The sequence below is a fragment of the Micrasema longulum genome, unplaced genomic scaffold, assembly GCF_059751315.1.
Source record: "Micrasema longulum isolate JH-2025_06_02 unplaced genomic scaffold, ASM5975131v1 h1tg003306l, whole genome shotgun sequence".
NCBI lineage: Eukaryota > Metazoa > Arthropoda > Insecta > Trichoptera > Brachycentridae > Micrasema > Micrasema longulum.
In genome coordinates, this window is record NW_028280383.1 from 8,935 (window position 1) to 81,023 (window position 72,089).

Below are 72,089 nucleotides of genomic sequence, written 5' to 3' on the forward strand. Positions count from 1 at the left end.
AAAAAAAAATATATATATATTTTTAAATTACTTAACTAATTTCTTCTTAATAGCATGTGAGTGGAGCCAGGGGAAAAGGCTAGTAAATCCATACATATTTTTTCAGTTTTTCCATCCAAATCATTTACACAATCACTCTGAAATATGAGCTCAGTTGATAGCACAAACTACAATAATAATATTCTCATTCCTATCTTTTTTTAAATTTTTATTTCCAATATACGTAGGTCAATTTGTCTCCAATTTTTTTTTTAAATGTGTTAAAAATGCTTAAAATTCAAATACTCTGTCTGCACTAACCCCCCTTGTACTTCCGTTACTAAAATGTCCATATCTGAATTCGGAAAAGAACATTAGATAAACGCTTTATTTGGGCATACATTTAAAGCCGCGTAGTTGTGAACATTTTTTTTCATTTTAAAAATGAAATGGTTGCAGTGCCATTAACGTCTGCATGTTCTCCGAAGAGTGTAATACACAAATAAAAATAATTATTTACCCTGCTGTACCAACACCAACATCCGTTCTGTTTGAAGAGACGTCTTAGCATTAGGTGATTTGATTATTTTAATTATACACAAAGTACCACGCCGTTGACCTAAATTAATATAAAATACAGTTAACAATAACGTATTCTAATTTATTCACCCAGTAAGTGGTGTAGAAGTTAGAGAAGTTGACTGCCGTCATGAGTGAGGTTATGATTGTCGCCAAGAAATATTCTTTACAAATTTCGTAAAAATCGATCGATGTACGCTACAATTACGTATTATACTTTTTTTTAAAGTTTTCATGAAAACGATGGGCATTTTAGTCGCATTAAACAAACCATTGATTTTCCTGGCTTTAAAACTTAAGAGAGTGGTTCTGCTGTTGCTCCAGATTCTTATTCAGAGCGATTGCAAAAATAAAAATTGCCGTGATGATAGCCAACCTCCAGGGTGGAGTTAGACCATAATAAGGACCTTTTCATTTCAATGTTCTAAAAAAAATTGGGCTCTACACTTTACACGAAGTAAGATTTTTAAAAAAGCAAAAAAGTCAAATTTTGATTTCTGACCCTTTCTAATTTAAGCAGCAATATTATCTAATCACGGCATTGAATCAAAAAACTTTGTATAAAAATGGGAAATTAAAGTGTTGTTGCGAACGGCCAACTGCTTCAGTATTTTAATTTAGAGCAAGCGCACGTGACGCATCTTGCCTTATTAAGAATAAGTCAACTCCGCTGAATGCGTGTTACCACGTTACCAGTAAAGTTACCACATAGCAAAACATGGTTTGATACTAATATGCTACCTTTATAGGATCGCTCTCATTACTTTGTTGAAACATCAGTAATTACTTTCAACTTTTTATAACTGTTCTGGGTCCAAAGAGCCTACGGCAAATTGCTATTAGTAACGACTTGTATGCTACTTCACTCTAAAATCCAGTATTTAACTATGCGTGTTTATCTATCTAACGAATCGATATTAACATTCATAATTTCAATAGTTAACAGGGTGTTTTATACTATCTCGATTCGTTTTAGCGTTTACATCTATCATCAATTAAAAAAAACCGACACTTATTGAATTGAAAACTTTATATCAAATTTAGATGCAGCTAAACAAGTATTCATAGTCATTGTTATTTCGTGTATTGAATCAGTACTTTTTCATTTCTGTATAAAATGAGGAGTATTCTCTTAAGGTACAATTTGCCCAGAGAAGTATAGATAGTAGAAGTTGTTTTATTTATTTTATTTATAATTAGATTAGCGTTTGATCTAAATTTGATAATATCTGTAGCTCAATCATAAATAACTATCGACCTGCGGATGAATATCACCCATAAAAGGTTTCAGCTCTTTTACTTCACAAAAGTGGAAAGGATTGCTAATTGCTTAGTTGAAAAAGAAATGGCAGTTTAGATTGCTCCATCGTCTGAAGATAATTGATAAAAGCGTGCTCTGGAGTGGAGAACGGGGAATAACAGACCTTAAGAATGTTAACCAATAAGATAGTCGGATGGTATTAGGATGTTTGCAAAAAGATAAATAAGAGTAAGGGAGATTTGGAGGGTTGTGTGTCAAGGAATGGTCAAATATAGGCTGATATGTTGATGACTTGTGAGAATTCTTAAATTATTATATTATTATTTTTTTTTTTTGTATATTTTTTTTGTTTTTTTACAATAAACGTAATAATAAAACAGAGTATTAAAAAAATAAAGCATAATTACATATCAATGAAATACATATTAATAGAAAAATAGTAAACAAAAATCCCACAAAGGCATGGCCTGTTCGTGGGTATACAAAAAAATGTTAATGAATTTTTGCTCCTATAGTAAATAATGGACAGTTATAATATTTTTGTATAACATAAGAAAGAAAAAATAAAATATTCTGTACAAGATAATATTTTTTTTTTTATATATAGTAATTAAAAACGGAAATAATTTTTAAAAAAAAACACGAAAATATTTATTTATATTATTATTTTTTAATACTGTCAGTGAATTGTGGATATTGTGATCTATTGGTTTCTTAAATTATTCGCGATGCACTGGGTTTCACTAGGATTCAAGTCAATTACAGTATCATTTTCTCCATTGGGGTTATATAAGAAATATCATTCCTGCGAATTGGTCTGACTCGGTGTATTTTTCTCAGAGTAGAGTAAAGCGGCGTGATTATTTCATTACGTCTAGTTTAACTCCGATCTAGTCTTATTGTGTTCATTATATGGTAGATGCCTAGTTAGACGGTCTCTACAAGGAGAACATAATAGCAGAGATATTCAAACGAACAAAAATGCTTCTCTCGTAAAGTAAATTTAATATTTTATATTGTTGGGATAATAAACCTACAATATCGCAATTTTTTTTAAGGTATTTACGTACACATTATTATACTATTTTATAAATTGTTTCTCAGTTTGATTTGGCCAAAGCGAGCATTCGTTTCAAAGGTTATTTTTATTGACATATTTGAAGATGGTCATGATGGACAAGCTTATAAATAGTATCATTTAGTCGAGGAAAATATCACATACTACGAATACTGATAAAAATATGTGAAAATGATTTAGAAACATTAAATGTATTTTCAAAATCAATAAAGATATTGTGTAGATGTGTTTTTTTGCGTGATTTTCAAAATAATAATGTAAAAAGTAAAAAAATATGTCTTTACAAAAACGCGACATGTTTGACCTTGGCAAATGCGACGTCAAGATTTGTGACGCTGTTCTATTTAAATTTAAACGGTCTCAAACAAAGTTCAAAATTTAATCGAATCGTGACTGGCCGCTATCAATGGTTTTCGCGGGAATTTAAAATTAAATTAAAAAATATTTTTAATACTAATAATAGCTACATTTTTTTTTCTCCTTAGTATTTTAAAGACCCTCATTAATTTAAAATTGTTAAAAAAACGTGATATTTTCCTACCATCGAAAAGTAACACTCCTGTAAAGTTTTGAAACCTACCTCAAAAACTTAACTTATTATTAATATATGACATTTGAAAATACATGTATTTTTATTTAACTAGCATTATCATACATTAAGCTGGGACAGATAATATGGTTGAGATTTAAAAAGAAAAGGATAGAAAAAAATCTCTTCCAAAACTTTTAAGACAAATTTCCTTATATTTTTAAGTATTGGCGATTGTTGTTTCCTTTACAAAATAATGAATTTACATTTTCAAGCCCCTTATTTCATGTACCGACCTTACTGGAGGCTATGCCCGAAATTCTCCCCTTATCAGCCGATTTCACAAAGTCGTAAAATTATCACGCTAAAATCAGGGTGAATCGATTTTTATCGAACTCTTTCTTAATATTTTTGTTTATTTAAGGCTACTCTCCGGTAAACATCCTGCAAAAGAAAATCGAGTAGATTTATTAGTCAGCGTCATAGTGTACTGGTTAGTTCATTTGCCTGCCATTCAATAAATTATCAATTGATTAAAATTTATTTTATTTTTTGAATTTTTCGTTTTATCAACATAAACATTCAAAATAAAAACAAATTATCACGACAAAAAAAATTCGTTGACAAATTATTTAACACGTCATTCCCTCTCTAAGTGAGCAGACTGCTCGTGTTTAGAGAGGAAGTGATTTAACTTATTAAACTTATTTTTTTAAATTAATTTTGTTTTTTACAATTTATTTTCATTTTCACACATAAGTAGACGTAGTAAAAATATTCATAAATATCAGTTTCGTTTTATATTGTCTAAAAAAATATTTATTGAAATTCGAATTAATATGCTAAAATTAATTTGTTTTTTTTTGTTGCGTAACTTTGTTTTGAATTATTTTTATCCAACCTGTTTCGAGTCACCATTGCGTTGTTTAAAGTTACTTATAAACCAATATTTTTTTTATTTTTTTCATTTTTTTTTATTTATTTTTCTTTCTGTTGACGCCCATGGGGCTTTTACATTATACATACTATATAATAAGAAAAAGTTACACACTAAACATAATTAACATTTTTTCAAATATAAAAATTAAAAAAAAAATATTATTAAAATTTAAAAATAAAGTTACGTAGTTAACATAATACACTATTAAGACATAATACATACATTATATTATGTTTATAATATAAGGCATAACAGGATTCAAATAAAACATAATTATATTTTTTTTACATTTTTTTTTTACACCGGTAAACTAAACTTTAAAGTGAAGTTATTTAAAATGTTGAACACTGAAAAGGGTTTTACAAACTAAAAATATAAAACATAAGACGGGCTAACTTTTAAGCATACATAAATACGATCGAAGATTTATTGACTAGACTCACACCGATATACAATACTAGACTCATACCGATATATTAGACAAATACTAGACTCATACCGATATACAAATTATTGCACACAGTGATGATCTTGTTTCATATTTAATTTGTTTATGTGTCTTGTATACTCGTAAATATTTGTTATTGGGTTCATTATATTTATGTTATTCTTATTTGGTATTACCGTATATATCCTAAATAAATCAAATAAACTAATGTTTTTGGAGATATCTAAGTAGATTTTTCTCTTTTTCTTCAGGGGTTGGAGACGATTTCTGGTCCTGGGGACAGTCACTCGCAGCTTCTGAGGCCGCTGTCGCATGAAATAGCCGCTCCCAGGATAGACTCGTATCGCTTCTCCATGGCCAACCTGGAGGACACGCAGGACGTGGATCTTGATGCCATCCTGGGTGAGCTGTGTGCCTTGGAGACCAGGTGTGATGAGGACACGAACAGAATCATCTCCACAAACACCGGCCAGAAACGAGCGTCTCAAGCAGGTAGGAATTATTACTGTCCGGGTGGAAAAAAATGCCCAAAGACGTCAAGGCTATCAGATTATAGAGAGCTTCTTTGGGCAGCTTTTCTCGATTGGCAATGAGCAATTTTTTTCTTGTATGTGTGCACCGCTAAGGAGACTAAAGTCTTCAGATATGGTAGGCAAGCTATACGGCTGGTTATTTTTTTACACAGCATAATATGTGCTTTTTAATTATTTAAAAAAATCATTTGTAATTTTTTATTTAATAACTTTTAATTTTCTCTCTTATGACCAGTCTGTTTTTATGGCTAGCTGGAAGATATTGCTTTCAGCAATAAATCCACCGAAATAAATAAATAAAAAGGAAAAAATGACAAAACGTCTATTTTCTGTTGTTATGAATGTATGTTTAAAGTCCTACTTGTTTTTAAAAGTCCTGCTGATTTGCTAGACGAATGCGTTTGCAGGTTCTCATAAATAATATATTGAAAAAAAGATTAAACTCCATATTTTATAAAGTGTTAACATAAGTTTTGTCCGTTTTATTCTAAATTTCAAAATGAACACCGGAAGTAATAAAGTGGTAAAAGTTATTCGTCATTCGAAAGAGAACCTTCTGCTCTACAAGATATTGTGTTTGCTTTTATGTTGCGTATATTCATTATTATTATTATTATCATATTATTATTTTTTTTACAATAAACATAAGAGGTAAAAGAGAGTATTAAAAAAATAAAGGATAATTACATACCAATGAAATACATATTAACAGTAAAAATAATAAACAAAATGATCTCACAAAAGCATGGCCTGTTCGTGGGTACACAAGAAATGTTTATAAATTACAAATCTTCAAAATGGAATGTCAATTAGACGAATGTGGGCATTTTCGATACCTCCTTCTGTTCTAGCATTTGCGCAGTGTACGTTGAAGATTACATGAATGATTGAATTACTCGTTGTAAAATAATGAAGGGGAATATATTTTTAACTAATCTGTTTGTATGTGTAAATATTTTTTAAGTATTGGTTGTGGACATGTGTGTATATGTGTGCACAAGCGTCAAAAAGATATAAAATATGTAATAACAATGATATTTAAAAAATCACTAGCACACAACATTTTTTTGCTATGTACAATATACTATTACTATGTAGGTTTAACCAGTGTTAAGGTAACATGACTTCTTTTAATTTTTAATTCTGTACCGCGGGAGTCAAATTGAACGAAATGTTCTGGAAACAAGATTTTGTGGTAGTGCGATTTCCAAAACATGATAAATTTTGAACCAAATAAGATCATTTCTAAATATAAAGAACTTTCTATGTTAAATAATTATTATTTTGATAGCGAAAGTACGTATTAAAATAGCCTAAAGCTAGGGTTTCCTAGGAGAGCGGCGCCCGTATCTTAACGGCCGTAGTGAAAGAAGATGAGGTGGACAGCCGTCGTAACGGTGACTAGAGAGTGGTTTCCTAGGAAAACGATTTTGATAACACCGTTAAAAAATAAAACCACTCTCTAGTCACCACTACGACGGCTGTCCACCGCATCACCGTTCACTACGGCCGTTAAGATACGGGCACCGCTGTCCTAGGAAACCCTAGCTTAACTGAAATTACTGATGTTTTTTGCAGTAAGATAAAGTGTACTTCAAATATTCATTTGAAATTTAAAAATGCATTTTTATGACGAAATGGACTTCGGTGTTTTTTTACGTATAAAATATCTAATTGCAGTAATGTCTGAATTTTTAACTTCAAAACGGCAAAAGTGGATTCCCGTGTTTTATCCTCCAAGGTACAGCATTTAATTGAGAAAAAACATTTTTTTTTTTAGTATCCGTGGAGAACCGATCCGTGTCGAGTGGTGGCTTCGGGCGCATGCACTCCAGGAATTGCAGTGACGTCACATCAGTTCCGTCCATACACCCTAGCAGGACTGACTCCCCAGACAATGACTCAGCCTTCAGTGACACTGTAAGAACTTAGATTATTTATAACCTCTTCCCTCTGAACCCACAAAAACCTCCAAATTATGAAATGACAACTGCATAAACAAACAGCCGTTAGCCAAAATATGAAAAGCAGCGAGAGATAACAAACATAATACCTGAAAACGAGATTTGAATGGCATCTTTCGATATATGCTGTCAAGAGCAAATAATCAACGATCTGCCCTTTAATAGCCCAAAAACATAATCAGTCTTATAAAATTTATTTTTGAATCATTAACTTTGTGGTCATTTACAATTAAAATAATTTGTTTTTTGTGCACTTATTTTCATAGTTTATTTAATTATCTTTATTTAACAAATTCAAGAGCAAACAAACAATAAATAATCCAATTGACGATATGTATTTCCTATAACCACTGTCTAACTTGCCGAAAACAAGTGCAAATGATCGAATTTCAACTAGAGGTGTTTAGTTCGCGAACGGAAACATTGAACTAGAGATATTAAACACATGTTTCTTTCATCTCGGTCAGTTAGTTCGCGAACGAAAAGAGCGCCAAACTAAATGTGTCATTCGGATCATTAATATCTTCGTGTCTTTTGGATCTCTATCTCATTTCGTTCATTCATTGAACGAGATTGTGTCTTATCTCTGTGGTTAGTAGGTAGATTAGGTACCTACTGTAACTGTTCGCGCTCAGCCACCGTACGGGCTGGGCGTGAAATATAGTTCTTACAAAAAATACAAAACTTACAAAAAATAGTGCGTAATAATAAACCTTAAAATCATAAAATTTTATATGAATCCTTTAAAACCGTTTAAGAATGCATAAGTTTTTGACGCGAAAGTACCTAAATTTTGCTATTTAGAACACTACACCCATAATTAATAAATAACAACAGTGCTACTAAAAGTGAACTGACATTTATTGATAAATACATAATATTTCTAATATCTGCCTCCTAATAATATACAAAATGATAAATCAAACCGCTCATACACACGATTGTGTAATATTCATGTAAAAAAGTTAATTTGAACAGGAATGTTGCGTCTCATAAAACGAAATAATACGGACCAAAATGGACACCAAGTCACTGGAACAAAAGGCATAATAATACTACACACGTGCGTTTCCAGAAACTATTTACCAGCCAGTGGGCCACATGGCGACGGTATCTACCTACTGTCTACAAACGCTTCTCTTCGGACATCTATCTCCCTTTGTTAACCATGGAGTTGAAACAGTGTTTGATTTATTTAGTTTTTTATTGCTTACTTCTTGGTATGAACACTTGATCAATTTACTACTATACTCTATTTTTTATAAATTTATTGATATTGTTTTAACTTTGCTGGAATTCTTCTCATCCATGCGCTTTGTAGCTGCACGATGATTGGTTATCTAGCTTTCATATATCAACTTTAAAATATCTAAATTTTGTAAATGGGGTCTAGAATTCCAATCGTCTACGCGCTTAGTAGCTGCAAGACGTGTTGTTACCTTACTCCTTTTTACTATTCGTATTTTATTATTTTTTAATACACTAAATTTATTTGTCAATTTTTAAAATGTGTAAATGGGGGCTAAATTTCTAACTGTCTATGCGCTCTGTAGCTGCAAGACGTCCTGTTATCTAGCTCTTATCTGTTATATTTTTTTATTGCTCTTAATTGAAAACGAGGAACTAGAATCCCAATCGTCTATGCGCTCTGTAGCTGCAAGACGTACTGGGATATTTATTAATTGTACAGCGCCCTTAAGGTGATTTTCACAAAAATGGCGCTATATAAATTATCCAACTATATATATATATATATATATTTATAGTAAGTACCTAAATGCCTATACTGGCTGCTTTGTTCTTTGTTCTCCTTCATCTCCCGCGCGCCGTGTCGGTAATGGTATCGGTGCCAGTCGGTAAAGGGATGGCACTTGAAATTCAATCGACACTTATTACGAAATGTCGCCATAAAAATGCTTTTTTATTAATTATTATTTACGTTAAGATGTAAACATTAGGTATCCATATTTCATTATGCCTTCAAATGTGAACAAGAGATTAGTTTGTTCGCTCGAGTTTATTAGATATTATATATTTTTCTGTTCAATATCAATATTTAAAGAAACACTTTTATTAATTAATTCGTTTGTTTATTTATTAATTCATCATAAAAACATTCATATTCACCAACCTATAATGGCTTTTTAGACTGTGCCCGTGTAAAGCCATAATAATAAACATAAAAAATATTAAGTAACTTAAAATAAATAAAGATTAAAATATAAAAATTAAAGAATAACAATCCAATTGGAAAACATAACATCTAAAAATAATTACAAATGGAACAATGTAAAAAAAACAACCTCATTCTTGAAAAACTTATTGAGTCAGTTATCTATTTTGTGCTAGAGGCCTATTATTATTTTTTTTAAATTTTATTTACGTTTTTTCTTCATTTGCATTTGTTTATTTTAAAATATATTGTATAACTGCACACATTTTAAACATAAAAATCTTCTTTGAAAAAAAGCTTACCCGGTAAGGGGGTTTAAAATATTTATTATTTAAAAAAAATAACAAAAAATTAATAGTAAAAGTAAATAACAAAATCAATGCACCTAGCATGAAATATAACTTTCTATAATATATAATATAACGTTTTTTTGTAAATAAAATAATTTATCTGTTTTCTACAGGTTTATGATATAATAATATCTAAAGAACAATAGTATCAAATCTATAAAGAAAATCATGCTGACAAACCAGCCAAAGGTTAAGAATATTTTTTTTATTTACCGCTCGTACGCATTTGGTTCAAGCGAACGAAAGAACGAAAGAACGAAACGAACTAGAGACATGAAAGACACGAAAGATATGAAGATACAAATGATACGAACATGCGAAAGATGCGGCGAATGAGCAACAGATACATTCATTCAATTGAACTACTTAAAAGATACGGTCCCTTTGGTGATGCAGATTAAGAGATACGTATCTTTTCGGTGACAGGGTCTTACCCACGTCTAATTTCAACCCCTCACTCCATGATCCTCCCACAAACACAAAATTAATACTTATACTAATACTTGACATAAGACTTGATTTATTACTTTCATTTGTATTAGATTTATGTAGACACTGTTGAAATTGTAAAATAGGGTTATTTTTTTTTTTGTAAAAACCTTTATTAACATAATAAAAATGGAACACCTCAGGTTGAACTTGCCAAAAAAGAGTCTGGCTCTTGTGTTTGGCAAGTTTACAAAATATTTTAAATAAGAAACAAAAATGCTAAACAAAATAATACAATAAATAAAATATTAAACAATTGTAAAAATTGAGAAAACTTAAAACTAGTAACAAATTGATATACACAGGCACGTATTATACATACATCTTTATTTTCAAAATACGGTTAATGATAATTATGTCAGGAAGCTTTTCTTAAATTTATCCTTAAATTTTCCGTAATTTATTTCTTGGCGTAGATTTTGTGGTAAATTATTGAAAAGCTTCCGTCCTATATATTCATTTTTAAATTATATTTTGACAAGGGAGTACGTAATAATAGCTCCGAAACCGGTCGGTAATTGAATAAATAATAACTGTTTTCCAGACGCGCTAGATATTTAATTCTAAACAAAAATTATTAATTGCATTAGCATATAATGGTCCCCGTACATGTAAGCAAAGTGCTGAATCCTAATAAATAAAATTGTTATTAATTTTACAGTTTAGCGATATCAGGGAAATTTTTCTTTTCCCCACTTTCGGGCGTTAGTTCAGATTTAGTACATGACGCTTTATAATTCGAAATTTGTAAAAGGATGATCAGTTCACTCTTGGCTCTCGGCTTGTGTGCTACCCTGGCTCCGTTCTGCACCCCGCTCCCGCTTCGCCTGACTGCTGGTCGACCCGTGGACTGTCCTGACTGCAGTCACCTCATTGTGCCAATACGCCCCGCAGGAAAGTGAAGGACCCCTTTGAGGACTAGTGAAGTCGACTTAGCGGACAGTGCTTTCGCCAGAACGACCAACCGAGATAGGACAAAGAAGCCGCCAACCCCAGCGTGACCGGTCAGTTTCAACTCGGTCCTAGGACAGTCTCCTACCGCCTTTGATTTCAAGCCCGTCGACAGATCATCAGATTCAGTATGGCACCTGAAGATCAGCAGCGTAATTTGGATGAGAAACGTAACGCCTCGGCGTGTATCTCGATCGTCTCAGCAGGAGGGAAGGCCTCGAACAGCCCGTCCACCAGCGAGCCGCGGGCGGTGGTCTCCGCTGCAGCGCACCTGACAGAGGACGACGCGGATCATTACCTGGTGTCGGGAAGGCGCGTCCGCGGGCATGACTTCGAGGGCGCCAACTCGTCAGCCATGGTGGCTGCTTTCCCGCGCCGGGGCGCTGCGATGAGAGACGACATCGTAGCCAGGGCTGGTGAACTCACCGCATCCGACGAGGTGGTGTATGACTACGCCGAACGTGAGCCGCCAGCGTGGAAATGGTGGGGCATTTTTTGTAGCTGTATGTTGTTGGCAAGGCGCTCTCCGGCCGAGTGAGCCCCCGCGCGAGCGAGGCGCCCCATTTTATTTTGAATAATAAAAAAAAAAAAAAAATGTATAGAATAAGAGCGCGCACCACGTCACTTGCACTTTCCCGCCTCCTCCGGCGTTTAAATTCAATAACTAGTTTTTATGTGTATTCAATTTGTCAGACCACTGTATTTGCGTGTTAATAAAGTCAAAAAATGAAAATAACTCAAAGTCTTTTATTACTTTATTTCATCATCATCATTATTCCCTATCCGCACCTAATGTTGCATAGGGCACTGCAATGTTACACCGATCGCAGTGTATATCATTTTTTGTTACATGAAGGTAAGGTGATCAGTCTCACGTTTCAGGTACCAGTCCAGGGACTATGAAATATTTTAGTGTGTAAACACCTTATTAAATAAATATTTCATATTGACCCGGATGATACCGTGCTTCTTGCTAGCAGCAAAGAAGACCTTCAATTCTTAGTAACAAAAGTCTACGAGGTATGCAAGAAAAGCGATTTGCTCATGAATGTTGATAAATCGAAAGTGATGGTCTTTGAAAGGGATGAAAATATAACTAAATGTGAGATCAGCGTGAACGGAGATATTCTGAATCAGGTAGAAGAATTTGTGTACCTGGGAAGTATGTTTACTAGGGACGGAAAGGCCGATTAAGATATTGAAAGGAGGGTGAGTGCCGGGAACAGGGTGAACGGTGCACTAAAATCTACTTTGGCAAACAAATGTTTATCGCAGGAGGCTAAACTAGCAGTTCACAACGGAGTTCTAGTTCCAACTCTAATGTATGGGAGCGAAGTATGGAATTGGAAAAACAATGATGAAAGTAGGTTGAATGCTGTCGAAATGCGATCCCTCAGATGAATGTGTGGTAAAACGATGTATGATGGGTGCACAAATGTCGAGATCCGTGAAGTGTGTAAGGCTGAGACATGCATTATTGACAGAATTAAGAAAGGGGTGCTGCGTTGGTTTGGACATGTAGAGCGAATGGACAGCGAAAGAACGGCTAAAAGGATCTACGATGCAAATGTTGATGGATGCAAAAAATGAGGAAGACATCTAGTAAAAATTGGTTCACATGTTGCCAGGTATCAGTATCAGTAAAATCAATATTTTCCAGTGTCTTTTAATGATTAAATCTAAACATATGAAAATAATAAGTCGTCCTGTCATTTTTGTTTTTGTGAAGGTGGGAGATGAGACGATTTTGACCATTATTTCAAAAACTAGACAGGAATGGACTATAAGAAATACTGTTAATATTTATTTTTTTGTTATTATTTATCTTTTTTTTTATTTCTAATTATCTTTATTACAATTATGAGTATTTTCTATCAAATGATTTCACAATTCAGAAAAAATATTATTTAAGCACCGTTAGCGTTCTTTAAATCTAATACTAAGGTTTCTTTTATTTTTTCATTGATCACAATTTTTAATTCGTTGAATCGCAATCATTACAATTTAATTGGTATATGCCAGATTTATTATATTTAGGGACTTTGTCTTTATGATTATTTTAAATAATGTACTCAAATAGGTATTATTTGTTTGACTGGTAAATATACAGATCAACTTAAATTTACTTACTATTATACCAGTATTATGGCGGCCTTCGTGAAGTAGTGGTCAAGACGCTTGACTCACAGACGGAAGGTTCCGCGTTCCGGGTTCGATTCCCGGTGAGAACACAAAAATTAAATGTGATTTTTCTCAAGCCTGGGTGTTCTGTGATGTAATTCACAACTGTAATTGGGCCTCCTGGCCTGTTGTCGTGCAAAAAAATGCAATTTAATTTAATTTTTCATGGTAGGTTATTATACAGGTGGCCGGAGAAGTGACGTCCAAAGGTGAAATGTAGGTGCCTCATATTGAGGGGTATCCTTATCACCCCCTGTATGTTCCGCGATTTAGCATACTTTTCGAGTAATGAGTTTTTTGAAAATTTTCGACCGGATCGGTTTTTAATTATTTGTGTTTAATTTCTGGAAGGTTTTTTTTAGATTTTTTTATTATTGTACTTTCACGCATAAAATAGTCAGCTTCGTAACATTAATGAAAGCTACAAAAGTTTTGACTTAAAATATAAAATTTAAGTTTGAGCTAGTCAGACTTGAACTTTCAACTTAAAATTAAAATTAAAAATGTAAAATAGCATTTCCTTAGTTTTTGAGTAACTTTAAAAACGAGCCTCCATCGAGTTGATTTACAACATGATGGAAAGTGGAAGCATATACAGTATTAAATAATTGCAAAAATAAAAATTCAAAACGATTACATAAACATTTGTTTCAATAAACACCTGGGCAACACGCTTAATAGTATATAAATCTATGCAATATCTCGTAGTAGTCCCCTTCAATGGTCTCTTCCCTTAAGCTAGGGTTTCCTAGGACAGCGGTGCCCGTATTTTAACGGCCGTAGTGAACGGTGATGCAGTGGACAGCCGTCGTAAAGGTGACTAGAGTGTGGTTTTCTAGGAAAACGGTGTTATCAACACCATTTAACACCGTTTTCCTAGGAAACCACTCTCTAATCACCTTTACGATGGCTTTCCACTGCATCACCGTTCACTACGGCCGTTAAAATACGGGCACCACTGTCCTAGGAAACCCTAGCTTTAGACAAAATCCAAACTCGTGTACCTCTCCTGATTATGGCTTTCGTTTTGGAGAACTTAATTTTTTTCATCCAGGACATTGAGCACTCTTGGGGCCACAAAAAAGAAATATCTCGGAGCAAAAGTCGTACGTGTTTTGGTATTAAATAATTTAAATTACAGAAAAACCTCGTACGAGCATTCTGCTGGTTGGTAACCGCATGACCAGAAATGTGTCAATGACCCTTTTTTTAAATGTCTAATGTCCAGCACCTTCATGAATTGAAACAATGTCTCAGGTGGTAAAGTGGGAGAACATCGAATCATCATTCTTAGTATTAATTTGTGTAAATTTATTTGGGGGTTCATGAAAGACGCCGTGCAACCTCCCCAGCCCACTATACCACAGCTTGCCACTGACTGGAAAATAGCAAAATACGCAGTTCTGAGAGTGCCAATGCCCAAGATGTTTCTAAGTGAGCAGAATACATGACACAGCTTTCTTAATCTGGAAACCAGCGGCTGGACCTGAACCTCCCATCGTCGATTTCTGTCAATAATTATTCTCAGATATTTATTGTAATCAACAATCAGATCTTATTTCCAGATTAAGGTAGGATTCAGGTGATGATCAGTTACCTATTCCAAACGTGATATATTTGGTTTTATCCACATTCGGGGCAAGCAAATTATTGTCTTGCCATATTTAAACGTATCTTATACCGCAATTTTCTTTTTTAAATACAGAGTTCCAATCCCTAGCTTTAAACAACAAAACCATGTCATCGGCAAATGATATAGTTTTACCGCCGTTACTCAGATCACACAACGAGTTGATATATATAAGGAAAAGAACTGGTCTTTACGCAACAAGTTAAGGAAATTAAGGAATGTCCTTAATTTTCGGCCCGTACCAGAAACAGACAAAAATGTCATCTACGAACCTTCTCCAGACTGTGATACGTTTCTGAAGTGGTGAATTACTTGAAAATATTTGGTTCTCTAAATCGTTCATAAATATGTCGGCAAACAATGGGCTACAAGGATAACCTCTGTGTATTAATTATATTATCATATTGAAAAAAAAACAAATATCGAAAAAGAACTAAAATATGTGGTTCAAGTTGTATTCAATTTGCTACCAAACAATCTTAGAAATGGCACTACCAAAAGTGACAAGTGCAAAATAATAGACTGGTTATTCGATCAAGAGTTTATATATTAATAAAATTTAATATTTGTAAATATAGATATATATATAAAATAGAATTTATAACTTTGTAATATTCTCATGGATGTATATGTATGTTCATATGTATGTATGTGTATATATGTATATATATGTATGTATGGATATGTATGTGTGCATGTACGGGTATATATATATATAGATATGGATAAGGATATGATAAAGATATAGATATAGACTTAGATATAGCTATAGACATGTTAAGAAATAATGTTTTTAATAAGATGCTTTGTGCCTTTTAAATATGTACACACTTCTGTTTTAAATTTTGGTACTCCGGTTTTGTATTTTTTTTAAATCTTATTATTGCGATATCATTTACTTATTTTTTGTTTTTTTTTAATACATTTTTCTAAATATTTTTTGAAAACACAAATTAAATGTTCTTTTTCTATTTAAGAATGTTATTTTTATTTATATTTAAGTTAGTAGTAATTATTATTATACAACTATGTTGTGTTATCATATGATTTAATGTAAAGGATCTTTACCGACAAGCCATATTAATTGAATTGGTGAGTCCTGTAAAAATAATCTAACGTTTTAAAAAATAATACAAATGTAATATTGTACGTAAATAATAAATAAAAAAAATAAAAAAAATTTGATCTAAACAAATATTACAAAATCTGCATAAATCGGAAATCAGTTAATTTCTACTAATCCAATGTCTCCTAAATTATATAGCTTATTATGAATTCGAAATGAAAATAATCTAATAATAGTCCTACAAATAAAATAAGTGGTTAAAAACAAAATTGTTTTATTTCAGTGTTTTTATTAATTTTATGTAATCGATCTAAATTAAACTTTTTAGATTTGACTGAGTAATTTTGTTGTTCTAATTTAAATCTTAAAATCAAACTCTGATTTGAGTCTATTAATTCTGGACGATTGTTTTGCCTTGTTAGGGCATTTTCACAGTAATTTTGTGCTACTTCGCGTAATATATTATTTTATCACTCCTTGCTGACGTTTCGGTCAACTTGCCCATTATCTTGGCGTTACGTAATAAATAACCAACCGGAATGAGCACAAATGCGAAGTACATCATGTGATGGTGTACGCTGAAATTATTAGGGTTGCCAGTTGTCCTGTTTTTTTAGCCATCAATTTGAACACGCCTGCATAGTAAGAATAAGCTAGGTACATGGAATTATAAACGAGGTGTCCGGTATTTTTATCTTCAATCATGTAATTTTAGATCGGTCGGCCTCGTGGTGTAGTGGTCACCGCGTTTGTCTACCATGCAAGAGGTCTCGGGTTCGATTCCCGACATGGTTGATATGAAATATTTATTCAAAAACTTGTTTTCACACTAGAATATTTCATAGTCCCTGGACTGGTAGCTGAAGCCTAAGTCTGGTTATTTTACCTTCATGTGACCAAAATGATGAAGATACACTTCGATTGGTCTACCATGCAGTGCCCTGTGCACCATTAGGGCGGAAAGGAATGATGACATGGTATTACAAACGAGGGGTCCTGTGTTTTTGGGTGGGGCGGAGCTGAAATTTTTGAGAAGGAAATATGAAAGCCTATCGCTTTCTGTTTTGTTTTAATATTACTTGAAACTTTTTGGATATGCGTATTTGGCTCAAAACAGAGAATTTTGTAACTTTTCGAGAACTCAATGTTTTGTTTTCACGGAAAAATTGCACTGTAATTAATTCAGTTATCGCACAATTTTTTGGTCAGCATCAGCAGTTTATGTACGAATGTGGAGTATTGCTCTTACATTATACACGTGTATAATGAATAATATGCTTAGGTGGTCCTAAATAATGTACTAATGATAATCACATTCTCGGGTGTAAAGTTCACATTAATTAATTATATTATCGGTTATAAGCTTAGACTTTACCCTGTTTGCGTAATCTATAAGTGTGAAAGCACTACAATTAATGATATGAATCATACACGTATAATTCTAGGTGTCCATGCTATCCAGCGAATCTTCGGCATCTAGTGGGGCGAGTGCTGGTAACAAGAATCGCATCCTGCAACTCAATCTGCTGCATCCAGCTAAAGTAAGTTTTTTTTAAATGTATGTACCCTTTCAATCAACTTTCGCCTTTTTCTTTGCAAGTTTTAAACCCCATAAGGATGAGTGGATAACTCCAATGATTGCGGATATATTGGTATCATACAAATATAAAATATTTATTTATTTTCTTTAATTATTTTTGTTCAAGATATTTGAATTTCAAATGTAGGTATGTACATATTTTTAAAAAAATCTTATAATTTACTCAAATATGTCAATTTTTGGTGGCCGTTTTCAACGAGTTGTAAATAACGTATTAGAAAATGGAAATCAAGTTGGTGTATAGTGGTAGAACCTCAGACCTTTGATCCATGAGTCCGAAACACTAGTCACGGGACCACAACCCGATTCAAAATTGATGATACTGGGTACATAATATGAAAATAACTATGAATTGCCTATCAAAACATTTTTTTTTTGTGAAAGTTCATTGTAATTATATATCTTTCTGGAAAATAATGCACTTTTATTTTTACAGGATACCGCGTCACAACTTAAGACAGAAAAAATAAGGCTAGCTCTGGAGAAGATGAAAGAGGCTTCGGTAAAGAAACTGTTTATCAAAGCGTTTTCCGTAGATGGGTCCTCAAAAAGTCTTCTGGTTGATGAAAAGATGACGTGTGGGTATGTTGCAAGACTGCTAGCTGATAAAAACCATGTCACGATGGAGCCCAAATGGGCCCTTGTTGAACATCTAACAGATTTATACATGGGTAAGCTTATTAATTTGATTTATTGGTTCTTATTCATTACCTTGACTCGACATATCAGTACACAGTACGAGATCTTGGTCCTAATCCCGAATGAAAATGTAAGAGACTAACTGATTTTTTACGATAAATATATGTAGAGTTTAATTTCTCTACAGTAACTTTGTTAGTACATTCGGCAAATGAAAAATAAACGGATATACAATTCGAGTTTAGTACAATTTTATATTAATCTTGATATAATACTTTATTTGAATAATTATAGTTACCTTGAAATAAGACCTGTTATCCATTAGCACAAAATTAAATATATTTTTATGTAGAAAAATTATTTAAAAAAATTTAAATTACTTAAGAAGTAGAGCGTGATGATAGAGACTTTTGAGCAACATTATTTATTTATTTATTTAATTTTTATTTAATGCACAAAATACACAATTTTATCATAGAGCACATTTATAATTTATTTATGTCCCGACTTGCTAGAAAATTCCGTGTAAAGTTGGGACTCTTCTATGTATAAATCAAAATTTTATATAAAGAAGTCCTTATAAACATATTAAAAGTAGAAAAAAAATATCAAAACAATTTACAAAATAATAATAGAAAAATTTAAATAATAAAAATTTATACACGTAAAAAATGGAATGCAGAAAAGTTATATAATAATACATGGCAGTATGTTAATAATAATTTTTAGTAATTTTATAATTCAATTCGGATTATGTTTATGATTGGTGTGCATATGCAGACCTACTTTATTTATTTATTTATTTATTGTGGATAACTTATATAGCGCCATTTTCGTAATAAAATACCTCAAGGGCGCTTTACATGGTGATTCTATTGTTAAGTTTATTTAATTGAAGCTTTTAAATTTGTAATTTAATTAAAATAATTTATTTTGTTGTCACGTGCTACGGATTTATTCAAATGATTTAGAGAACAAGTGGGTTTTAAGTTTTTTCCGAAACATCACTTCACTTTCACAGCCTCGCACCTCTGCTGGGAGAGCATTCCATGCCATAGGGCCTGCGACCGCAAATGCGCGCTCACCAAATTTAGTGCGCTGTTTGCGTAGAGGTATAATAACTTTTCCTCTCGCCGTAGACGTAGCTGATCTAAGCGTGAGACGCCTGTCAGCTAGTTCATCTGGAATGCATAGTTCCCTTAGATATCATTTTAACCGCCCATGCACTGTGTTGCTGCAAGACATGTTGTAGTCTAGATTCCATCTGTTAATGATTATTTTTTCATTCAAATTCCATGTACTCTGTAGTTGTGAGACAACACATGTTGTAACTTAACTCCTCTACATATTACTATATAGAAACGGGGAACTAGAATCCCAACTCCCTGTGCGCTCTGTAGCTGCAAGACATGTTGGGGTGTTTATTATACAGTACTCTTGATGTTATTTTCACAAAAATGGCTTCTTTAAACTATCCAGAATAAATAAATAATCACAAACATTAATATGCTAAATTAAATATAATTCAATACATTGCAAACAAACACTGCGAGCACTGGCTTTATTTTAAAACTGTGATGATTTTTTTTTCTTTTGCAGAAAGAGTTTACGAAGATCACGAGTTCCTTGTAGAAAATTTAATGCTGTGGACCAGAGACTCTAAGAATAAAATCATCTTCATGGAAAGATCAGACAAAATATCTCTATTTCAGACCCCTGAAAAATACCTGATCTTTGAATATGAAAAAGGTATTTAGAATATACACATCTTTAGTAGATGTAGGGTAGGAATATTGTGCTTCTCTGAGAATAGTCAAATTCAATAGTATTTTTTTGATACATTTAATTCAGTAATTAAATGGGACTTTAGAAGTATGTGATTAATTTTAACATAATGAATGCAGAAGTAAGTGCGCATATAACCAAATTCTTAAAAACTTTTTTTCAACTTGCTTTACTTGTTTCCTCTTCAATCGGTTTAACCATATAATTATATTCCTCCTTTAATCTGTTCTATCTTTCCTTTCCAGGTTCTCAAAATGACCAGGATGAACACGGCCGTACTGTGCTTATAGATGAATTCTTCAGTCAATCTATTTCCATGCAACCGCCTGTTAATCACTCTCTTAATTCTATGCCAAACTACTCGGGAAATGCTGTCCCGCCTCTAGAAGGACCCCTATACCTCAAAAGTGATTCCAAAAAAGGATGGAAAAAATATCATTTTGTCATGCGGTCTTCCGGTCAGTACCACACAAAATGTTGCAGTTCTTTGTCCATACTATTTATAATATTCATCTATGCGAATTTAATATTACTTTTTGAATGTCATTTGATATTATAAATGAATTACCACCAGCAGTTGACTTTTTGCGAATCAACTGTTCAAAAATCAAAATTGCGTTTCCTTTTAATGTTACATCATATTATCTAATATTTAAGAAATTATCGCCAAATAAAAAAATGCATGTATTTTTCATTTATTTTTTATAGTATTTGCAGGAACAAATTATTATTATTATTAAATTCAACGAGATAGAAATTTTCTTTAGATAATTACAATGTGTTATATTCATTATTATTTTACTTTCCAATTACAGATTAGTAAAAAAAAGGGATTTGTTATGACTTACTTTTCACACATTAAAGACTGCTATTAAAAAAAAAATCTTTCTTTAGTCATAATAAAACTTAATTATGGCATGGGAATATTTTCAAATGTTTGACTATTATGTTCTGCGTGGTTTTTTTCTATTGCGATATTGAAATCCCTTGTAATTTTATGCGTTTATATGTATTGCGACATGTAATAATTAGTATATAAATATGTTTGTGTTTTGACTGAGCCTCGTAAAATCTATTGCATTTTCTATTTTATTTTATTTGTAAATTTTATTTGTTGAGCAGGTCTCTACTATTATCCTAAAGATAAATCTAAAACTGTAAAGGAGCTGGTTTGCCTGACCACTTTTGATGTAAATGATGTCTATTTGGGTTTGAATTGGAAGAAGAAATACAAGGCCCCGTCCGAGTTTTGCTTTGCTATTAAACATCCACGTTTACAACAACCCAAAAGTGTCAAGTTCATCAAATTTCTGTGTGCCGAGGATAAAGAAACACTTGACAGATGGATAGTTGCTTTGAGAATATCAAAGGTAATTATTACACTCAACATGGATTAGCATTTAATGTGAAGACAATTGGCTCAACTTTCATCAGAACATTTTAAAATGATTACTTGGATGCTTCATTATTGAACGTAAACCAAATGATTTTATATTTTATTTAAATTAATTAAAGTCAGTTGAACATTATTATATTACAAACAATGTCGCCTCAACATTATCCAGTTTGAAGGTCCCTTCAAACATACTTGACATTTCGCACCCTCCTCCGCCAAGGGTGCCATAAGTAAAAAAATCACTGTGCCAAACTGCCTCTACTAAAACGTGAAACCGCGTACGTGTGCATTATAGAATTCTAATATGATATTCATTTACCTATATAGTCATAACATTTTTATTGAGTGTCAAAATGATTAACAATTAAAAATATTTCTTAATAATTAATTATTATTATTAAATGTATTCAGGATAATTTTTTTATTTTTTTATTTTTATTTTTTAAATAAAAAGAAATATTTGCGTTCTTATGATTTACCCAAATATTTAATTTTGAGGGCCATTCTCAACGAGTTGTAAATAACTCACTATTAGAAAATGGAATCAAGTTGGGGTAGAGTGGGATTCGAACCACGGACCTTTGGTCTGTGAGTCCGAGACACTAGCCACGGGACCACAACCCGACTGAGTATATAGTTTTATATCGATCGGTGGTAAACATTTGTGAATGCTAAAACCTTGTAAGTAATTTTATCTCAGTTTGAAGCATTTAGACTTGTGGCACTCTTAGACGGGGAGGTGCAATTCGACGACCATCGAGCTGTGGCAAATGTCGAGAATTGCTATCCGATACACTCAATTGTTGACAACTGTCAATTGTCGCCGATAACTACGTCGATCATCAAAAAATCTCATGAGTATCTACTAGATCAACAAATTTCATGAGTATCTACGACGTCATGCTTGATTTTTGATTATCGTCATTTGCCAAACATGTAGCTACCAGATAAACTTATCATTTGACAATGATAAATTTTTGTAGGTGCCTTGAGAGTTTCAAGTTCTGAGGAAAATTTTACTTAAGGACTTTGTTTGAATTCCTTGCAATTATGACCACAAGCAAAAAGCGGTATAATAACAAAAAAAAAACATTAATGTCTAAAGCATGTTTTTATGACTAGTCCAACATTTATTTCCTAAAAATATTAATAGATCTAGCCGAATATTGAATACCTAGTTTACTTGAAATCCCTTATTGTAAATCCAGACTTGGACAAAGACATTTATTTTTCATAGCTCCAAATCTGTTCAATGCATTTCATAATGACAATATGATAGAGATTAATAATTTAAATTTGTTTCGATTAAAATTTTTATTGAAATGATGGTTAAAGAAAGCAAATTTAAGTATCTTCTTTTTTTAATGAACTGCATACACTTTTACTATATTTTTTTCAGTGTTATGGACAAAAAATTGTGTTCTGGCACATATCTTTTTATATCTATCATATTCTTCCAGTAGCCTATATTGAAATTTCAAATGAAATGTTTAACCACAAACAGGCCATTCTTTTGTGGAATTTTTGTTTGTGTTTATGTAATTTTTTTTTGTATTTGTAACTTGTGAATACCTATTGTAAAACGTAAAAAATAAATAAATAAAGAATAACAAAATAAATAAAAGAGAAAAATTGAAACTCTACTTAAAATCAAACTGTAATTATTTTTCAGCATGGTCGTCAGCTGCTAGACAACTACCGTTCTCTTGTGGATGATTTGGCTCAAGAAGATTTGGACCATTTGGCAGAAGCTAGATCTTGTTCAGTAAGCTATATTCCGTTTAATCCGTCGAGTAATTGACCACTGATTTTTGAATTGCTGTTAAATATTTTCCCTCTTCAACCGTTTTAAGTATGTAAATTAATTTAGTTTTTTTTTTTTTGTATTTTTACTTAATTTAGGTAGCATCAATAAGCCACACTGCTGGAAATCTAACGCCGCAGCAAAATCTGAATAGTCCTGAAAATGGGTTTAAAAATCAGCCTATTTATAGTGGTGGAAGCATGGCTGGATCGTCCGACATCAGCAGTGGAAGGTAATACTTACTATCATTTCATCAGGTAGCTTAAACTTATCAAAAAACATATTTCAGAATATGTTAACAAAAAGTACCCACATAATATTATTTATCTATTTGTGGACCCTTGCTAAAGCAGCGATCGGAAATTGACAGCCCGCGAAATGCTCCCTTCTGACCCTGCGGAATCCGAACTTCAGTTTTTGAACAGATTACTGTAGCACATGCAGCCGAGCCGTCAACCAAGGATTTCACTATATTTTTTCGTTAATTAAAATGTTCAGAGTAACAAGTGTCTTAGTCCGCATGTTTTGTATTAAAATTTGATTTCAAATTGTAAAGGTATTTCTTCATCACAGCAATTCTTTAATTGCATATAAGGCACGTTCACTCTAAATCAGTTATGTTCGGCTTGTACGAGCGCATGTGACGTCAACAGTCGCGGGGCGCCTAAAAAGAATCATATTCGTACCCCTCGGCACCAAAACTTAAATCAGATTGCCATATTAGAGTATCCGTATTGCTATAATCTTTGTAGTTTAAAGTGTCTATGTATCTTACAGCACATTATATCCTTTAACTTACTGATGCCATATGTTAAAAATTTATATCATACATCTAATGTATATAAAATTTAAACAAACTAAACAAATAGTAGGTGTTAAACAAACTCACTAACAAATATGAATGTTTTAAACAAAGAGTTGGAACAAAAAACTAAACAAGGCAATTTCAGTTCCATTTTTTAAGACAATGGCATAATAACTTAATGCTGAATCAAGGTACTTATTGTAAGCTCACAACTATAGATTTAACTGTTATAATTGACAAAACAGTAAAAAAATAAATGAGTTGCTTTAATTACAGAATGCGATGAAAGTACCAGTTGGAATTTTAAAGTCCAATTTTAGATTTAAAAATAAGTTTAGTCTTCTTCTTCTTCGTAGACTCAATCCTGGGGATTGGTTTGCAGCAAAGTCCTGCATCTCGTCCTTCATTGGTCTCTATTTTCTGCAGCCCTCTTCAGCTCGACATATGAGGCGCAGTTTAAATCTTCTCACACTTGCTCCAAATATTCCCGTCAGGGGCGCCCTCTATAATTTGTCCCCTCAGCCATTCCCTCTATGATATCGTGCAGGAGACCCTCATGGCGCATAATGTGGCCAATCCATCGGGCTTGCCTCTCTGAGATGGTTTTGATAGGTGCCTACCTTCTTCGATTCTGTTGAGAACCTCGTCATTAGTGATGTGCTCCAGCAAATTCCTAAAATTTTTCTGTAGCACCACATCTCGAAGACCTCTAGTATTTTTAATTTTCTAGTAAGGCACCATGTCTCACAACCGTACATCAATATGCTCCATACATATGTCTCGGCAAGTTGCTTGCGAAGTTTTAGATTGATATTCTTTGACTCAAAAATCTTTGCTTTAGACTTAAAACTACTTAAAACAATCTTAAGTGGTTGACGACATGTAACACAATGTTTAAGAATGTTCAGAAATATATGTGTAGCTTTAAAATCACGTAATTTTCTGTTTGTTTATTTACAGACACTCATGTGTTTCATCAAGCAGTTCCAGTGGGTGTATGTCAGATGGCCCATCTGAGAGTGAAGGAAATGCATTTGACTCCGAGTTTCCCATGGGTAACCTATTTTTCCATTGGCTTACATTTCTAATGATGCACATGTAATCATACATACTTATAAACTTACTTCATCTAGAGATTCTCCCTCTCCCAACTTTCAACCTCAAATTATAGCCAGTAACCGGATCCCTTTATTAAAAAAAAGGGAAACAGAATATTCGGAGAATAATGTCTCAAATGTGTTACAGGAACTATTAAACGTAAACCGTCCATGAAACCAAACCTGCCACTGACCTCGATGACAAGACAACTAAAAGAAATGGTAGATCTTGCAGCTTCTTCATCTCACCACAGCATAAACAGTAACAGCGACCATTCCTCCAGCGGCTCACTCAATTCCTCCGGATACACAAATTCAGGTATATAAATTTATAACAACTCAAACACAAATAAAGCTTTGCCGTACAATTTTTAAATCAAATAAATACCTAACTTTTGTACATCTCATGGTGTAGTTGTTAAATTATATGACTACCATGACCGAGGTCCTATTATCTGCCACAGTATGGTGTTCATTTAAAAAGGCTTTTATTTGTTCATTTGAAATTTGTTCATTTAATTGTTCATTTAAAAAGTTTATTTAAAAAGGCGTGTTTACCGCATTTCTGTTTTGTGGTCCCTGGATTAGCATCTGACTGAAGTGAATAGAGAAAATATTGCAATCATATGATAAATTATGAAAATGCTGCAAAAAGTATACTAATGCATTAATCCTCGCAAAATTTGGTTCCTATAGCAATAGGAAGTGCCTCAAAGATCTTTCTATTTCTGAAATTAATATCATCTATGATTTTCCTCACCTGCAAATTCATTTTTTAACACTTTTTGTAAAAATTCCTTTTGAATTCGGAGATTTAACGTATTTAATTTCTTTATCTGATTTCAGGAACATTGACTAGGAGGCATTCCAGACGAAAGTCTAACCAAACCAATAATTCAGATGACGGTAACAATTCTGGTACACTAAAGAAGCACACTGTTCATCAGCGCGGATCAATTGGTAAGGGTTGATTTACTATCTTTAATATATTGACTTAATATTTGCCTACAATTTCAACCAACTTTTGGGTTAATTCTTTATAATTAATTAATTTAAGCCATGAGGAAGTTCAGTGCTAAGGGAAATTGTAAATAAAAAATGTTTTCTTACCCGCGGTAAAAATAACAGCATTTGATTGTACAGCGAAGTATCTCAAAAATGAATGAAAAAATAAATAAAATGATTTTGATAAAAACGAACTGGGTAATGAGTTCTTCGGAATGAATCAATAATGGTGTTGTGACAGATTTCTAGTTTCCAAGAAATCAAGTCACTAATCAGCAGAACTTACCAACTTGAACATGTGACATCACTGGCAGCTTAGAGTATTATACTCTAAGACTGGCAGTGTAATTTAACAACTTTGAACAATCATAGTATTGATAATACGATACATAATTTATTTTTTTTAATGTGGCTTAGTTTGATAGTCCAAAAAAAATTCAAAAAACCACTGAACTTCCTCAGTGTCTGCAGTGTGTAGGTATACATATTGTACCATAAAGTAATTTAATAATGATATTGGCAAAGAAGAATCTTCAATTCTTCTTCCTTTACCGTTCCTACCCGAGATTGGCGACCATCATTCTGAAATCATCACGATCCTGGGCCAGTCTAATCAGCGCAGCTGCATCCGGCACACCGAACCACGGTGTAAGATTTCTGAGCCATGATGCTCTTTTATATCCCATGCCTGCTGTCTATATTTCCTTCCACAATAAATTGAAGAAGGGCATAATTCTCATTACAAAATATGTGACCAAAGTATGAGGCTTTTCTTCTTTTGACATAAGTCAGTAACCCCTCCCTTTATTCATGAAGATTGAAACCACTTCATTGAAGACACGATCAGTCCATGAGATTTGCAGCATTCTTCTGCACAACCATAGTTCGAAGGCCTCAATTTTGTCAAATTTTGTTGAAACTTTGATATTCTAACCCTCCACTCCATACAGTACACTGACAATACATGGGCAATACATAGCCTATAATTGCTCTCCATCTTGTGCTTAGACTCAGATCTCTGTATAAGAGTTTCTGCATTTTGTAGAAGGTTGATCTCGCAACCTCAATTCTTGTCTTTATCCCACTCGTCATTCAACCAGCACCCTAAATATTTCAAACGGTTAACCTGTTCTATCCTACTACCACATATAGTGAGTCGGATGTTAATGCCTCCCCGTTTGCTAACCACCATAATTTTTTTAGAAGATTTTCAATAAGAAATAAGAATGATGATACGACTGTATAACGCAAAATACTCGCACGTTTGACACTCCCAGGCAAGATAGACCACTTTCTTGCCTCAAATCTCCCCTCTCTCTCCTCATTCTTTAATTTATTAGCTTTTTTTTCGTTTCGAAACTCAAAACGTGTAGATCTTCCATAGTTAGTGCATCAAATATGAATATATTTAATCATGTTATTCCATAAAGTTGATGCCGATTCATTTAATATTTTTATTAATTATTACTTATTTCCTTTTATAGAATCAATGTCTTCTTCCCGCAACTCGGGTAGTGGATGCAATACTCCTACAATGATGATACCCAAGTCAGAATCAATATTTGAATCTCAAGTAAACGGGAAGACAGCACTAAATTCTGACGCTCAAAATCTGGATACTTTAAAGCAAAACGCGTACGCTGCAAACCACAATTTACCTCCATTTTACAAAACAAACAAGGGAGAAGTGGTGTTGCCCACTACGGGAATACTTCTCGGATACATTACAAATCAGACTGTTACTAATGGGAACTGTATTCAAGAGGTTAAAGAGAGTTTGACAAGGAACCACTTGAATAATGAAATTATCTATCCTTCTTTCAATGATGAACACAAACAAATGGGGAATAATTATCAGACCTTGATGTCTTCAGAAGATCTTTCTGACATGCCTTTACCTCCGCCTCCTGATTCTATGCAGTATGATCGAACAGCTGAACTGATGAGGAACAATGGGGCCACAATAGATCCTATGTTTAGTTCTACATTTAGCTTAGATTCTCTTCCACCACCCCCACCGCCAATTGATGAAACAACGGGGATGCAAGGTAAGTTAATTATATCTTATTTTATTATATTTTTTGTTAGAAAAAACAATAGATGTTATTGTTATTTATCGATATTATTCCTGGCCAATTACCTTCTTTTCCCACCCTTTCCTAGGGATGGGTCAAGGACCCATCCTTATGGTACCTACCTTACATCAAAATAGAAAAAATACCAAAAAGAAGATTTGGATTTGGAACAAAACAAACAACATTTTTGACATTACATTAGTTTGCATACAAATTCTTGGATTTATCCCACGTCATAGTTATCATAATTAGTTACGTAATTCATAGTAAATTTCATCATCCAGGGCCCAAAATTGAAGAACATCCTCATCGTATCAAAGGTAGGTCCGTTTCCATGTTCCTTTCCTTTCTTCAAATATTTCCAACCTTTTATGAAATTCTTGTTTTTTGGTACAGTCCGATTTTATTAGTCCGCATCCGCATAGAAATATTAAAAAAGGACACACATCCAGGTAGTTTTACAAAACAATGATAGAACATGTTACGCAAAAAAGAGAAAAACAAAAAATATTACATTGAAAAGGGAAGAAGAGCACTGTAAGAAGGTTAAGGATTAGGAAAAAAAGTGGAGGAGTGAAGGAGAGGGATTTGTATAATATAGTTGACCAATTCGAAATTTACGTACGATAATAACATGGACGTATTAATTAAAACGTACATAAATTAATTACACCCTGACAAATGTTTCATTTCAGAGTGTTTCAAATTTTTTTTTTATTCACAAAATTTAGTATTAAAAATATTTAAATTGGGACAAAGCAAGTTAGATTTCGAGCAGCTGCGATAGATAAATGAGTTTTGAACATAATTTTTTTTGGGCAATTGAAAAAAATTGAATCTGAATAAGTTTGAAGATATGAGGACTACCGATAAAATTCTTCAAAATTTTTGAGAGAAAAGATTTCAGACTTGAAAGAAAAATCAGAAGTGCTGCCCTGTCTGAAAAGTGCTTTCGTACGATTCAAAATAATTATGGGATTTACGATCCAGAAATTTCAAGAATAATATCTAGGATTCCAAACAACGAAAGCAAACTCAAGATGGCTGCGAACGTTTGCATTATATACAATTTTATGTTATGTGGTTGTTTTGAATGATCGAGTGTGCGTATAATAACGCTTCGGTTAGTGTAAGCTTTATTTTGGTTATGTCAATTACATATATCTGCGCCCGAACACATAAAGAATACAGTTTTGTGTGTGAAATAGAATCGGAACCCTGGATGACTTTTTGACTCGACGGCTACTCTCAGTAAAGGAAAATTGAGTAGAACAGTGGTTGGCGCATTCGCCTACCATGATCTTGGGTATGATTTCTAGTAGGGTGGATGTGGAACATTGGTTTCAAAGATTCTACACTGCAATATTTAATTGCTCCTGGTCTGGCGTCTGATATGTAGGACTGATCACCTTGTCTTCCATGTTACAAAAATAATACAGCTACACTGCAATTGAAGCTCAAATGTATTGCCTTTTTACACCATTGGCTGAAGATAAGGAAATGGTGATGATGGTATACCCTCATACGTTCCATTTCTGCTCCCCAATTAAAGCATATAAAATCCACAAATATCCACCTGGCCTCTTTTTCGTCTGCTAACTCATTTTCATTATTCTTAGTCAAATCAGCATTCTCTAGTTTTGACATGAGATGCGGAATTCATAGCATTCATAGCAAATATCTTAGGCTAGAGAACCCAATGCCTTGTAAAGAAAGCTAATTTAGTTATTGCTTTTGGAGCCATCCACTGACTTGTCAAACGCCTATTAATACTTGGGCTTAAATTAATATAAAGAAATATGCTGTTTGAGACAGGAATATTTAAGCACTACGTCCTTCATTATTGTATCCATATTTAAATTAATTGTTACATGAAAACGTTACTCCATTTCACTTTTAAAGAAAGCAATAAATTGTGAGCAGAGTAAATACACTGTACTCTTAAATTGGTTATAAATTCATCTATGAAGTTTCATTTGAATCGTTTCATGTTTTGAAAACACAATATATATTTTTTTAAATATGTAAAGTAATGTATTTATTTAAATAGTTTAAAAAAAACTTAATCAACAAGTTATAACTTGCATTACATTTAATATGTACAAAAAATCATTATAGTTACTATCTTATAAGTTATTGAATTCAGACGCATTGTTTCAATTTTTTTTACAATTTCCCATTCCTCATTTGATTGAATTCTTTGAACAACTTTCTATGCGTCATCTCCCTTCTTCTGAAGTTCACGCAGGGGTTGTTGTATACCATTATTAGTTAGTTTTCTCAAATTTATTTTTTTTAGTTAGCAATTACTTTCATCACAAACCGATATTCTCTATCATTTACTTTGCATATGGATGTTTCATTATTCTAATTTTCTTTTTGTTGACCTATACTTATTTTTTCATTTGTGTAATTTTGTTTTTTGACATCAATCTTTGAAAAAATCCATCAAAAATTCAAGGTCTTGATTTGAACAATGACACACTGCATATGTTCCTGTTATAAATTTATTATAAACTTGTATATGCAAATATTATAATTATAACGGACTCAGTATTGATGTAGACATTTTTAACTGCACGTTGCATTTGTACAGAAAATTTCTTCATGGGGTCGATTATTTGGGATAGTTGCTGAATGTACATCTTGAGTGGTTTATGCTATGCATATGTGCCGCATGTAATGTATATGTTTGTGTATGTTTTATATGTGCGTTCATGTGTGTGCGTGGATGGCTCGGAGTGTACATTCGGTATTTTTATTTATTTTAATTTATTACCTCCATGGAAAACGCAAATGTCAACAATTATCTTTTTTTCACTTAAAATTCTTATTTATTTTTTGTCACATTTAATGTTAATATCTTTTTAATTTATGAAAACTTAATTGGTCTTTTTATGTTAAAAAATTGTTGTTTTTAATACTGATTTTGTATGACTGTATGTTTTCTAAATAAAATAAAATAAAATAAATAAATAAATAAATTATTTCATTCCCACTATAATTATTATTTCATTATATAGACGCTACAGCATGTTGTGAGCATAACTTTACAGCATTGTTTTTTTTTTTAATGCAGCCAATATCAAAAAATATTAACCCTATTATGATATTTCAGGATACGATCTAACCGGATCCCAGTTGAGCCTCATGAGTTTACCACCACCACCGGCTGAAGCATTTTCGTCTATACCGAATGTGCCAAAGTATGCTTCGCAGAATGATAATGAACCTAGGAGTAGTGTTTCTGAAATCGTAAGTTTTTTCCTTTCTAGATTTTAATTCTATAAAAAATTTATCTTTTATTTTATGACTAAAATACTTTAAATTCTTTACTCGCCTAAAAACATTTGGATATATTAAAAATATTGTTAAATGCTTTTTCTTTAATTTTTAGTATTTATTCCTTAAAATATTTCCAGGTCAATCAGCTATCTTCAAGTTTGGCACAGCAAGTGGTAGCCCCGAGAGATATCAGCATTGGAAATAATCCTAACTTCTCAGCATTACAACAGCAGATGCATAAAACCCCGGAAATTTTAACAAGAAAACTTAGCTTCAGTGGTATGTCTCACAACAGTGGTATATATAATGATCCCGACAAGGAAAACACATTTGGAAATCAAACCAAATATTTGAGCAGCAGTACAAATTCAGGAGTATATGCATCGTGCCTTGCTGAAATGCAACTAAAGAATTCGAACCAAATAACCAGTCCGGTTATGTTGAGAAAAGTACCACCGATCAATCTTACAAACATGGACGGTTCTAAATCTTTGGGTCATACCAAATCCATAAGCTTTGATGAAAATACTAATACCCACTATACGGAAAATGGATCCCCGGTGATGTTGAGGAAACAGGCTGATTACAACAATTTAGGAATCCCATGCTCTCCTAATAAGAAAACCAAGAAAATAACATTCTTGTTGCCGGCATACGAAGATTCTCATATTTCTCCACCCATTGTACCAAACAAGCCTCCACCTCCCAAAAGAAATGACAATACCCGTCTTTCGATTTCTCCCAAAAAATTGGTCGACTCATCTTCGAACCCACCAAAAGACTTTTTAAAAGACTTGCAAAAAGTGATGAAGAAGAAATGGCAAGTTGCTCAGAAGTGTAAACTCGAACCAACGACGACTCCTCACGAAGTTCTCGGATTCAGAGAATATCCAGTTTTGACGGAAGACTATAAAGAAGCAAATGTATCCAACTGGGTGCAGGAACATTACGGCCATACAGGACTAATTCCAACTGACAATCTTTACGAAAATGTCAACAAAGTTCAAGAAGACATTATCGAGTTTGGAACAAGTCAATTAGTTGAAAATAATGAGTGCAATTCTCCTACAAATAGTTCTTTGCAGAGAGGAACTGAAAACAAGATGTCCGTCTCCAAAAAGAGGCCTCCACCGCCCCCTCCCAAGAGAAGTGAGAGCACACAGCTAACAACGACTCCTGTTCAAAAATTACGATGAAATCTCCTACGTATGTAACATTTTTTGTAATATACAAATAATACCAATGAAACGTGAATAGACTTAAAATTGATTTAATTAAATTTAGTTTTCATGCCAAATGATTAATTTAAGAATCAGTACATATATTATAATGTAAATAAATAAGTTTCTTGTTATTACATTTTTGACAGAAAATACAAAGCTCGGTGTTACCTACTTCAAAAGTCAAAAAATATATTATACCTTGAAGTATATTGGGTCTTCGTTAAAAAGTTAGATTACTTAAAATTTTCTAATTATGTTTTTGGTGCTGCGGCATTTTGCGGAATTAAAAATTTCTCTTAAATATATTTGGCAATTAAGAAACTTTTTTGTGGTGTAAAAGAGTAATTTACAGAATATAGAAATTATATTTAATGTATGCGTGTAGTTTTCTTCTCTAATAATTGTCTTTGTAAAAATAAATAGCACAAAATTGTTACTGTGGACAAGTAGAATGAGTCTAATTTTAAAGTTGCAAAGGAGCTTTTCGGTAGTACTGAATAATCTAAAAATAATAAAATAAATTCTCCATAATATTCAAGGTTGTCGAAAATACTTAATAATGTAAATACATAAATAATGATAAATCTTATAGTAATAGCGCGCTGCCCGTTTACAGAGATGCCATTTTGCTCTTGCAAAAACAAAAGTGTTGGAAATTTCTGGTTTGTTTTTTGGTTTAACAACAAACGTGTAACGGACGGCTTCATTCTTGACCTGAGTACCTAAGGCTCATTGTTTTGCTGAAACTGTTGCTAATTTCGTGATGAGTAATGGTTTTTACCCGCATGGACGGTTCTATAAGCGGTGGCATGTTATTACTCTAAAGATAAAACAAACATTGCCCATTGAATAAGAAGTATTGTGTTATTTTTAGTAAAAATCATACATTTGAATTAATTAAATTAGAAATATACACATACCTACTTATAAAAGTAAAAATCATTTTCAAAAGTAGCCAAATGAAGCAAAAAAAATCTGCTTTAAAATATATTAGAAAATTATGATCAGAGTTTAGTAAATGTTATTCGGGAACTTTATGACTGATACTTAAATAAATATATCCAAAATTGAATGTCCAACAATAGGTATTATAATGTTTATTGTATATTATTCTGTAAAAGTAAATTAATCCAAACTCAGCTTTGGCATAACATTATGTCGTCGTATCTTTACAAAAACACAATTATTTTTTTTTTCACAATACATATTTTTAAGTATTTGTGTGTGTAGGTTCAAGGGTCATGGGGAAAACAGAATAATGCATACTGTGTGGTGTTTTCCCTTTTTGATAAAATTCCTTTTCAAGTTTAAAAAAAAGTTTTTTTTTCGGAAATAAATAATTTTATCACAAGCTATTGGTACTTGATATTTAGAAAACATTGAATAACTATATGATATTATAAATTCCATGACACCCAAATGATTATTGTCTATGGATTTATCTGTTTTGACTTTGATAATATATCAGCTTTTTTTTACGTTCTTGGATAAATTTTGGTAGATATACATTTTCCAAATATAACCATAAAATTTATTGTCTAGACATACACGAGTGCATATTTCAAAAGCCTTATGCTCAATTTTACCAGTTCATTACTTTATTTCAGAATATAAAAACAATTAAAAGAACATGCATAATGTAAAATCTTGATTTAAAAACAATAATATCAACTATATTTTTCTTTTGCATACAAACGCTGTCATATTTTTTTTAATAACAAGAAACAAGTAATCAATTAGTACAGGATATGTAAAACAGTAATTTTACAAAGTGTAAAAATAATAATGATCTGTGTACCTTTACTAAAAATAGAAAATGTTCTGCCAGCTGAAAAATTAAAACTAGTAGGCGAAAACAGAACTAAAATAATAATTAAACTAAATCCTACCAATCTATCATAATATAATAGATGGTCATCTATTTATATACAAGTCCAGCTTTTTTTTAGATTATGAATTTAGGCATAGTGTTGCTCTAGTAAAGCCGCAGGCTAATTACTGATATTAAAACATTTACAAGATGGCTAATTTTTTACATTTCTGCCACGGATTTTATAACAGCGTCTGCATTCAATGTTGAATACTCAAAAATGAAAAATAAAACGACTAAATCATTTTTCGTTTACCTGTTAAACTTATTTAATTATGCTATTTTCATTATAATTTTTCATTTCTGGTAAACATTTGACCATATGCCTTTGTTGATAGCTCGGGCAGCTTTGATATTATGATTACAGGAATGCATATTGGTGGTAACTAATATCCATTAATAATTCTTTTAAAAGCTAGTGCGATTTTGTTAAGACACTAATATTTTTTGGGTGGCCCCAATTCTCTCTTAGAAATACGAGAGTTTGTTATTGATTACTTTGTTGGTTAATTAATCTGATTCATATTTACATATGTTTCAAACTTAAAAAATATGAATCAGTCAAACATGATAATGATTTACTCATTCTACGATACATCCTACTCGAGAAATTTACACATAATGAGAGCAAAGTGGCAAAATAGTTTTAAAGCATAGGTTTAGTTCATAGTTTTACAGAAATATTTCAATGTTTCCCGCTTCAATGTAACCTCACAGAACAGTTCCTTCATGATAACTTTATCTCGTTTTTGTTCAATACTTTCTGATGCATCTTGGATTGCTGCATTGTGTTAACATACTCCAAACAAATAAGACTGGTGAACATTTGATAATATTTTGTTGTAATATTTCATAAGCTTCTATGCATACTACTTGCTTTCTAACAGTTCACCTTTATTTTTAAAGTTCTTACATATATATTTATTGCTTATTTTGAAATAAGTAAAATAATTCAATGTGATATTTATTATTTTTTATGTACTATGGAATAGTCGGGGGTGGAAAATGGTAGGGAATGAATAGTTGAAAAAAGGAATATGATAGAACTAAAATAAATGGAAATTTATACTCAAGTTAAGGAATATAATAACAGGAATAAGATATGGATAAGTAATGTGATAAAGTAAAATCGGAGTGGATTGGGATGGTTAGAAGTTTTCCAATGAAAAGTTTTATATTTATTTTTATATAACAAATAAAACATAAATATATATCATAATATGTATGTATTTTAAGTACTTTTACCTTTTCTGTGCCATAAAGTAGGCTAATATTATAAAATATATTTTATTTTTCATAACAATTGTGAAGTAAAAACTCCAACTTGTGAAAATAATAAAAGCTTTTAGTTTTTTCAAATGATATTTGAAGATCTCAAACTAGGAATTTTTTGTAAAAATCATCAAAAAATCTCATGTCCAATAATACTATCAAAACTATGTTGATTTAAATGCTTTGTGAGATAAATCAAAAAGTTGGCCCACAAAGAAACGACAAATCTAAACATGCTCCCCTGGAAAAGCACCAAACTTTACTGCTCTATAATTGCGAATAATGCATTGGTTCCATTAATAAGCCAATATGTACATATTTCAGGCGGCCAGATTTGTGTCATGTTGCTCAGTCAGAGACACTCTGTTTTGTTACCTGTTCATCCTGCTTCAATAAAAATATAAAATTATCCTAATTTCATTTAGGAGTTAATGCGTTACTAGCGTTCTTACGTTTATAATATTGGCGTATTAATGGAACCTTAACATAAAGCGGTATATTCTTGGTTATATTGTTGATATACATGAATGAGAGTTTACAATACCACGTCAGACTGTCCTGTATATAACTAATTAAAATTTTCACATGTTTTCCACGAGATAATTAAAAATAACTAAATGTTTACTTTTAAGTCAATCTTAATTTGATGTTTTATCTAAGGAGTTATCTCCTAGTAAATAATTATTATATGCCAGCTTTATCTTATCAAAGCAACAAAATGAGTGTTCTTGTTCATATTGCTATGGGCGGAGACGACTATGTGTGACAGGAGCTCTTAATAACGCACAATCAGGGCAATCTGTCGATACTGTCCAAAAATATTATGATTGCATTTGTTAAAGGTGTTTTTACTCTCTTTTTATATTGTACGAAAATGTACTTGAAAACATTGTATGATTACAAAAATATTAGATCTTTTGTATTGCTTATGTTTAAATAATAAAAATTTCAAATTAACACAAAACTTTTCTATTTGTCCCTATTTTTAATCACCTTTTACAGAAATTATGGATCCAAAGGTTTTTTTGAACAAGACTTTGCATACTTCAAGTATTGTTAAAATAAATAATTAAGCACATGTGGTCAACCCCCGGCCGGTGGGATGTTTTGATCTGGCCTGCGGAAATGTTGAGTTTTATTTACTTGTGTATCAAACATGCGTTTGATTTAATGAAGTTTCTTTTCATAATGTCCAGACTAGAAAAAGGTTGCTCATACCTGATTTAAAGCAACCAATGATATAGACAATGATCACTTTAACGAAGGATATATAGAAGTCAAAGCATTCAGGGCTTATGACTTGTCATTGGCAGGTTAAAGTGACCACTTGCCTGAATTTTAACATCCACATTTCTTCAATTCTTAAATCAGATTTGTTACTTTTAAGCTGAAACCTTTTTTGCTGGGGTGAGATTTATATGATTGAATTTTTATCTTGAGAACTCCCCGGGAGTTAAAATCAAGTCCTCATCTACAAACATTTGGACAAACTAAAAATATTGTTGACAACCAATGATAGGTAATAAGTTCCACAAATGCCTAGACTTCCATATTCTCTGTTGTAATACAGATATGTCACCATATTACAACAGAGATGAAGAATATTTTAGAGAAGCTGATATAGAATCTAGGCATCCTACAGGGCGTATGACCTGTCATTGCCTGGTTTAAGTGGCCACTTTGACTTGTCTACAAAAAATTGGACAAACATTGTCGATAAATCCACCTGGTCTAAGAAGAAGTATATATTTTTTTTTTAATTTTCAGGCATTCCCTAGTATGTAGGTGAAATAATTCAATCGTATGAATCTCACCCGCAACAACAAAGGTTTCAGCTCTTTGACTTCACGAACGTCAACAGATGGAAGAATCGAAGAAATATAGATGTTTAAATATAGGCAGAATGGTGAATGTTACACCGTGCGTAAAGTGGCCACTTAAACCAGCCAATGACAGGCCATAAACCCTGTGGATGCCTAGACTTCCATATTCCCAAATTAAAAAATTGAAATTTAAAAAAATCAGACGTTCCCTAGTATGTAGGTGAAATAATTCAATTAGATGAATCTCACCCGCATAAATAAAGGTTTCAGCTCTTTAACTTCACAAACATCAATAGATGAAAAAAATTAAGGAATAAAGATGTTAAAATATGGGCACAATGGTTAATGTGACCACTTAAAGCAGCCAACGACAGGTCATAAGCCCTGTGGATGCCTAGATTTATATATTCCCTTCTCTAAAATGTTCTTCATCTCTGTTGTAATATGTTAACAAATATGTCAATCATAATTTGTTCTGAGTTCAGATGGCCATAGGCGTGGCCACGGTGGGGCAGGGAGGAAGCTCACCACGTTTACAATCGAAAGTGAAGGACGTCATACCTTCACCATGATGTCATAGTTGGAGATACATTCTCCCAACAGATTACAAAAATACACTAACGACCCTCTACCTTCAAGTTTTCGGTAGGTACATCGATATGTACCAAGGGGACGTGTACGCCACGGTTAACATATCTACGCACTAAAATGCCGTACCTTCATTATGACGTCATAGTTGAAGACGAATTCTCCCGAGCGATTACGAACATGCACTACCGCCGTTCTATCTTCAAATTTTGAGTTATTTATTTATTTTATTTTTGCGCCACAACGGGCCAGGAGGCAATTACAGTGGTGAATTACATCACAAAAGACCTAGACTTGATAAAAATCACATTTAATTTTTCTATTCTCACCGGGAATCGAACCCGGAACCTTCCGCGAGTGAGTCAAGCGTCTTGACCACTACACCACGGAGGCCGCAGGAGGTAGGTACATCAGTAAGTACCATGGGCTTAAGTACTCCACGGTACATATATCTACGCATTAAGAGTGTCAAAAATTTTGCTCCCCATAGCAATTTTTGCTTTAATTACGATTTTTTTTTTAAAAATATCGTTTTGAGGTGGCCACTTTTTTCTTAAAAACCTGTTTAAAATACGAAAGAGAAGTAAGTGCATTTTGAAGGCCAAATTAACTAGCATCCAAGACATTTCTTGTTGCTAGAATTTTATCACGCCATGAGCTTTGTAACTGCAAGACGTTTGGTAATATCAGCTTTAATGTTATAAAAATTAATTTACTAAATCTATTCTTCAACGTCTTCTATTGAATAATAAAACTAGGCAAATGAGAAGTGTATTATCTGTCGATCTGTCATGTACATGTAGATAACTTTGAGCTAGCTTAACTTTTTTGTACTGAGGTAGGTACTGGTCGATTGATTTGAGCTGGCGCGTTAGCAAAACTTACACAAACGCATTTAAAATCTACAGAATGTCGGTTTTAAAAATATTAAATTGAATTTTAACCAAACGTGCTATCTTTTTTTTAAATCCGCGTTGGCTTAGAGGGTTGTGTGTATGAAAAAAAATACAATGGGTTAGAAAATGTAACATATTAATTTATCTTTCACTAAAATTCATTTGACTAAAATTGAATATTAAGTTTTTTTTAAATCAATACTCTGTAATTTATTATATAAATAAAACACGAGTGATACTTTAATCTACAAATTTGGAATATCCAGTGGCCGGTTTCATCGCTTTCGCGACATCTTCGAGACTGGTCAAGATGTCGCGAAAGCGATGAAACCGGCCACAGGATATTCCAAATTTGTGGATTAAAGTATCACTCGTGTTTTATTTATACAATAAATTACAATGAACTTCCATCAAGAATTTTCACTTACAAACTTAAATGTTTTCAATACTCTGTACACTAAAAATGTGTTTGTGTAAGTTTTACGAACGCGCCAGCACTAGATAATTGACCTACACACGATTAGATTAAATTAAAAAATAAATTTATAAACCAGTGTTTTTAATCCATCCATCCACATTGATTATATATCTTTATAATCGCAGCAAAATTCAGAATACAGAAGTATCCTGTGTTTATTTTATTACCATATCATTAGCAACTAACAAAGCCATAGTAGTCCATGTCAGATTATTTTCACAATGCGTATGCCGTGCAATATCATACCATACGCTTGTTCACAGATACTACACAATGCGTTTGTGCAAGTTTTGCGAACGCGCCAGCTATAAATAATCGACCAGTAGTCTGTAGGTAATTTTTCACTTTTGCGTAGTAAAATCAAGCTGAATTGGTGTTTTTATTTTTTATGTCACAATCCGCAATGACAGATTATGTCAAGTGACCCAGATGCAGGCCTATTATTGATTTATTGACAGATATGTGATTTTTAGTACTAAATCAATATGTGGCCGATTTTAAAATCAACGTCGATTCTCGATTATGCTTTTCTAATACTTCGGTTAATTTTGGTCGCAAGTAAATATTACCATACGAAAGGGTGAGTGAAAAACAAATATTAATTATTGACTACATTTCGACATTAATGACAAATTGTCCTTTTTAAACCACAACCAACCAACCAAACCATCACGCCGTTTCCTTGTAGGGGTAGGCAGGGAGGATAGATCGCCAAATCACTATGTATTTGCATACATACCTCGCTTCCTCTACATTCATACATCTTCTAATGCGAGCACGCCGATTATTCCTACTCTTGACATGTCCATCTTCAAGGATTTGATGGACTTGATTGTGCCATGTCTTCCTCGCTTTCTGCATCGTAGATCCTTTTAGCCGTTCTTTCGCTGTCTATTCGCTCTACATGTCCAAACCAACGCAGCACCCCTGCAAGTCGTGTTGAAACCTAGCTCCTGCATGTTCCTAAATTAGAAGAAATAGGAAACTAGAACCCCAACCGCCTATGCGCTCTGTAGCTGCAAGACGTGTTAGGGTGTTTGTTACACCGCGCCCTTGTGGTAATTTTCATAAAAACGTCGCTAAAAAAATATTCGTATCAACGGGTTACTGCGTTTTTACTTTTTCATTCTGACTCAAATCATATTTCACAATGAAGAAATAAAAGAATTACTTCATACAAATAAAAACAACTGACGTCTGACGCAAGAGGGTTCTGGAAGGTTTAAATAAATTTGAGAAAGAAATTTTGTCAAAATGTAGCTAGAACTCTTGGAGACTAGTGCTACAATAAGATTTAGATTGGTTCGAATAACATCGCTACTAACGCTAACATTAACATCTAGCGTTTCAAATGTTCAGTCAAGATATTTTTTAAACAAAAACGTTTTTTTTTTGCCCCGCCCTGGAAAATCTTGGCTACGCCCTTGCAGAGGATGCAATTCTAGGAAAAGTTAGACGCTCACTGAAGTCAACGACATTTTCATTTCATAATTGCCTCGTCTAAACACGGCATAAGAAGAACTTTAAGACTCAAATGAAGATATGTAAGTATGTTCGTATACAATAATTATCCGTGTTGATATTTCTGTGTGCTCACAGTTCTTAACCCAAGTAACTTTATTTGACTGGCATTTCAAGTTTATACCAAGTTTAGATTTGCGCACTGCCGCATTAAGCACATTGGATACCAACTAATTAAGTTTGGTTGGCACGCTTTAATCATAACCGCCCTAACTGCAAAAAGCTTCTTAAGAGCATTCAAAGGGGTATTTTAAATGAAATATTTGCGTTATGATTTACCAAAGTATTTTAATTTTAGGCTTATTTTTTTGTCAAACAAACAAACCATCACGCCGTTTCTCCGTAGGGGTAGGCAGAGAGGATAGAACGCCATATCACTATCTTTGCATACATAACCTCGCTTACTCGGTATTTTAAATGAAATATTTGCGTTATGATTTTTTTTTTTTTTTCATATTTATTACAGCAATTTACAAGTAATTATTTATACAACAAATTAATTAAGTGGTAAAAGTAAACGAATGTATTTTTTATTTTTGCTGTTGCTAAACTGCCTAACTAGGGATAGCTTCCCCGTTCCAAGTATTTACCAAAGTATTTTAATTTTAGGCCAATTTTTTTGTCAAACAAACAAACCATCACGCCGTTTTCCCGTAAGGGTAGGCAGAGAGAATAGAACGCCATATCACTCTATATTTGCATACATACCTCGCTTCCTCTACATTCATACATATTCTCATGCACGCACTCTGATTATTCCTACTTTTGACATGTCCATCTTCAAGTATTTGATGGACTCGATCGTGCCACGTCTTTCTCGGCCTTCCTCGTTGTCTGCATTCATCAACATTCGCATCTTAGATCCTTTAAGCCGTTCTTTCGTTATCCATTCGCTCTACATGTCCAAACCAAGATAGCACCCCTTTCTTGATACGGTCAATAATGCATATCTCAGCCTTACACAGTTCACGGATCTCGACATTTGTGCACCTATCATACAACGTTTTACCACACATTCGCCTTAGGGATCGCATTTCAGCAGCATTTAACTTACTTTCATGATCATTTTTCCAATTTTATACTTCGCTCCCATACATTAGAGTTGCCACTAGAACTCCATTGTGAACTGCTTTGGTATTTTTTTAAGACACAAAAAAATTCCATTTTTTTTCAAGTTCTCACTAACTAACTAACCATCACGCCATTTCCCCAGAGGGGTAGGCAGAGAGGATGGAACGCCACACCACTCTGTCCTGGCACACTTCCTTTGCTTCCTTCACATTCATACATCTTCTCATGCACGCACGTCGATTATTCCGACTTTTCACATGACCACTTTCAAGAATTTGTTGTACTTGATCATGCCATGTCTTTCTCGGCCTTCCTCGACTTCTACAACCAGACACATTCGCATCATAAATCTTTTTGGCCGTTCTTTCATCATTCATTCGCTCCACATGACCGAACCATCGCAAAAGACCTTTCTTAATTTTGTCGATAATGCTTAACTCAGCCTTGCATTCTGCTCTAATTTCGACATTAGGGCACCTATCATACAGTTCTCACTACTATTTATCAAATCTTCTAAGATCAACTGTTTATGCCCCGATATCCAGAATGTGTAGATTAGTTAATTCGTCACACAACTTGGAATTCTTTGGGATAGATCTTCCGTCTTTTTGTAGATCTCTTCGCTATTAACTTAGTGTAGGATAAAATGATGGGTTGGTATGGGATAGTTTTAAATCTTATACGGTGGCGTATTTTCCCTAGGGCCATGAGGGCCATGAGGGCCATGGCTCGGAGCGGATGGCCTCGAGGGGTGGCGCAAGCCGCTCCTCGTGCTCTGCTTTGGACGCATTTCATAATCGTTACCTACCTTATATTTTACTTTTTAACTTGATTTGCCTGAGGTGATTAAAAACGCCTACCCGTATTAACAATATAATTTAAGTCCTTTTCACAAAATGGGGTACAAAACAAAAAAAAACTTTTTTTATTTAACTTTTGTACATAATGTTATTTGTACATTGGCGGGCTTATTGCCAAATGGCAATTTCTTCCAACCAACCAACAAAATAAAAGTTTTATTTTTATAATTCAAGTTACAGAACATATTCAATAGAAAAAAAAGATTAAAAAGCTAAAAGAATATAAAAATAGAAATAAACGTATTTGTTTATAAATTACCTTAAATCAAAACTATTACTCAATAGGAAAAAGGAAAAAAAGAGGAAAGAAGAAAAAGGAAAGGAGGAGAGATTAAAGAAGAGAAAGGAGATGTTTTTTCAGACGTGATTTAAACAGAGATAATGTAGTAACATCTTTGATGGTGGGTGGGAGATGATTCCACAGTCGAGCCGCATGGACACTATATGAGTTAGAGAAGAAAGAGGAATTGTGGATGGGTATTAAGAGGGTGCCTTGAGAATTAGAACGAAGAGGTAAACCATGAACTGATAAGCGTTGAAATTTTTCACGCAGGTATATAGGAGCGTTAGGACTATGAAGTACATTGAACAGAAGTGAGAGGGAGTGGTAGTCTCTCCGCTGTCTAATTTGGAGCCATTTCAGTTGCCTACGATAATCAGAAATGTGGTCATATTTCCTAAGACTAAAAATGTACCTTATGCATGTATTCTGAAGTCGTTCAAGTTTATCGAGTTGCTCACAGCTTAAATCAGTCATGGAAACATCAGCGTAATCTAGAATGGGTAGTAGTAATGTTTGTACTACTACTTTTATACTTATTTTTAAGGAACTTAGATGGATATGTTCTCGTCATCACTATGGCTGCATCATCTGCATGGCATGTGATGTTAATGACCTTAACTCCCTTAGTAGATTCACTACTTTTTTAATTCTTAAAATCGTTTTTTATTATATTTATTCTGCTTTAATAAGAAAAGGTTTTTGACGTATATATTGTTGTGCTATATTTAGTTATAAAGGTGCTCAACTTGCTTTGTTTCTTTGTTGTTCTCAATATGTGTTAATTTTTTATTTACGTCCCGAATTGAGTTCTTGTAACTCATGGTAATGTAATTCAACGTATAATACTTTGTGTTAGATGATCAATGTACTACACAAAATAAATTTATTAGTTATCGGCTACAAAAAAGTTTTTTCTAAGAAGAACCTTTTCTAACTGTATGCCTTAAACGGCGTAACATTGAAAAGTAATCACCTAATTATATATTTATTTATTTTTTATTTATTGATTTTGTTCATTAACGCCCAAAAGGCATTTACAAAAAATAAAAATGAAATACATGCTAACATACTAAATAATAAACACAGAATATATGGAAAAAATATGTGAAATTAGTTAAAAACGATATAATAAAAAGTTTTACAAGTAAAAAAAAAAAACAATAATAACAAAGATATGTAGGAAAAAACAGTAAGCATTAAACAAAAATTACATTTTTTTAAAGCAAGTTGTAAGTAAGCATATAAACAAAAAATGCAAAGATATAAGCTTTTGAAATAAATTCTGTAAAGCAAACAATAAATTAAGTGTTACGGTAAGCAAGAAAGACATTTTAAAGTTAAACTAATAAACAAGCAAGCATATATTATCACAAAAAATAAGAATATATAATTATAAATTATATATATTATATATAAATTATAAATTATATATAATTATAAATTAGAAAATATAAATTATATGCCCGATTATTAGCAATAATCCAATCCCTATGAGTAGGTATTGGATTATTAGCAATAATCCAATCCCTATGAGTAGGTATTGAGAAAAAAAGGACACTCTTTCAAAGTTAGATTTGATTCTCGCAATGTTTGAGACACAAAATACTGTCTGAAAAATATGGCATTTTGACTTATGTTATTTCCCCCACTCATATATGTTGCGAGTGCCCTTCATCAGATGCACCAGGTGGACGCTATATAAACCAACTTTAGCAAGGCCATTGACAAGATGTTCCACTCTAACTTACTATAAAAACTTATAAATAATAGACGAATTTATTCACTATGTAATAAATACGCATTGAACGCCAACCTTATTTATTCTGGCCACTTCCAACAGGGATAAGAGATAACTCTCAACAAGCGAAATCCCATAGACCTATTATTCCTCTATAAGTCAATCAACTCATTCATTGACTAAAAACAAGCAATCAAAGGTTTAACTGTTCAAATTTGATGGACGTCAATCAATGAGAAACTCTAGGACTCGTTGGTCCTCAGGTTATGTACTTTATAACTGGGTACCAGGTATAACAGTTATAACTGGGTACCAGGTACCAGGATGATTTTAATCGCATCCCATCATTTCTGTTTATATTGACGGGACGATTGTAAATCGCGATCGCTTCTTTTACCAATCGAGTTTGGCCAATCTTTGATCTTGGCTCGAAGGAGAACTTAGACCCAGTTTCTACGCGGTGTTCGGGCAAAGCCGTTTTTTTTAAGGAGTAGCCGAGCCTGCAGGCACTCGTGTGTCGGGCAGTCTGCCCGATGTACACCTTGAGACAGTTTTTACAATTGAAAGTAAATATGCAGAAAAGATCCAACTCACTTTGGATCTTTTTAAAATTATTTGCAAAGATTGATAAAAAATATCTCATTTGTATTTAAACGAAAAAGATCCATCCTGTTAGACTTACGTAGTAATTCAATTTTAAAACACGGTCCATAATGCAAAACTAGAATTTTACATTTTATTTATTTATTTATTTAATTTTACAATACGCCCAAGGGGCATTTACAAAAAATATACAGTTAAGTACAAACATAGTGCGTAAAAATTTAAAAGATAAACAATGCTTTTTTGTATACATTTAGAAACAATAAGAAGCATATTGCCATGCAAAATAAAAAGTGAAACTTTACATTGTAAAAAAGAAAAAAAATTATTTTATATGGATCAAGTAAAAGTAATTGAAATAAAAAGCAAATCGTAAATAACTTCTAAAGAATTCAAACAAAAAAATATATACATTTTCATATACTTATAAGTATAAAAAAATAATGGTATCAACAATTTTTTGTTAAAAACAAATAATGAAAATTAGTTAACAGTAAGTATATATGTGAAAATAATATAATATACGGTACACAAAAATATTTGATAAATTAATATCAGAAAGAGATAAGATAATAATAATACACATCAAAAACAGAGAAAGAATTGTATGAAAAAGAAAGTTTTATTACGACATTAATAATTTGTTTCAAACTGTGCATTTAAGAACGTTTTAAAATGGATAATTGTCGTATTAAAAATGTCTATTTCACAAGTAAATTTGTTGGCTAAGGAATGTAAACGCGGAATTTTGCAAAAAGAGTTCAATGATATTTGGTCTTGAAAGAGATTTTTGTAGAAGCAATAGCTCAAATACAAATATTCCGTCTACTTCATATAATTACGATTCTACGGCAAAACAAATTATGTTTTCTGACATACGTGAGAATATATCTAGAGAAAACGTAATTATCTCCGAAACTGAGGAATCTGAAATATCAAATATCTAATTCTGGGAGGCCAAACCGAGGTAGAAAAAGACAATATGGAAATCAAAGTTAGGTGCACAATTAGGTGTGTAAATTGAATAATGATGACAGAAGATAATAAATTACAAATACATTTTTATGTCCGCATGGGCAGATAAATAAATTTTAAAACTTGCATATTTCAAGGATATAATGACGTGTCTATTTACTAATTATTCATAATAGATCGAATATAATAATAATCATGGTTTATTAACAAAAAATATAATTTATACATACATACTTGGGTAATAGATTTCTCTGGATTATGTCTAGTCTGCCCAATTAGGTACAACCTGTTTTAAGGCAGATGTTTTTATGCAAAATAAACAATCACATGACTACCTCTAGTTAATTTAACATATAGTTATAAAATATTTCATTATACCATATATTATTTGAGAATGTTCTTGAGTAAATTTTTCGATTTTTTTCCACCTAAAACCCAGTAGCTAATTTTTTTTTTGCATTTAAAAATCTTAAAGTCTGTTTAAGCAAAAATGATCCAGCTCCACAAATAGGCGTATAACTCAATGAAATGTTAATTTTGAATAAATGAAACACCATTGGCAAGATAAATACTATTTCCATCATTAACAATAATTTTTCAAATCAAGTAGTTATCTGTAATTTTATATTAGGGTAATCTTATATTTCCTCAAATACCTCAAAACGGTAATTAGACAGTTGGATCTTTTCTGCATATATACGTCCAATTGAGATTAAGATAATACCGTCGGTTCCGAAAGGGTTACTCATTTTTGTTATGGTTCCGTGTTTCTTAAGAATTTTGGATATGATATCTGTAACATTCTGTACATACGGAAAGCGAACTGTCTCTTTATAATTAACATTATTATTGTCTTCTGTCCTGTTTGCATTCGTATGGAAGCTATTCTTTTCAAAATATATTTCTTATTATATCCGTTTCCTTCTAGCGCTTTCGTTAAACTATTTTGTTCATCTTCCAAGTTAGTTTGTTCACAAATACAATTTGCTGTGACAAATGTATTTTAGGTGAGAAGTAGCATAAATACATATATCGAATCGTATGAGTCGGATTTCTATAAACTTTATGACCCAGTTCGTCTTATTAGACCTTGGACATTAAGAGAACAGTATCCAGAGCGGTGAGCGGTAAAAAATAAAAAATAAAATTTCAGTACGGTGAACTTCTTATAGAATTAAGAATAGTCCAGAAACCGCATACGCGCATCAAACAGAAGGCGACTAAACTACTCTTAAACGAGTAGTTTTACGTTTTGACCCATTAGTTTCTTTGTAGACCCCACTCAGTACGCAACTCCTGATTTTAATTCAACTATGCCATGTTGCGTCATTTTAAAGTATAGAAATGCTGCTGGGATCAACAAGAAAAATGATAGGATCACATTTCATGTGTCATGTGCAAATGCATGTTTTCACGTCCTGTCAGATCGTCAAAGAAAATAAAATTGACATTTTGTTAATGTTGCCAGGGTAGTAAATTTTTTAACGCTACTTTTTATTTATAAAAAACATTGGTTTTAATTGATTTAGTGAAGTTTTAGCTTCTCCGCTGATGAAAAAAGGAAAACGGAGTGGATTAAAATAAAACAAAGTGTATGGCGAGATGATTTTTGGAAACTCAAGTCAACAATGCGTTTTGGGGAGAAATGTTTTTATGACACTAAAGGTCATTTATCTAAATGTAAAACTCTAATGATTAGTTTTGTTTCTAAAAGGCAATATTACAAAAAGCTTACTCAACAAAAGGGAAATTAAAACTATCGGGTAGCCTGTATTGATATTTTCTTATTAAAAAGGTATCATTTATAGGAATGAAGAAATTGGTAAAAAGTTCTACTGAACTCTTCATTCGACAAAAAATCATTGATGTCTTTCTCTCGAAAAAAATTTTAATGGTTTTTTTTGGAAAGGGCATAAACTTTCAATTTCTCTTTCTTTGATACAACATTTTTTGAAACCCAGCACCTAGGTATCTGTCTGAGAATTAAATTTAACTTTCCAATCATGGACTAGCACTTTGCTCATCTAATAAGAGAACTAACGAAAATTGGACCTCTCGTATTAAACAACGCCGTGGTGGACATTATCTTTCAAACATCAAATATTATTGACATGACAAAAATTTCAGTTTTATAATAATGTAAATAATGTAATGTAAAAAAACTTAAAAGTTCAACATTTATTTATTCTATTACTCTTATAAATTGACCCTTTACTTGTCTACTCTGTTGTGTCAATTTATGTTTCCGCGTGTACAAAACGATTTTAGAGAAATTAACGAATTGGTTTTTTTTATTTTTATATCTTATATTTGTGTTATGGTTATATTTTTCGCGATCTGGCAACGTTACGTAGCGACTTCAAGCATGCGCGTGGCGAAAGTGCGGCAAAGTGGGGGGATTTTTGGACACAGTCCGATATATTCTAATATGATCCTATGCTCTTTTTGGACTATTCTTAGTTCTATGAAACTTCCATTTAGAATTCCACTAACAAACTGTGATGTTATGTGTTAATTAAAGTTAAATCGCAAAGAAAATAACATGTCATGCTATTTTCTATTTATAGTATTGCACAATAATCAATTTCTTAAACATGAACTCAACGTAGCTACTAGCTACTTAAATATACATGAAGGTACTCAGCATAAGTTCAGCTTTTCCGTACCGGCTATTATTATCATTATTATTATCTGCTCCCAGTGGCGCTCCAGTGCGCATTAATATTTTTCTTGCTCCAAATTAAGAGAAGTTGAAAAATGTCGAAAATTAAATAATAAACGTTACAGTTTAGTTTAAATATAGGTTGCATGAAAAGGGGTAAGATAAAACAACCCGTTTCGTCTATATTGACAAAAACTCAACAATAATTTCAAACTTTCAAAACTGATACAAATTACAACAAATAGCTATCCCTTCAATCCGTGCCTCACATCTGAGGAAGGTGATTACGCCTGACTGAAGGCATGGCTCGTCTGTGGACAGGTAAGATAGGTAATAAATAACAAACACGAGAGGTAGTATCATACATGATCAATATAGTGCAGGCAATTCGTAAAATAAACCAAAGTAGGGAACAAAATGCCTAACACTCCTCTAGTGGAACGGAAGGCCTGTTGACTACTGCCAACAGGCCGGCTTCTCCTGAAGAGTTTTGTGTGGTTTCCTCTCCGCGTGAGCAAATGCTGAGAAGTTCCTGATTAGCCCACATTACTATATCCCTACTGATCCCAATAGTAGATAAATTTAACGATATTTAATTGTAGAAAAATCCACATTTTTTAAATATAAACCTTGTATATATTTTTTTTTATTAAAATAAAAGGCACTAAGTGGGGGGATTTTTGGACACAGTCCGATATATTCTAATATGATCCTATGCTCTTTTTGGACTATTCTTAGTTCTATGAAACTTCCATTTAGAATTCCACTAACAAACTGTGATGTTATGTGTTAATTAAAGTTAAATCGCAAAGAAAATAACATGTCATGCTATTTTCTATTTATAGTATTGCACAATAATCAATTTCTTAAACATGAACTCAACGTAGCTACTAGCTACTTAAATATACATGAAGGTACTCAGCATAGATACCGTGTAAACCGTGTAGAGTGCAAGTACTAATATTTTTGCTCTCGCTTTAAATTCAGTTAGTAAAGCTTAAAGGTGCATATTTACGATTGTTTTTAAACATACGTATTTATAAGGAATCGATCTTTGCCTGGTGAGATATTTTACAACTAGTTTACTTGTAATCTCGAAGGATTTGAAATTTTATGCGAAAAAAATCTGTGTTGAGTCTACCTACATTAGAATAAATCATATTGTCCCGGCTGAGGTCTACTTGACAGCGCCGCATTGAGTAGGTACTTGCTAGCTAAGTCCGCTACAAACTCAGGCGAACACAGCAGTGCCATTTTTCAATTAAAAAAAAAACGAAAAAGTAAATATGGAAGCTCAATCTTTCGTTGAATATGCTAAGCGTGCTATAAATGCATTGACTACACTGCTAATGGATCCTAATAATAAATTTACAAAAGAACAACTCGGGAAAGTAGTCCCAAAAACCAACGAAATTTTGTGCACAATAGGACAAATGGCAGTAAAGATGAGCGCATTAGAGACTGAGGTTGCTACGATTAAGAAGTATTCCTCTTCAACTAATATCGACGTCTTTAATATCTGTGATCTAGTATCCGAAGTCCAAGATAGAAGTTACAGGGAGAAAAATATTGTTTTATGTAACTTACCTGAGAGTCAATCTACGACCCGAGCCACAGCTATTAAGGAAGATGATTCTGCTGTCAAGAAAATACTGTCTGAGCTTGATTCCTCTGTTCAAAGTCAAGAAATAAAAATATACCGACTTGGAAGAAATACTGGAGAGAGGCCTCGAGCAATTAAAGTTGAATTTTTGGAGGTCAAATGGTCACGACTACTACTGAGTAGGAAGCACCTTTTAAAAAATAATATTCGCATGTACCAGGATCAGTCTTCATTACAAAGGAAACAGCTTATCGAACTTCGTAATGAACTTGATAGTAGGAAAGCAAGCGGCGAGACTGATATCACAATAAAGTACATAAATAACAATCCTAAAATAGTAAAAATGTTTACAAAAAACGACAATCCATCAAACTCTACTATCAAAATGTAAGGGGGGTGAGAACAAAACTACAGACACTTAAAACTGCATTACCAACAACGGATTTCGACATTTACTCATTTACAGAAACATGGTTGAACAACAACATCGACAATACCGAACTTGGTTTTAGCAACCACCTAATATATAGAAATGATCGGGATAAACTTGCTTCTAACAGATCTCGTGGAGGAGGAGTTTTGATTGCAGTATCGACTAAGTTCTCATCACGAATGCTCAAATGTAAAAAACAAAATTTTGAACAAATTTTTGTAATGATTTCATCAAAACGAGAAAAAATAATAATAGGCTGTGTGTATATTCCCCCTTCGTCTGATACGCAAACCTACAAAGATCATTATTTGGAAGTGGAATGTCTACGAAGGCGGTATCCTGAGGCCGCTATAGTTTTGACGGGTGACTACAACTTACCCAATATACAGTGGGATCCAGATGGTATCAACACTAAATCTAGTGATGGCATAGACCATGGGTCAAGTGAGATAATTGAAATGTCAATGTTTTTAAATCTCCGTCAAGCAAATTATGTTTATAATTGTCTTACTCGTCTCTTGGATCTTGTTTTTTCTAATTCAGATAACATTTCAGTGCAACTTGCAAATGAAAATATTTTACCAATTGATAGATACCATCCACCTTTATGCATTAATTTTGGAACCCTTATTTTAGCAAAGTACAAAACCTCTGATGTTAGATTAAATTTTTTTAAAGCAGATTTTCCTGCCATTAACTCATTTATCCTTAGCAGTGATTGGAACTTTTTAAATCAAAATTTAAATGTAGACGATATAATTGCACAATTTTATCATATCCTTGATACTGCCATTGAGTCATCTGTGCCTAAAACTACATTCATAGCAAGTCATTTTCCTAAATGGTTTAGTAAAAAACTTATTGAAGTTATACTACATAAAAAGATTGCTCATAGTAATTTTAAAAGGTCTCGAGACATTAAAGATTATGAAGAATTTTCGAAATTGAGAATTTTGTCTAAGCAGCTTTCTAAAACCTGTTATCAAGACTGTGTAAGTAAATTTGAAGTCGAGGCTGCATCTAAGCCGCAACATATTTTTAAATTTTCCAAGATTCTTAACAGTAGGGAATCTGGAATTCCGTCCACAGTGTATTACAAACGCAAAATGGCAGACACACCACAGGAAGTTGCCAATTTATTTGCTGATTACTTTAGCAGTGTTTATAGTTCTACTTCTAATTCTAGGTTACACAGTATTGATAATACAGATTTAATTGATTTTAACGACTGTGTATTTACTGATTCTGATGTAAAAAAGGGGATTTGTGCCTTAGATCCAAAAAAAAGCGCTGGGCCAGACAATATCCCTACACTTCTTCTTATACAATGTTGTCCCTCTTTAACTGGTCCACTTACAAAAATTTTTAACTTGTCCTTGAAAACTGGAAACTTTCCCAAGAAATGGAAGATCTCATACTTAACCCCCATTTATAAAAAAGGAGATAAAACTGACGTCTCCAATTACCGACCCATTTGTATTCAGTCAGCCATTCCAAAGTTACTGGAATCTGTTTTGCTAACTAAGTTCACCAATGAAATTAGTAAAGTTATCACTCCGTTACAACATGGTTTCATAACTGGTAGATCAACTCTTACAAACCTTATGTTGCATCAGAATCGGTTGATCACATCAATGGAGAGACGTCATCAGACTGATACAATTTATACTGACTTTAGTAAAGCGTTCGACAAGGTTTCTCATACAATTTTAATACACAAACTTAGTTCACTGGGAATTACTGGTAATATCTTGGAATGGTTTAAAAGCTACCTGTCATCAAGGAAAATCTTAGTAAAAGTATTCGGTTATAACTCGTATCAGTTTGAGGCATCTAGTGGGGTACCCCAAGGCTCCCACCTGGGACCAGTACTGTTTTCTTTGTTTGTTAATGACATTGTGTCGATATTTGAGAAAGTAGACATTCTTCTCTTTGCCGACGATCTTAAAATTTCAAAAACTGTTACCTCTGATACCGATTGTGGAGTTCTTCAGTCTAATTTGGTAAGGCTGTACAACTGGTGCCAGAAAAATGAACTTTATTTAAATGTCGACAAGTGTTGTGTAATATCATTTACAAGAAGTAAAAAACCCATAATATTCGATTACAACATTAATAATATCAATCTGGGAAGAGTTACACAAATAAAGGATTTGGGGATAGTTTTTGACGAAAAATTGACATTTATTCCTCACATTGATACCATCACTAATAAGGCAATGAAATGTCTCGGATATTTGCAGCGAACTGTAAAGGATTTTAATTCCATCACTACCCTCAAAGTGCTATTTACTGCCTTGGTTAGAAGTAATTTAGAATTCAATTCAACAATTTGGTCACCTTATTACAATGTTCATATTTTAAAGTTAGAAAGAGTACAACGTAAATTCCTTAGATTCATCAATTACAAACTTAATATACCCGCTGAAAATATTGATTATGATAATTTATTATGTACACTAAATATGTCAACTCTATGTAAAAGAAGAATTATAAATGACTTATTAAATTTATATAAAATAGCGAATGGCGTATTGGACGTCCCGGAATTAACTAGTGTTATCAGCTTGAAAGTACCTCTTCGAAATACTCGGCAGCTAACGTTATTTTTTGAATCTCCTGGCAGTCACAATTATTATTACAATTCACCAATACCTAGACTACACCGGTTAGGTAACGAGTATGGTGAAGTTGATATATTTTGTCTGTCTTTATATAAATATAGGTTAAGTATTCAAAAGGTTATAAATTAATTTATGTAAAATTTCTTAATATTTTTCTTTATTTACTATTTCTTTTTCTCATGTATCTCTTTAATAATGTATAAACTTATATGTATGTATATGTATGCGTGTATGTTTTCATATGTAAATTTTAAAAATATTTTTCTATGTACCATATACCTATGTTGGTACATTTCCTGATTTTTACCTATTATTGTATCTTTTAGCTTTTCTTATGTTATCTTTTATTTTTACCAAACTTACATACTTATGTTTCACTGCTGCACTTAAATGTAATTTCTAAAATATGTAAAAGCCCATTGGGCGTGTAAATCAATAAATAAATAAATAAATAAGTTCAGCTTTTCCGTACCGGCTATTATTATCATTATTATTATCTGCTCCCAGTGGCGCTCCAGTGCGCATTAATATTTTTCTTGCTCCAAATTAAGAGAAGTTGAAAAATGTCGAAAATTAAATAATAAACGTTACAGTTTAGTTTAAATATAGGTTGCATGAAAAGGGGTAAGATAAAACAACCCGTTTCGTCTATATTGACAAAAACTCAACAATAATTTCAAACTTTCAAAACTGATACAATTTACAAATGCTGAGAAGTTCCTGATTAGCCCACATTACTATATCCCTACTGATCCCAATAGTAGATAAATTTAACGATATTTAATTGTAGAAAAATCCACATTTTTTAAATATAAACCTTGTATATATTTTTTTTTATTGAAATAAACGGCACTTAGTGCCGTTTACATGTGAGTTACAAATACAATTAAATATACATACATGTAAGCATAATTATAAGTAATACAGAGCATTTAAAACAATATTATTAATTTAAAAGTCTAAGAAATATAAACTGTATACAATAATAAAATATTACCAGTTATAGAATTATCGATAAAAAAAGATAATTTGGTATTAGAAATACTTTGAACCAGTAAAAAAAAAAACTAAGAAGACAATTTTGAATAACATTAAAATATATATATATATCTGTTTTATTATTGAAAACTAATATTTAGGTAAATAGTATATGTTTATGTATAAAAATATATAATGATGTAAAAAAAATGATAAAGAGAAATATTTTTTACTTATAAATTAATTAAGAAAAGAAACGAAAAAAGAAAAAAATAACACTAATAAAGAAGTTTAAAACAAATTTTTAACAAAAGTAACAAATAGTTACCTAGAACTATTACCAATAAAATAAAGAAGAAGAACCGTTCTATATGTAATAAATTTCATGTGAAGTGAGTCACCAATGTCCTGGTAATTATTGCCTAGAGAGTGAAGTCTATTGATGACTGCATTTTTACCATATGATGTCGAAGAATTGTTGCCACAGTATTGGTAGGTTTGCCGAGTTGTCCTTTTCGGTACATTAAAACTAATTAGTGATAAAAGTGCAGGGGTGTCAAACATGGAATGGATTATTTTATATAAATTTAATAATATTATAAGCAAGGTAAATAATAAAGCAACTCCCATATAAAAAATAAAAATAGTTACCCTCCATCTGGAATGGTCTTGTGCTCTTCTATAGGCATTCGTCAGTGATGATTCTGATGATGACTGTGCCGCTCCATCTTGTCGGTTGACGTCCACGCGACTTTGTCCCTTCGACACTTCCCAGGAGAATAGTTTTCTCCAAACAATCTGAGTTCCCCCAGGAAATATGCCCAAAAAGCTGCAGGATTCTTTTCTCGCACATGGATGTTAGTCTTTCTCCTATGTCCAGTTCCTGGAGTATAGATGCATTCGTACGTCTGGCCGTCCACGGAATCCGCAGCATTCGCCACCATCACCACATTTCCAATTTCATTTTTTTCTCTTCAGATTTTCTGTGTCCAACACTCCACACCGTACATGAACACTGAGAAAACCAACAAAGATAAATATACTTAATAATAATATGAAAATTGAAACCAAAACTTCCATATTCCCCTTCTCTATTTGTTTACTTATCTCTATTGTTTGTAAATTTACAATATTACATTGATTTTATTACTAGTATTACACTTCTTGTTCTCTGTCGTTTGAATGTTACATAGTATGTAATGTGACAACTTGAACCAATCAATGACAGGTCGTAGGCCCTGTAGGTGCCTAGACTTCTTTATTCCTTTCTCTAAAATGTTCTCCATCTTTGTTGTAATATGTAAGTATGAAGGCTGTTTGGAGATCGGATATTAATTTATTTATTTAACTTTTTGTACATAATGTTATCTGTACATTGGCAGGCTTATTGCCAAATGGCAATTTCTATCAACCAACCGATAAAATAAAAGTTTTATTTTTATAATTCAAGTAACAAAACATATTCGATATAAAAAAAATATTATAAAGCTAAAGATATATAAAAATAGAAATATACGTATTTGTTTATAAATTACCTTAAATCAAAACTCAATGGGAAAAGGGAAAAAAGAGGAAAACTCATTGAAAACCAAATGCCGCCTACAAAACACATATTCTACTCTACGGATGCGAATCGTGAAACCTCACTAAAGCCCAAAACAGCAAATTTCTTAGTTTCGAGAATAGATGTCTCAGAAGAATCTTGGGTGTGCGGTGGTTTGACTTTGTGAGGAATGGAGTAATAAGAAAACGAATGCAGCAAACTCCGGTGACAACTGTCATCAAGCGGAGACGATACGGTTGGCTTGACCATTTGCTGCGGATGCCTCCTGAGAGCCGTGTCCACGCTTGCCTACTTTACAAGGCATCAGGTTCTCAACGTCCTGGACGTCCACTGCTGACTGTTTGTCGGCAGTTTATGTCAGAGCTGCGGGACGTGAACCTGACTTGGGAGGATAGAGATGCATGGAGGCTCTTTGTGGACACTGTATGCTCAAACTAGGTGGCAGACATGGAATGATGATGATGACGATATTGTAGGACAAAAATATACTAACACGACATGCATTTTAATAAGCACATGCACTGATTATGACAAACATGCACTTTGTCCGAAACGTGTCGAAACCGGTAAAAAAATCGGAAAGTGGTTATGTACAAATATTTAATAACATTTGGTCAAGTATTTTTATCGAAAAGTGGAGACACTTCTAGTTATATTTTCTAAAATACATGACTATTGTTGTATGTGTTTATTTACTGTATTGTTATTGGTCTTAAACTTAGTGGTTTTCATTTATTTTTAAAAAACATTTAGTTAATTACAATGAACTTCATGTATGTAAAATAGAACTAGAATCCTGAACTAGTGTTCTGACTCGATGGTTGCTTTCAGGTAAAAATCCAGAAAAAGAAGCAACAGTGGATAAAATTAATTATGGATAGCAAAAATAACGACCGCGGTGAGAATATCAAAGGCACATGCACACACGATGACAGTTCAGTTGTCGCCGGCCAGGACAATATTGGTACCTACGGTATGCATTGCAACATTTTAACCAGGGCCCAGTAGGTAGCAAACAAATTTGATTGCCTCAACCTAGTAAATGTTCTATACACACATATAGTAAATGTGGCGTAACCACATATGTATATGCATAAATAGAACATGCTATAGAAAATTAAAATCAAACAAACGCAAGGAAAATGATAAATATATTTATTGGGTAAAATAAAGGCCTACTTCACTGGGTTCTCTCTGCTGCCTTCATTATTTTTATTGTAAGGGCTACGATGAAACACCTTCATCCCCTTTTTCCATTTCTCCTTTGTGCCTTGTGCCTTGTCCGTCCAATGACGAGTATATCATATTTCGCTAACAGTGATCACTAAATGCCTATTTCGATCGTCTAATTCGCCAGTCATACAACTCCTAATTACAGTAGAGATGTGTATTGAAACAGCACACGAACTATACTCACCCGTTCAAGCATGACTATTACCTATAGATTACGATGATGTTTCCATGACTGATTTGTTGTCAGTTACTCCGCGGGGCCGTAGAGCTAGGGGTACGCCAGGGCATAATTTATAATCCTACCATTTTGGAGCGCATAAAATTATATGTACCGAGCAACTATTCAAGAGCTAGGCAACAGAGAGCATTTGTTCTTCCAGAATGCAAATTTACAAATTCACCGTTGCTGATGCCTGTGGGGAGAATGATTGGTCGGTTGAACAGCCTACTGAGAGAGGTGGACCTTTTCCATACTGTGATTGCCAGGTTTTGTCTCTTCCTCTCTAACTATGTATCACAATGTGTATAAGTGACTTTTTCGTTTTTGTTTACGATTGCATGAACATGTTTTCGTAATTACCCAATAATAAATTGTATTTGGCTGTAGTGCTATATGCATTTAAATAAATAATGCCCTTGAAGATGTTGAGCCTGTCCTGCCCGCCAACCTGAACGTGCTCCTTAGCAAAATATTATTTTTATAAATATTTATTTTCCTTAGAGATTAAAAAATAATCTAATGAATATAATATTCGAATGATTGACGACAACGTTCTCATACCTCATCTTTATATATATAATTCCTCTGTACGTGTGATGTCACCGTACTCCTAAACGGCTAAACTGATTTACGTGCGGTTTTCAGAAAAATATAGATCTTTGCGCTGTGCGTGTTTGTAAATATTAAAATCTTCAATCGTTTTTGTAAAAAAAAAGTTAGGAGCATAAATGTTTTATTCATCGATCTACCAGGGTTGCATTCAAGGAGAATGCATTTGCAAAAAAATGGAAAAATGTTGTTTTTTTGTGTATAAAAAAGTTTGTTTTTGAATGTTTACAAACAGCATTTGTTTTTTGAGAATCTTAATCAGATTCTTTCCTTAAATTCCTTATAATTTCCACTCATTTATTTATTTTATTGGATTGTTGGTAACACCAAAATAATATTAAATTCAATACATTTTTTAAAATCGTATTCTTTCATAGGTACACCACTTTGTTGATGAGACGACCGTAGTTTGACGTTTGCAAAAAGAATGCCATATTTGAAAAAACATTTATTTTATGTTTGGGAATTCAACCATAAACAAGTACCTACTTAAATTCAATATTTTTTTAATATCAACAATTTTTAGTTTTGGAATTTAATCACAAACAAGTACCTAGATGAAAAGTATTATCCAAGATGATAGCAGGCAAGCTATTATTCGGGCAGGACAACGTCTGTCGGGTCCGCTAGTTGATATTATATAATGTCGGTTGCAGAAATTAGTCATTTTTTGACTGAAAAACTAGCATTTCGCGGTACATCATATGATATTGAAGAACATCACGAGTATGATTTACTTAGCAGTCTTTTTATTATGTAGGAACATTGCTTTGAAATAAATCAAACTAGTAGAATGCTCTAAATACACTCTAATCGAATTGCAATCGGAAGATACGAAATCCATATGTACCTTCACTATGACGGTATTGCTAAAGATAAATTCTCCCGAGCGATCACGAAGATACACTACCGATCCAGTATCTTCAAGTTTTGAGGTAAGTACATCGATGTGCATCAAAGGCCCTGGGTAAAAATATCTACGCATTCAAAATGACCAAAATTTTTTTCCACCGAGTAATTTTTGCTTTTACTGCAATTTAGTTAAATTTAAACCGTTTTGAGATGACTACTTTATCTAAGAAGCCTATTTAAAATACGAAAGAAAATTAAATCATTATTTTTTCTTTATCTAGTGGTGAAGTTTTGAAATTTGGGATAATTACAGCGCATGCGTAAGACACGCGGCCATTGAGATTTGGAAGAAATATTGCCACCTCTTCTTATCAGCCCGTTTCTCTCCACTCCTGAATATGGGCCTCTTCAATATTTTTTCATGATGTGCTCTCCTAGGCACTCTGTTTCAATCCATGTCCCACGAGTTCGACGATGTCTAACGACATGTATGTCTATGGACTAACGTCCACCTCCAATATTGCGACTATTCAAAATAAATATAATTTTGACATTTTTTCATATCTCCCTGAAAGCACATATCAACTTATTGAAAGAGCCCGGCTTTGTAATACTAGGGTAGATTGAGATATCCGAAAAGTTATTTTTCCGTCGTGGGATTTGTTAAATGTCATATAAAAATCGTGTTGAAGGGAGCACCTTTTTGTTTAATTACGACTTAAGTCAATTTTAAACCATTTCAAAGTGGGCAATTTTAATCATAGAAGGTACAAAAGAGGAATATTTCAATTTCAAGTCAGAATTGAACGGTCAAATGATCCCTCATCACTAAAAGGTGAACCCAAGAACCGCTGGTATAAAGCAAGGACTTCCACGAAAAATGCAATTTTCTGTAATATGGACAACCGTAGCCTCTCTCGGGTAAAACTCCTCAAAAAGAGAATCGAGCGGAAATTGGTCCATTTCAAGGAGTGATAAAGTACTCCTTGAAATGGACTACCATGCTTGAAGTCACGGATTCCGTTCCTGGCAAGGTCGATGTGAAATATTTATTTAGGATGCGATTTTTCAGTGTAAAACTTCATGGTCAACTTCGTAAGACTGAATGCTTATCTTCATCATAATCATCTAGTGGTGCATAGGTTACTGTATGCGCAGCATTTGGTGTACCGATGCAGTTTCCTATGCACCATCGGGCGCGATTACGGGTATAAACATGCTCAAAATATTGTTTGATAAAATGGGTTTAATGAACGCGTGATTCTTATTTCTATAAAAATAGATAAGTACACAGGTTCACCGGAATCTTTTTTTACACGAGAGATATGTTTTACTCGGTACCGTGTAAAAAAAGTATTGTAAAAAAATTTAAATGCCGAGTAGGTCTTGTATAAAAATCAATTCGTGAATTTTTTATGTATCTTATTTTTTTTAAATACGATATGACATCAAAATACTTTGAAAAATCAAAACAAAGATAAATTTGCTGCAACAGAGAGGGAAAATATGTAGGTATTAATAACTCCCTAGGGAGGAAACCCAGCCAGACTGCAAGCATTTAGACATACTCAAACATTTTTGACTAAACAAAGATTATAATCCATAACTTCTACAGGCATCAAAAAGCTGCTATGAAAGAGAATTGCTGTGATGATTTCAAACCCATCGGGGAGAGGAAAGATAAAAAGAAGATGAATCATAATTTTAGATTAACAATGCACCACAGCTGTAGAGACGACATTTTGCTCTATTGCATAGAACAAAAGTGTTCCAAATTTTTTGTTAGGTTATTGGTTCAACAACAAACGAGTAACGGATGTTCAGCGCTCCGCTTGCAATTCTCGACCCAAGTACCTGCGGTCCGTTGCTTTGCTGTAAATTAACTTCATGATTGATAATCCGATAATGATTTTTGGCATTTGGTACCGCCTTATTACTGTGAGATCATAATACATTATACTCCTAGTAAGCGATGTAGGAAATTCCAATGACAAATAGTAAAAATACATTACTAATACGAATTGTTAAATTAAAGTTTTAAAAAAAAACGGTTTTTGGAGCGTGTTATTTCGAAACCGTGTAAAACGAGGTTCCGACGTATAAGAATTGAGTTCATTGCAGGTACCAGGTACGAGTGGAAAAAATGCGTTGGCGTTGGTGAGCAAAGATCTTTACACGTTCTTTTGGATTTTAATTTTCCAAGAAAATATGTTTCTTCACCTGGTCTAGACATTTACAATACGTCTCATGTGTTTTTATGTTAAAGAATCTTTATTCAACAAATAAACAGGTTGTTAGATTATTATTTTATTAGTGTTAAGTTGAACGATGTTATACAGAAAACATTAAATCCACAATTTGGCAAATTTGAGTTTTTGATGAATGCTACTTCATTTTCAAAAAAACTGGGAGTGCGGCTAAGAATAGCAGGTTCCACATTCAACAGTATGAAGGCTGTCAGGAGATCGGATATTTACTCAATGAAATCCAAATGCCGCCTATATAACGCCTGCATAACACCTATTCCCCTCTATAGATGCGAATATATGTTAAAAGTACTAAAATGAAAAAAGGAAAAACTGCAATGAATTAAAATTTTAGGAATATTATTATCGAATGATCGCTGTTCATATTTGTTTTTAAATTTTAACAAAACTATATCATTAACAGATGTAAATCTTGTTAGGTAATTGTGTTAAAATGTAATTATGTTCATTGAAATGAACATGCTTTAGAAAATAATTTTACTCCATAAAATCCCTTTAACTGGTAAAATATTAAAAATTCGAGTTTCTCTTTATGTCACGAATTTGTTATTTTCAACAACAAAGATTGACATATAATTTTATGTGATTTAAAAAGTAAAGGAATCCAACCAATAAAACCTTTACTTTTTTAGAAAAAAGTTTCATTCTTACCATTTACCTAATTTTTTCAATTTTGAACACTATAAAAAAATACTAATGAAATTGGTGTAGAGTGGGATTCGGACCTAGGACTTCTGATTCGCAAATCGAATGACACCACAACCCGATATGATTAACAAAAAAAACATATATATTTTAAATAAGTTCTGCTTTTCTGTAATGTCAACAATGTCTCGTTTATTACTTACAACATTTACATATTTAAATATATTAACTTCACGCTGTGTCTTTCTAAAATGTGAAGATATATTCTTGTGTTTTGAGACGACTTAAAAAATTAGCTTACACTTTACGGCTTTCGTGGGGTAGTGGTCAAGACGCTTGACTCACACACGGAAGGTTCCATGTTCACTTCCCGGCGAGAACACAAAACAAAAATGTAATTTTTTTCAAGCCTGGGTGTTCTGTGATGTAATTCACCACTGTAATTGGGCTTCCTGGTCTGTTGAGGTGCAAAAAATAAATAAATCAAAAACATTAATTTTTTTAAATTTTATTTTTCCATTATACTTAAACTTTAAAATAAAATCGAGTTCGTCTAGTAGTATATATATATATATTTTTTTTTAAAAAGAAATATTTGCGTTCTTATGATTTACCCAAATATTTAATTTTGAGGGCCATTTCCAACGAGTTGTAAATAACTCACTATTAGAAAATGGAATCAAGTTGGGGTAGAGTGGGATTTGAACCACGGACCTTTGGTCCGTGAGTCCAAGACACTAGCCACGGAACCACAACCCGATATTAGTAAACGCGTTTGCTTTATTTCATTAACAAGTGGTTGTTCACGGCAATATACTCCCTTATATAATCGATGGTGCACTGCAATTGAACGAAGTTACTCAGAAAACAGTCAGCCATTGAAAAATGCAACTGAGATAATAGGACCTTTGTGAAAAGAGTGAATAATCAAATCTACACAACCGTTGGAATGTTTTTGACTTTGACAAATGATAAACAATGAATACATTAGTTCTTTTATTCTGATACAACAAGAACCGTATTATGTATTTGACCAGTTTTAATTAATTTTTATGTACCGTAAGAATTTTCTAGTGCCGTGGGCTCTTTCGTTTTCTGCAAATTGATAAATGCCGTTTTTGTGATCGACCCTATTTTCGGGTGATTATTGCAGTTTTTTGTATAAAAGCGGCCTGGCTGTTTTTAGCAGAACATAAAATTGATCTTACTGCGCGGGATAACACAACACTATTATCTCATTTTACAAAATTGAAGAAGTATGGAAGTTTAAACATAGGCAAAATGGTGAATGTAACGAAGTGCGTAAGGACCCACTTACACCAGCCAATGATAGGTCATAAGCCCTGTAAATGCCAAGACTTTCATAATCCCTTATCTAAATTTTTCTCCATCCCTGTTGTAATATGTTTTGAGTTGAATTAATGCAGCGCCCTACGCGATATTATACGCGATTGAAAAAAAACATCCTCTGATTCACACCCATTGTTTTATTCTACGATGATATGTGTGTGAAATAGAACCAGAACTCAGGAACAAGTATTTTCGCCTCGACGGTAAAAATCCACAATGAGAAAATCGAGTGGAGACATGTCCGCCTCTTCGTATAGTGCTTGGCGTATTCGCCTACCATTATCGAAGTCTCGGGCTCGATTCCTGGCAGGGTACACGTGGAATATTGATTTCGAAGGTAGTCATTTCATTGCTTCCGGATTGGTACGTAAAGTGCAGGACGGATATTTTTTAAATTTATTTTTATATATATTTAGTCCCATGTATTTAGTAGCCTTACATGTCATGTACAAGGCTAAGGTACTCGGAAAAAATCGTTTTTGTTTGTCTTGGAAATGGGATGTTCGATCACTGATTTTGGTTTATTACCTTTATGAGTCCAATCACCACTGTTGAAAAGTTCAAGAACAATAGCACGTGATAACTACTTTTAACTACAGTGTGGATATCTGTTAAGGATATTCCATCTTTCCTGCATTCTGCTTCAAGATTATGGCGTTGTAAACTGAAAAATGGGCAATGAAATAACAGATGTTCGATACTCAGTGAAGAAATATTATCGCATGGACAATAGTCATCATTACTTCATTTAAACGTATTTAGATAACTTCTCATAGCTCCATGCCCGGTAAAAATTTGGGTCGTTTAGAAAATACTTTGGTGATGATGACGGAAGTTTGCTGCATCAGCCAGCGTTTTGGTCCAAGCTTTTGGAATATAATTTTGGATGATCTTTTACAAATAGATTTTGGAAACGGAATTGACATACAAGCGTTTGCTGATGATGTTTTTCTGACAATCAGAGCTCAACTTATGTCTGAAGCCGAAGAAAAAACAAACCGTTCCCTTTCGACAATAGCTGATTGGGGAAAAAGGGTTAAACTTAACTTCTCAGAGGAAAAAACAAAAGCAATGCTAGTAACCAAAAAAAAAAAGAAACTCTTCCTAATTTATTCATGAACGGTGTAAGACTAGCTCTTGCTGACTCTATTGAGGTATTAGGTGTAACTGTAGACAAGAATCTCAACTGGTCACTTCATGTTGATAACGTCTGCAAAAAGGCTAACAATCTTTCTGGAATGCTTGTGAGAGTGGCAAAACCAACATGGGGTGCTCTCCTGCGGTAATGCAGCAAATATATTATGGTGATATTGAACCTCTTGTTACATATGCGACCAGCTTATGGAGTGAAGCGGTAAAAAATAAATGCAATAAAAAAAACTTGACAGCTTATAAAGACAATTTTCCATAAGATCTTGAAGAGGATACAAAACAATTTCACTCATCTCAGCTCAAGCTCTAACAGGGTTTACACCGTTAGACCTTAAAATTCAAGAAAGGAAGGACATTTTTAATGTAAAGAAATTTGGTAAGCTGTATTCCATTCCAGATGATCGCAAGTACCAAGGAACTGCAAACTATTTCGATTTACCTCACCCGTGCTAAAGAATACCCGAAAGTATTCTTTTACTTTACAAAGATATACCTCCTTATGCTCTCAATGAAATAAGAATCTTTACGGATGGTAGCCTGCTCAACGGCAAAGTGGGAGCGGCATTCGTTCCTTTTGAGAGTGATAAAGAATTGCCAGGCAGAACTTTTAAATTAGATAATTTCTGCTCAGTTTTTCAGGCTGAACTACTCGCAGTACGAAAAGCTCTCGAATGGTTATTAAAAAAACCACCAGAGAGATGGGTTATTGCAAAAATATTATCAGATTGTCATTCGGGCGTTCAAGCAATAGCGGATACTCGGTCGGTAAATCCATTCATTGTAGATATTCAGAGTAAAATTAAGCATCTAAAAATAAGAGGGATGATCATTCAAATATGCTGGATGAGAGGACATGCTGGTATCGTAGGAAATGAGAGAGCGGATGAACGAGCAAGAGCCGCAACTTGTAAAAGAACGGCACCTTTCTTCTCAGAATTTCCCCTTAGCTTTGCTAAACGCTGTATAAAACAAAATACGCAGCAGCGTTGGGAGGATCATTACCGCGCTTCTTCTACAAGTAAAATCACTAAAATGTCGGACGGATCATCTTACCTTAACGTAATGGACGATCGAAATTCGCTGCATTCAGTTTACAAATGCGGTGACCTTATGCACACTTTGGTGCGGAAATGATAATGATGGTACATACTCAATACGTTACTTTAAAATTTACTTTTAAACTCTCGTTAAAAAAAAAAAGCCAAAAAAATGGATGCTATGCTATTGCGCGGTGATTCTTCAAATAACGCGGAAAATTCAGTATACATAAATACAGAATGTTAATGTAATTTTATGATACTTTGAAAGCCAAATAAATCAATCTTGATTTAACAATGATAACATATTGAATTTCTGACAGGCATGTAAAATTCATAAATGGATTTAAAAATTTTGTTTCAATGTTATGCGCGACGGTAGATTGCATTTTCCAGCTATTATAAAAATAAAACAAATTCACGGCACAATGGGGAAATTGAGTAGTTTTAAAAAATATGCATATTTGTTAATAGAATATCGAACTAAGCCAACTTCTCAATTATTATTTTTTAGTACTGAATTTTCATCTCTGTCCTGTCTCTCAGCCTCTATATCAGCCTCTCTATAATAATGGACAGAGGATCGAGAAAGTTGACAGCTACTTGGGAGTGACAGATACTTGGGAGTTCACATAACTGAGGATGGAAGCTTGCACAAAGAGTTCGCAATCCGCGTAGAAATTGCTGGAGAAACTTTCAACATGATACGTGTTGTCTGGAACTCTAGTCTATACTCGGTCAAAAAGAAATGCCGATTCTTCAATTCTTGTATAATGCCATTACTTCTATATGGGTGTGAATCTTAGCACCTTACCAAAGCTCAAAACACCAAACTTCTGAGTTTTGAGAGTAAGCGCTTGAGAAGAATATTAGTTATGGAGTGGTTCGATTTTATAACTAACACTGAAGTCCAAGAACGGACGCAGCAGCTTCCTATAACGAGCGTCTTGAGGGTGTGGCCGTAGACCCAGCTTGGACTAGTGCTGCGCATCTCTCAGGAGAACCTAAAACCAAGTTTCCTCTTCTTAAGATCTGGAAGACCGTCGATGACGATCTTTCGATTTTATGCAGCGGAACTAAGGGGCGCTAGATTGACGTGAGAGGAGGCAAAAATACTGGCTGGTGATAGGGTCTCCTGGAGGCAACTGATGTCCACATGTTCTACTTAGGAGCGGATGTGGAAAAGGAGAAGAAGATTTTTTAAGTTTAACGAGTCACGCTCTTAAGATATTTTTACGAATCTTACACAACAGGCTCTGGAGAAAGATTGATTGTTTTCGTGGTGATTTTGATACAAACGAGGCCCTTTTAATGATGTTCATATGTGTTTTATCGACTATGAGAAGGCATTCGATAATGTAAGACACAATAAGTTGCGAGACCATTTTAACGAAATTCGATTGGATGGGAAAGAAATTTGGATTATTTATAACCTCTATTGGAATCAAACTGCACACGTCCGCATAAATAACATTAACACTGATGAAATACAAATCCTGAAAGAAAATCAGGGTTCCATTTTTTGCCGATGCTTTTTAACTTGTACTCCAAATTTGTATTTAGAGAGGCCTGACAAAGATGTTGTAGGAATTAAAATAAATGGTAAAATAATAAAATAATCAAATAATATTTAGGATGCTGGTTAAATGATGAGTGGTATACGAATTCTGAACTAAAGACCAGAATGGAAATTTTGAAATCAACCTTTTATAAAATGCAGAAACTTTTAAAAGCTTGTGTATTGCCAGTATTGCTGTACGGAGTAGAGAGTTTGACTCATAAAGTTTCAACGATGAACAAAATTGAGGTCTTCGAACTTTGATTGCGCAGATGAATGCTTTAAATCTCATAGACTGATCGTGTCTCCGATGAAGCGGTTTTGTATTATGAACAAAGAGAGAGGTTAATGACCACTTTCAAAATAAGAAAAATCTCATACTTTGGTCACATATTCCGCAATGAGAAGTTCGCCCCTCCAACTTATTATGGAAGGAAAGATAGAGGGCAGGCGGGGCATAGGACGGCATCATGGCTCAAAAATCTCAGACAGTGGTTCGGTGTGTCGGATGCTGCAGGCCCAGGATCGTGATGAATTCAGAACGATGGTCGCCAACCTTCGGTAGGAGCGGCAAAAGAAAAAGAAGAAGAAGATTTTTTAAAGTTTTGTAATTTTGAAATTATACCGCTCGTCACGATTTAAAGTCGAAAATTTTTCTGACATTTGAAAAAAGAACCACATATCTGTCAGAACACGCCAAATGTCGAAAAACGTGGCAACCTGGAAACAGAAAATCTATCAAAACAACGCTATAATTTTATTTTTTTTAAAGTATGTTAAGTATTAAAATCCCAAAGTTATTATATAGAACATTTATAAAACAACTGTGTAATATGTATAGATATATTGTTATTATATTATTTTGAAATAGAACACTGTATGTTAATTGTATTTATGTTTATGTTTATAAAAGGCATTTGTGCCGTGTATACACTAATAATAAAAAAAAATAAAAAAAACAAATAATTGATTAGAAATTGCACACGTAAAACTGTAATGTTTCTAAATAGTTCATTTTTTCATTCGAGCAACTTCGCAATATAGTTGATTAAATACTTTAATTTTTAGAGCATACAAAAAACATTCTTTTTTTTATTTCCCGTAGCACTAAATTTCTTCATTCGTCAAAATTACCCTCACCAAACTTCTATTTGCAGGCATGTTTATTCTGACGCTACGCAGCGCTGTTTGAATTCGTAATCAAATAAATTTATCAACACGTTTTCATTAAAGTATTTATTTAATTTTATCACGTCATATCTTTCTCGATCTTCCTCGTTTTCTGCATGCAACAACATTCACATAGTAACTTAGTTTTGCCGTTCTTTCACCTTTCATCCACTTACATGTCCAGACCATCACAGAACTCCTTTCTAGATTTTGTAGATAATACTTTTCAATTTTTTTTAAATCTGACATCCTTTTTACTCCACAGTAAAAAAAATACTATCCAAATTTTTTTGTTTTTTTTATTATTTTATTTATTTCGTGTCAGGTAATGTACTAATTGGAAAACTATGAAGCTGACTAATGTCCACTCGATTTTCTTTTGCGATTTTTTTTTTCAGATAGTAAAAACTAAATAGATTAAACAGGAAACGAAAATAATTAATAAATATCCACCCATCCTAATTTTACATGCCGATTTAAACGTAAAATGTAACCTTAAAAACCAAGTTTACTTTTTGATCCCTGAACCCCCCCCCCCCCCTACACACACATTCTGCGACGTATTGCTAAATATTATTAACCTAATTTTAGTGCATGTTCGGACATGGTGGTGTTTGCATCCCCTTTTACTCTGCATGTAATTTTTTTCGTAAATACTACGTATGACGGAAAAATCGAAAGTGTATTTTATTATTTGCATGCTGGTGTAGTGAGTGTCCTGACGAAGAGACTAGTACGTCTCGAAATCATTAGACATAAAAAGTCGGTAAGCGATTAAATACTTATATTTATTTATTAAAATGTTTTATCACAAAGTTAATGCTTTGAACTTATCATCTTTGAATTAAATAATGGTTCACACTTTAAGCACCGGTCGAATACACATATAATTTACTCTGTGCCCGGCCCATTTTTGTGAAATTTCATGCTTTGTGAAAGGTTTCTTAAAAGTGTCATAATTATGAAAATACTAGGTTATATCAATTGAAACTTCTTAGATGTATTTGAAATAATTAAAGTAATTTGTGTATGATAGTGGTGCCAACATTGGCCTATATGGAGAGCCACATTGCGCATTGCAATATTCGCACATATACAAGGCCTCCCTCTTTTATCTGTGCTTTGTATCCCGGAGCCGTGTAAACACGTGATCATATAACCTAGGATGTTTTTAGGACAGTAAATAAAAGGTCAAAGGGTAAGAGAGCTAATTGGTCGAAAAAATAAGTGGAAGTGTACCAAGTATTTTTAATTAGTTACTTAGTTATTTCATGAAAAAATAATATTTGCATTTTCTATTTTACGTAATACGTCGGTGCATATTTTGATTTCAAAGAAAATTTGAAAGGTAATATAAAATAAACGATATCATGTTTTCCGCTCTCGTAATGCAGTACGGAAAATTGTTATAGGAAACTTTTTCAGCGAACGAATGTTATTGCTTTTCTTGCAACTCTGCGCTTTGACGAATCCTATTTTCTATTTGTGTCTCTTGTGCATTCGTTTGACAGGATACACTGTAAGTGAACATGTCCTGCAGTTTAGATTGCCGTTTACTAGCAAATATACTTTATCTTAGAATACCGGAAATTAAATAATAAATGTTGAGGCAAATATAAAGTTCAAATAGTCAAAAACTTCTTTTTTTATTTATATCACTACAGAGATGGGTAGAATTTTTGTTTCAAGATTATGGATATTCGAGCGTTTACAGGGCTTATGACCTGTCATAGGTTAGGTTCAAGTGGCCACTTTTATGTAGATACTACAACATTCCCCATTTCGCTTATTAGCGAATATCCATATCGGTGACATTTTTGGTTTTTGTATATATGTCATGAAACAAGGAAAGCTTTCGCTAGCGCGTTTGGAGCGCCATCTATGTATTTGATATTGAGGTTAATAAGGTCGCTAATAAGCGAAATGGGGAATGTTGTAGTATCTACATAAAAGTGGCCACTTGAACCCAACCTATGACAGGTCATAAGCCCTGTAAACGCTCGAATATCCATAATCTTGAAACAAAAATTCTAACCATCTCTGTAGTGATATAAATAAAAATATACCTACTCCCCCTTGGGATAAAACCCAGAATTGTGTGTGTATAAATATGTAAATATATATACATATACCAAAAAATAATATTGTGTCAAAAACTTCAGTAAATATTTGTATTTTTTAATGTTTAATAGTATTTATATTTTGTCGGCCTCGTGGTGTAATGGTCAGCGAGTTCTACTATGTGAGAGGTCTCGAGTTTGATTTCCGATATGGTTGATGTGATGGTTGAATATTTATTTGAGAGGGTGTTTACATACCAGAATATTTCATAGTCCCTGGACTGGCACCTCGAGTGTAAGACTGATCATCTTATCCTCGTGTAACAAAAACATGATCGAGATACGCTGCGATTGGTGCACCAATGCAGCGCTCTATGCATAATTAGTTGCGAAAAGGGAATGATGATGATGATTCAAAAAAATATAACAAATTTATTTTATTGCAATATTTGAATTTGTCCAAATGTTTGCAGACAAAATACTGGATTTCACCCCCTCGGGAGTCATGTTATGTTCAAACATAGGCAAAATGGTGAATGTTACACAGTGTATAAAGTGGCCACTTAAACCAGCAAACGACATGTGGTAAGCCCTGTAAATGCATAGAATTCTTTATTCCCTTCCATGAAATGTCCTTAATCTCTTTTTTAATATAAGTATTAATACTAAGATTAAATAGTTTAAATATATATTTATGTATATTTTATGTACAACCTTTTATGGACTATTCAGTATCTACCGGTTTTGAGACGTATTGGTTTCTTCGTCAGGACATTAACCCTAGAAACCTAACCTTCGTTGAATCGACGAATATGGGATAGCAAATAGCTGTCTCTCTTTTCCCCACATGCTGATGATTGTGTTGTTGCTTGTCACTCAGTGCTTTCCTCCGTCTTTCGGGAGACAATGAGGAATTCCACTGTTTTCTATTTATTTTTTTTCTATTAGCGTACTATTTAACTAAGCAAAAATATTTTTATTTTTTTTGTGCGTTATTTACAAAGATATGATTTTTTAAAGTTACATTCGCCAAATGACTGTAATCAGTGTGTCACTTTTCAGTAGTGACGTCACGAAACGGTTGGCGTTCTTACTTTCACTGACCTGACAAGAATCTATGGAATTTTACTTTGATTACTTCATTTAGTTGATCGTAATTTGCTCATTTCTATGCTATGGTTGTTTTTACGAACGTTTCGATTTAGAAAAACCTAGAAAGTTGACATAAT

The 72,089-nt window shown here is 33.0% G+C and overlaps 1 protein-coding gene across 1 annotated transcript; it reads left to right on the forward strand.

Annotated features, from left to right (window-relative positions):
• Window positions 1–5,065: 5,065 nt before the first annotated feature.
• pico (ras-associated and pleckstrin homology domains-containing protein pico) lies at window positions 5,066–33,386 on the forward strand (the record flags this gene model as incomplete). The annotated part of the gene is made up of 15 exons (XM_088242104.1): window positions 5,066–5,306; window positions 7,128–7,267; window positions 17,597–17,692; window positions 18,188–18,422; window positions 19,990–20,139; window positions 20,421–20,633; window positions 21,298–21,545; window positions 23,244–23,336; window positions 23,474–23,607; window positions 25,141–25,235; window positions 25,426–25,596; window positions 26,124–26,237; window positions 27,767–28,330; window positions 31,476–31,612; window positions 31,780–33,386. Coding segments are annotated over 15 exons (3,690 nt in total), but the record flags the coding sequence as incomplete, so codon positions are not given.
• Between the last annotated feature and the right edge of the window lie 38,703 nt (window positions 33,387–72,089).